General features: G+C 37.5%; 1 protein-coding gene across 1 annotated transcript; it reads left to right on the top strand.

The window, feature by feature from the left end:
* Positions 1-12,739: 12,739 nt before the first annotated feature.
* On the top strand, positions 12,740-40,450 carry Clca1 (chloride channel accessory 1). The gene is made up of 14 exons (XM_076862569.1): positions 12,740-12,901; positions 17,492-17,632; positions 17,802-17,949; positions 19,525-19,630; positions 23,853-24,030; positions 25,881-26,099; positions 26,649-26,876; positions 30,319-30,493; positions 32,389-32,495; positions 34,371-34,589; positions 35,159-35,420; positions 36,516-36,686; positions 38,841-39,080; positions 40,080-40,450. Exons 1-14 carry the CDS (start codon positions 12,740-12,742, stop codon positions 40,448-40,450), a joined length of 2,727 nt encoding a protein of 908 aa, XP_076718684.1.
* Positions 40,451-62,888: the final 22,438 nt, after the last annotated feature.

Here is a 62,888-nt window from a genome sequence, read left to right as displayed (position 1 = left end):
TATGTTAGTCCAAAAAAACAAGTCTTAACTAATTTGATAAGATTGAAAACATCAAGGATCTTTTTTGACCAAAATGGCAGAAAGCTAGAAATCAGTAATAAAAGAAACTTCAGGAACCTTACAAATAGATGAAAATTAAACAATATTCTCTTAAATAGCCAACAAATAGATGAAAAAAATTAAAAGCAAAATTTAAAAGTTCTTGAGACAAATGCAAATGTAAATAAAACCTACTGAAACCCATGTAATATAGTAATATCAGCTCTAAGAGAGAAATGAACTGCACTAAATGCATATCTAAAAAGAAGAAAGATCACAAATAAACCTCTGAATGTTGCACCTCAAGGAATTAGGAAAAACAAAAGCAACTCAACTCAAAAGGAAGGAAATTATAAAGTTCAGAGTAGAAACAAATGAAATAAAGCCTACAAAAATAAAAGATCAACAAAATGTAAGAGTTTTTGAAAAAAAATCAGCAAATCTTTAGCTGCACTAAGAAAAAAAAAATCAAAGATGTAAAAGAATACATGACAATAGTATATTAGTCCCTTTTGTGCTACTAAGATGAAAGAGAATTCCTGATGCTCGGTAATTTTATTTTTAAAAATGAGGTTTATTTTGGCTGACAGTTCTGATCTAAGATTAAAGACTCACATCTTGTGACAGCCTTATTGCTGGCAGAGTCCCAGAGGAACACGGGCATAATGTGGAAAGAAGTAAAGATCAGGTGTATTTGTGTGTATTTCTGCTGGTCTCTCTTCCTCTTCCTATAAAGCCATCAGTATTCAATCATGAGGGCTCCATCCTGATGATCTTATCTAATTCTGTTAATCATTTCTGAAAGGCATCACCTTTAAATACCATAATCAGATTAAGTATCCGCTTTCTTAACAATGGAGATAAATTTCAACACATGATCTCTTGTGAGACACAAACCACATCCAAACCACTTAAAATACACAGAATTTTTCTAATGCCACAGAAGTACAAAGAATCATAGGAGAGTATTATGAACAAGTTGGATAATTCAGAAAAAAAGGCCCTGGGCATATACAGCCTACCAAGATTGACCTATGAAGAAACAGGAAATCTGAACAGAATATAATGAATAAGGAAAATAATAAGTAATTGAAACTCTCTTATCAAAGTTCAAAACCTGATAACTTCACTGCTGAATTTTACCCAAATACATCAAGAACTATTGACAATTCTTCTCAAAACATTCTAAAAATTAAAGAGAAAGGAATACCTCCAAACTCATTCTATGAGGTCAACATTTCCCTGATCCATAAGCTAGACAAGGACACAAGAAAAAAAGAAAACTACAGATCAACATCTTTGATAAACATAGGTGGAAAATTCCTCAATAAAATATTAATAAACTGGCCAGCAGCACAGTAGCACATGCCTGTAAGCCCAGCAGTTTAGGAGGCTGAGACAGGAGGCTCACGAGTTCAGATCCAGCCTCAGCAATAGTGGGGTGCTAAGCAATTCAGTGAAACCCTGTTCTAAATAAAATACAAAATAGGGCTGGGGATGTGACTCAGTAATTGAGTGCCCATGAGTTCAATCCCTGGTACCAAAAAAAAATTAGTAAACTGAATTCAACAGCACATAGAAAAAGATAATTTGGGGGCTGGGGATGTGGCTCAAGCGGTAGTGCGCTCGCCTGGCATGCGTGCTGCCCGGGATCGATCCTCAGCACCACATACAGACAAAGATGTTGTGTCTGCCAAATACTGAAAAATAAATATTAAAATTCTCTCTCTCTCTCCCTCTTTCTCACTCTCTCTCACTCTAAAAAAAGAAAAGAAAAAAAGAAAAAGATAATTTGCCATGATCAATTAATATTCATCATAGGAATGCAAGTATGGCTCAACATACACAAATCAATAAATGTGATACATTACATTAACAGAATGAAGGACAAAAACATGATAATTCTGATAGGTGCAGAAAAAGCATTTGACAAAATTCAACATCACTTCATGATTAAAATATCTCTCAACAAGTTAGACCTAGAAGGAATGTACTTAACATAATAAAGGCCACATGTGATGATTCCACAGCTAATATCATGCTGAACAAATAAAAAGTAAAATCTTTTACTCTAATCTCTGGAAGACAAGGTTGCTCACTTCCACAAGTTCTATTCAACATAATATTTCAAGTCCTAGTCAGAGCAATTAGGCAAAAGAAGAAAAGAGAGGGAAATGCAAATTGAAAAGAAGCTAAATTGTCCTATTTTCAGTCAACATGAGCTTACATAGAGAGAACCCTAAAGATTCCACCAAAAATCTGCTAAATCTATGAACAAATTTAGTAAAGTTGCAGATAAAAAATCAACATATAAAAAGTCAGTAGCATTTCTATATACTAGTAGCAACTGAAAAAACTAAAATATCTGAAAAAAATCAAGAAAATAATTTACCACAGCTACCAAAAAAATTGTAATAAATTTATCCAGGGAAGTTAAAGTTATAAAGTACGGATGAAAGAAATTGAAGAAGTTGTGGATAAGTAGACAGAATCCCTATGTTCATGGGTTGGAAAAATAAATAATTATCAAAATATCCATCCTATCCAAAGTGATTTACTGCAATTCCTGTCAAATTACCAATGACACTCTTCACAGAAATAGATAAAGCAATTCCAAAATTCATATGGAAGCACAGAAGACTCTAAATGGCCAAAGCAATCTTGAGCAAAAGAACAAAGCTGGACCATACTTCAAAATATACTACAAAGCTATTGTAACCAAAACAGCATGGCACTGGCATCAAAAGACACTCATAGATCAATAGAGATACCAGAAATAAACCCACATACATATAGCCAACTTATTTACAACAAAGGTACCAAGTCTACAATGAAAAAAGGATTATTTCTTCAATAAACTGTGTGGTAAAACTGGATAATCCATATGCAAAGGATAAAATTAGAAACTTATCTTTTATCATATACAAAAATAAATTTAAAATGGATTAAAGACTTATATGTATGACTGAAAATTATGAAAGAAATAGGAGAAACTATAGAAGAAAAGCTTCATGGCATGGGGTTGAGCCATATATTTTTGGATATGACATCAAAATTGAAGGCAACAAAAGACAAATTTGACAAATGGAATTAGCTCAAACTCTAAAGCATCTGCACAGCACAACAAACAATCAATAGACTGAAGAGACAATCTACAGAATAGGAGAAAATATTTACAAATGACAGTTGGTTCTTAAAATTCAAGGGTTCTGCATCTGTGTAGTCAATCAACTGTGGATTAAGAATATTCAGGAAAAAATTGTATCTGTACCAAACATGTATGATTTAAAGCACACAAGAGTATATGCAAAGACTGTATGCAAATATTACACCAGTTTATATAAAGGACTTGAGCATCTTTGGATTTTAATATCTTAGGGGAGTCCTAGAACAAATCCCCCACAAATTCTAAGGAGTGACTGTATACATCTGACAAGAGATGCTCTGGTTTTAATGTTCCCACCAAAATTTATATTGAAATTAAACTCTTATGATGAAGTACTAAGGGGTGGAGCTAGTGGAACTCTTAAGAGGTGATAAGGTCATAAGAGCTCAGGGTTCATTAATGGGTTGCTGGATTATCTTGAAAGAGCATATGCTATAAAAGCCACTTTGGCTCTATGTCACTACATGATAAAACTGCAAGAAGGCCCTTACCAGATGCCAAGCAAGTGATGGTGCCATGCCTTGGATTTCAGTCTCCAGAATTTTTGAATAGATATTTCTCAAAAGTGGACGTGCCAATAGCCAACAGGTATATGAAACAATATTCAACATTACTAATCATCAGGGAATGCAAATCAAAAACATATTAAGATTACATTTCACACATGTTAGAATAGCTAATAAAACTAGTCCTGGTGAAGAGACAAAGTAAAGTGAATGTTTACAAACTGTAAGTGAGAAAGACAATTAATATAACTACATAGAAAACAGTATGGCAATCCCACTTCTGGAGATATATACATCTCCAAAGGAAATCCATTCAGTATGTTAAAGAGATAGCTGCACTCCTAGGTTTATAGCATCATACCCAATAACCAAGCTGTGGATTCAACCTAAGTATGTCAATGGATGGATAAAGAAAATATGGTATATGAACACAATGGAATTTTATTCATCTATAAAAAGGAAATCCCTTTATATGTTACCACATGTATAAGCCTGGAAAACATGTTAAGTGAAATAAGGCAGGTACAGAAAGACAAATATTTCATGATCTCACTTATAAGTGGAATCCCAAAATGTCAATCTCTCATGGAAGTAGAGAATAGAATGGTGGTTACCAGGACTTTGGGTGGCAGGGAGTAGGGAGAAGACAGTGGTCAAAAGATATATAATTATATCAGATAGCAAGAATACTAAAAAGTGTCCAGAATAGGCAGATAGAAACAGAAAGTAGATAAGTGATCACCTAGAGCTGACGGTCTCAGAGGAGAGAATGGGGAGTGGAGCAGAGACAAATGGGGAATGACTACTAATGGTTATGGAGTTTCTTTTTTGGATAATGAAAATGCTGTAAAATTGATGGCTACACAACTTTGTGAGCAAGGCAAAAACCACTGTATTGTATGTGTTAAATGGTTAAATTGTATGTTATGTAAATTATCTCTCAACAAAGCTATTTTAAAAATCAAGAAAATTCACCTGAAGAAAAAACAAAAGATGATATATATGAAGTTGGGTGGATGCTGCATTATGTGTTAAGATCTGTGAATGCAAAATACAGGAAATGGAGGTATAGGGAAATCAGATGAGTAGGAGCTCTGTAAGGAAGGAGAATGTGACTTCTGTATATCACAGGAAGTTGAAAAAGCATGGATCAGGCAAAAGTAGAGAAAATAAAACATGAAAGGGCCACAGATCAGAGTACATACATGATGATCGAGAAGCACTCAAGGACACAAACACATATGCGTGGAGGTAAAGAGATCTCATCCTCATGGATCAAATGAAATGGCTCTTCCATAAACCCTGTCTTCCCTTAGATTGGATAGCTCTTATCAGCAAGATGGTTCTTGGGATGGGTGGAGAGGGACCCAGATGGCAACCAATTTTATTTCCCTCTCCCTCCCATCTTCAAGCTGCTGAATCTTATCAAAAAGCTGGAAACTGGGAACAACTGACTCAAGGGCACAGGAAAGAGGAAGCTATCCAGTATCCTGGGCAATTGCTTTCTGTCTCTGTGAAGCAGAAGCAATATAAATGAACAAACTCCCAAAGGAATAATTTTTAAATTGGCAAAACCGTACTTCACACCAATATAGGAAAGAAGAAGCAAGAGCATTAAGAAGATAAAAGATGAAAGTGAAAAGGAAGGGTAAAGAAAAAGAAAGAATGGACTAAGAGTAGATATGACTTCCATTTCTATATTAACATGTTAGGATTTCAAAATTATGGTCTTCAGTCAAATATTATTATTTTTAGACATAAATTTATTTCAATTATAAAAATAGTTATAGAATTATAGATATTTAAGTAAGATGCAATAAATAAAATCAATGTTAAATAAACAAGCTTACTTATTTTTCTTTACTAATAGACATTTGGGCAATTCAATTTCTTGCTAATATAAAGTAAGCTTTATGGGATACTTTGTATTATAATCTTATAAACTTGTGTAAATTTGCTCCTTGTACAGTAATCTTATGTACCTCGTAGTCTGTAGGGTAAATTTCTAGGAATGTTAAAGCTACACTCTCTTAATGTTTTGTTTTGTTTTTTTTTTCCTTTTCATATCAGGGATTGAAGCCGGAGGAATTAACCACTAAGCCACATCCCCAGTCCCCCACTTTTTTTTAAAGAGAGAGAGAGAGAATTTTTTTAATATTTATTTTTTAGTTTTCGATGGACACTACATCTTTATTTTTATGTGGTGCTGAGGATGGAACCCAGCGCCTCACGCATGCCAGGCGAGCGCATTACCGCTTGAGCCACATCCCGAACCCCTTTTTGTTTTTTATTTGGAGAGAGGGTCTCAGTAAGTTGCTTAGGGCCTCCCTAAAATGCTGAGGCTGGCTTGAACTTGCAATTCTCCTGAGCTGTTGGGATTATAGTCATGTGCCACTGCACCTGGTTCACACACTTAAATTTTGACAATATTGCCTTCCAAAGCATTTTTACCATTTTTTTTCTTCCCATCAATAATGTACGAATGCTTTTTGCCTCACGACCTTGTTAGTATTACTAAAAGGAGTAATGAAATGGGGGAAGATATTGAATCATATTGAGGCTCTGTATGGCAAAGAGCTTTACATGGACTGTTAAACATTCATGTCCTTAAATTATACTTTGGATTCTTATTTTTTTTATTTCTTTTTTTTATTGGTTGTTCAAAACATTACAAAGCTCTTGACATATCATATTTCATACATTAGATTCAAGTGGGTTATGAACTCCCATTTTGGATTCTTATTTGATGGCATCTGATGTAAAGTCCTAGCTTGCTCATCATGTAAACTTCTTTCTACCTCTCCCAAGCTAGGTACTACGGGTAAGGGGGAGCAAGGAGTAGTGCTAATGTTACTTTGTTTATTGAATTAATTCTATGTGCCAGATATTATACTAGCTGTGTTATATATATTTTGTTTCATATTTTTCAATATTCAAAAACTTTTAGTTCACCATAGTATCACAAAAATACATAGTGGAAGAGTATTTTTAGACATAGAAAAGACATAAGAATAATTATATAATAATCCTACATTTGTATGCACCAAATAATGTAGCATTAAATATATAAAGCAAAAGTTGGCAGGAAGGAAAGAAAAATAGACAAATCCATAATCATAATTTGGTATTTTAACATACCTCTCTCAGAAACTGAAAGGATGAGCAGACAAAAATTTGATGAAAACAGAGAATATTTTAATAATATGGTTATCTACCTTGGCTAAATTGGCATATATCAAACACTATATACAATTGCAGAATGTATTTCTCAAATGTGATGGAACATTTTAACAAAACAGCTGAGGTAAAATAAAAGTCTCAACAAATTTTAAAGGACTTAAATCTTCAAGTATGTTTTCTATTACAGTAGAAATCAATTAAAAATCAATAATATATCAAGTAGAGAAATCCCAAGTGACTGAAAGTTAATCAGTATACTTCTGTATAACTCATATGTTAAAGAGAAACTTAAAATGAATATTAGAAAATATTTAGATTAAAATATGACATATCATTATGCATACCCATGTTTACAGCAGCACAATCCACAATAGGCAAACTATGGAACCAGCCTATGTGTCCATCATTGGAGGAATGGATAAAGAAAATGAGCACATAGAATATATATACATATACATACATATATATAATGGAGTTTTATTCAGTCATAAATAAAAATAAAACTATATCATTTGCAAGAAAATGAATGAAACTTGAGAACATTGTGTTAAGCGAAATAAGCCAAATTCATATGTTCAAGGATCATGTGTTTTCTCTCATATGTAGAAACCATAGAGGAAAAAGGAAAAAAGTGGTAGGAGGGATTTCATAAAAATTGCAAGTAGCTCAATAGAGAAGAGAAAAGGGACCAGGGAGAGAAAGAAAAGGAGAAAAAGAGGAAATACTGGGGAAAGACATTGACCAAATTGTATAGTTATATTGTGTACATGCATGAATATGCAATGAAGAATCTCACAATTATGTACAACTAAAATGTACCAAGAAAAATGGCATATCAAAACTTATGTGATGAAGGTAAAGCAATAGTCAGAAGTAAATTAGGAAGCTAAAAATAGTCTTATACAAACTGTTTCAATAAATAGATGAAGAAGAAATGCTTCTCAGCTCATTATATGAGGGCAGAATATCCTTGATATTAGTACTTGGCAATGACCTTATGCAAAAGGAAAAGTACATGACAATCTCTCTCATGACATAAAAGCAAAAATCCTAAATAAAATATTAGCAAATCAAATCAAGTAGAATTTATTCTAGGAATATAGGAATGGTTTAATATTGAATAGTCAATCAGTACAACTCTCCACATTTCTAGAATAAAGAAAAATTAAATGATTATCTCAACAAATATGGAAGAAGTATTTGCTAAAATTCAATACTTATTTTATGATTTTTTAAAAATACTCTTAGCAAAGTAATAATGGAAGGATACTTTCTTAATCTGAAATAGACATCTATGAAATATCTCTAGACACAAACATTCTTAATGGTGAAATACACAATACTTTGAAATGCTCTTCTCCCTGAAATTGGAAACAAGAAAAAAGATATTCTCTCTACCTATATTCAACATTGTACTGGAGGCCCTTGCTAGTGCAAGAAGAGAAGGAAATAAATAAAACACATAAGATTAGAGCCGGGCATGGTGGTGCACACCTGTAATCCTAGCAGTTGAGGATGACTGAGGCAGGAAGATGTCGAGTTCAAAGCCAGCCTCAGCAATGATGAGGCATTAAGCAACTCAGTAAGACCCTGTCTCTAAATAAAATACAAAATAGGTCTGGGCATGTTGCTCAGTGGTTGAGTGACCCTGAGTTCAATCTCTGGTACCAAAAAAAGAAAAAAAAAAAAAAGACATAAGATTGGAAAGGAGAAGTAAGCATGTTTTATATGTTTTATGACTTTAATGACATGATTATATGTGGATTATACAAAATCCACAAAAATCTACAAACTGCTAAAAATAAGTGAACTTAGCAAGATCTCTGAATTTAATGTCAATACATAAAAATGTATTGTTTCCATATACCATCAATAAACAATTAGGAAATTAAATTTCATTAAAATACCATTTACAACAGCTGTTCCCCTGCAAAAAAAAAAAAAAAAAAATCTAGAAATATATGTGATGAAACTGTATAATGCCTCTACCCTGAAAGGTATAAAACACAATTGAGGAAAAATAAAATAAAATTTAAAATAAAGAGAGATGCTATGGATTGAAAGACTCAACATTATAAAGATGTTGATTCTCCCAAAACTGATCTATAAATTTTGTGCAATCCTATCAAACCCACCAGATTTTTTTTCTTGGTAGAATCAATAAGGTGGTTCTCAATTTTGTAGCAAAATGTACCTAAAATAGCCAAATAATCTTGAAAAGTATGCTACTGAGGTAAACATAGTCACATGGACCAATGGAATGAGAAATAGAACAGGGACTTTAGAAGCCGACTTGCACACATATCAAAAGATGCTTAACAACACTAGTCAAAAGGGAAAATCCAAACAAAATCATAGAGCAATATGACTATACTACCAAGAGAATGGATAAAGACTGAAGTAGCACCCCCTTTCTCCACAGAAAAGTCTTAACTGGGCTTCTCTAGAAATCTTCACCATGGTGGATTTTAGGACTATCAGCAAAAGAGTCTCTGCAAAAGAGTTCAATGCAGATAAACTTCCTATTTTCATGTTGCCCTACATTACTTGGCTACTGGCCAGGAAGATACCAGCACTCCAGGTGCTGGACACCCCCTTACTAGTTTTTCACAAACATATCCAGTATAGTAGTTTATAGAAATGTGCAAACAAGGCCTCTGGCCTTGAGCTGGGCTTCACAGAGATGTCTACATTTTTAAGATAAGTTACAATTGGGCCCATGGTAACAGCTGGCAGGGGGAGGAAAGAAAGGGGAGAAGAAGCTCTCCCCTTCTCAGGTGTTGTCCTTGAAGGGTTAACTTGCACAAAATAGTGAGAGAAAAAGCTTCTTTTATGTGAACTTCTGCAGACTGTGAACTTCTGAGCTCCTCCCCTTACACGCTGGGTATAAAACTCTGAAACTACCTGAACTGGGGTTTCAGGGGATTAATTGATTAAGCAAAAGCTGTGCCCTCTGAACCTGGCTGCAGCCAAATAAAACTGTTTGCTGCTATCTTCAGTGCCTTGCCTCATTTGTCCCTACAACAAGACTAACAATGCTATGCGCTGGTAAAACTATGGAACAGCGGAACAACTTTGAAAAGTGTTTGAGGGATCCAAACATTTGTTAAAGAATGTAGGAGGGGTCCATGGTGATGGATACAGGGACTACTGCAATGGAGTATTTTGGTGGGGAAAAGAGATTGGACTTAACTCCCACTCCAATAAGAACTAGTAGGGGTTTGTAACCAAGGAGCAGGGTAAGGTCAGGGTATGGAAAATTGCTAGGAGAAAGTATCACGGATAACAAGTTTGCAGCTAAATTAGCTTGATAGTATTGCTGAAAGCTGGTCATGATGATAAGGTGTTGAGGGTGGTCAGATACCAAGCACAGGAATTTTTCCTAAACTGACTTAATTGGATTTTGCTCAAACTGGATTCCATAAGGTCACAGAGGAAAGAGCAAGCCAAACCTAGTCAGAAAAGACTCAGGATCCTGAGAAAAGTGTTGGTCAAAGGAGAAAGTCTTTCTCACTAGATACAAGGATACCCTGTGACCAGCAATTCTACTCTTGGCATATACCCAACCGAAATCAATACTTACAACCATGGCAATTTTATTTTTAATAGCAGTATACTGGAAATAATCCACATGCTCATCAACAACAGATGGTGTCAATTATGGTCTATTTTTACAATGGAGTACAATGGAAAAAGAAGACTTTACTGCCCTATGTAACAATATGGATGAATTTCATTCAAAATTTATATTTTTATATAAAAATGCTATGTCATATAAAAATGTTATGTCATAAAAGCCAGACACAAAAATATAAAAATGTTATGTCATAAGAGCCAGACACAAAAGTTCATACTGTAAGTTCATATTTAAATAAAGTTCAAAAATTGGCAAAATTAATCTCTAATTAATTTTAAGAGAGTAGAGATCAGAGTAGTGATATAGATATCTCACTTGTCACTCGTGTGTGTGTGTGTGTGTGTGTGTGTATCACCTGACTTGTGTTATTTGGCACATCTGCACTGGATCTTCACAGGATGGATTCCAGCTGCCATTTTGCAGTGCTTTATCTGAAAAGTCTAGCACTAGACTTGGTCACCAGAGAGTGGAAGGGGACCACAGCCTACACAGTGGCAGCCACACTTAATAAGGCCCTGTCCTTGGGACAGTGGTTTTAGCAGATAAACAGCAGCAAGGACCCTCCACTGAGAAAACAGTCAAGGCCCAGCCAACTGGAAGAATAAGCAAATCTGTGGAGGAACCTATATTGGGTCTGTTACACAATTACAGGTCTGTTACAATTCCAAGAGTGACTCATATTAATGAATATATTAGACTCATCTTATCAAATACCATCAGATTTTCTTGACCCCCTCTGTCTATGAGACTGTCAATCACTTGCTATCTACCTCAGTCATTCACTATCAACTCCCTGTAGTTCCCAGTGGTCCCTGAGGCCACCTGGCACCCTGTGGAATCCTTAACTTCTCACACATCATAGGTCATGGGGCTCTCTCTTTCTGTGCGAAAGGCCACAGCTCAAGGCCTGGTTTCTTTGTCCAGTCCCTTGAGTAAGAGTGAGGGGAAAGGAAACGAGTCAGGGAAGATTGGGAGGTAATGAAAGGAAAAGCATCACTAAGTTGGCCACTGTGCTCTGATGGGGAGACCTAGCAGGCCAGCCTGCCTTGGGCTCTGTTTGCTAGGGAACTCAGGTAAAGATACATAAAGTTGGGTGTCTGAGGTATTTTGTAACCTAAAATTTTCATTTGGTATGTATACCAAATGTCTTCATCTTTTTTGTATAAAGACATATTTTGGATGATCTGGACAACCACTTTATAATTTAGTACTTCTCTGTTTCAATGCTACATTTTCAGTTGCTCAAATTTAGGTATAAAATTAATTTTTATGAACTAATGAACCAGAGAAAAGGGAAAGACAAGATGAAATTGGTGCTTATCACTCCATGAAGGCCGAATTAAGTTCGGATAAGGGATATTTCTGAGTAATTTGAATACAGGAAAGTGGTGGTTAATTTGGGTTTTCATGGGAGGTTCAACAAACTTAAAAGAATCTACAAAGTAGCTGACAGTTCAAAATTGATGTTTGGAGTGACATTCAATTTCAGCAAAGTAAATATTAATTTAAACTTTATTGATTGGTAGGAAATGTGGAACAGACAAAGCAGAGATCTTTGTCTATTTGACCTTTTCAGTGGGAGGAAACCCTGAATTTTATAAGGACAGGGAAGGAGTTCTCTTTGCAAAGTGAGACACAGATTTTATCTTTTTTCCCCTTATATTTAATGATACCTATATTACTTGCTAACGTTCTTGATGGAAGTGGATTGACCTAGGGGAACATCAAGAGGGGCTGAGGTTATGTCAAGTTTGATGAGGATGAAAATAAAGACCACTGTGAATGCTTATTGAAAATGCAGAACAGCCAAGTCTCCCCTGGGTAGGTGAGGGTTGGGGGTAGCATTGGGTGGGTCAGTGCCCCTGGTTGGGCAAACATTTGTAAGTAAACAAACCATTAAATAGCCACACTGCTTGTCAAGGATGAATGTTTCCAGGGAATGGGTGTGGGCTCCCTCACCCTGACTTTAGCATCTGGCACACCGGAAGGCAAGCCCAACACTCCTCCTAACCTGAAACATTTAAAAGTACACAACTTGATTCTAAGCAATATTTATCCTCCAATTGAAGACAATGCAATGAAACAATTTTAGGTCAAGAGGTTAAAGTTCTGTGATAATCCAACTTTGATAAGTTGAAAAATTGTGTCTATATTTTTACATATATATAGGGATAAAGAAAGACGTCTCCATAATCCACACTTCCCAAAGCAATGGGATCATTAAAGAGTTCTGTCTTCATCTTGATCCTGTACCTTCTAGAAGGGACCCTGAGCAATTCCCTCATTCAGCTGAACAATAATGGCTATGAGAGCATTGTCATTGCAATTGACCCCAATGTGCCTGAAGATGAAGCACTCATTCAACAAATAAAGGTAAGTTCAGATGGCAATTATCTGGTTTTTTTTTTTTTTTTGGTAATTACTAATTAATAGTCTTTATCTCAAGCATAACATTGTAATAGAAGCTGAGTTCTCTCACTTCAGCTGTGTGACACTGGCAAGTTAGATTTTTGTATGAGTTTCAGCTTCTTCTGTAAAATGGAAATAATAACACTTGGATATTAAGATACTTGTAAGGGATGATGTGAATGTAAGGCATGTAACTCAGAAACATTGTTGGCACTTAATAAATCATGTCTGCTTTTACTGACTGTGAGTTATTTCACTGAAAATTATTTCACTTTACACTAAGAGTTAGCTAGCTACATTTGGCAGATAATGTAATTGCACAGAGGGTAGTTCTCTTGACTGATTTACTCCTGGGACATAGCAGACTCTCTTTTTATTCTCCTAAATGTAACCCCTTTCCCTGTGATGCTAAATATAAGCCCAGGATGCAAGCTGTGAACAACTTTGACCTTTTCAGTGGGAGGAAACCCTGCATTTTATCAGCCTCAAAAAAAGGGGCCCTCTCAGGATTGCTGAAGGGCAACACCTTACCTTGGTACCTCCTGTATGGGAAAAGGGAAGAAAAAAAATGCCTCCCATTCTGGCAGAGGTGCCTAAATTGCTGACAAATGGAGGAATTAGTGATGATCTCATGCCACAAAGAGCAAAAAATAAAAGGGAAATGCCTTATAAAAGACCGTCCTGGAATCTGGCTGCAGCACATCCAGAGGCAGTGTTGTGTAATGAGTAAGAGTGCTAGCCTGCAAAATGAGAACAATAATAAGTATCTCCCCGATAGAATTCCATGAGGATCCAATATAAAAATGCATGCATATAAAGGCAAGCTGAGTGAAGGGTGTATAGGAACTCTACAATTCTTTGGATGTCTTCTGCAGTCTGAAATTATCTCAACAGCTTAAAAACATAACTTCAAAATGCATAGTGCCTGGTACATAGTAAGCACTCAATAAAGGGTAGATGTAGCCATAAGTTAACAATCCCCTTTTATCTCTCTACATGGAAAGTTAATAATGCAAGGGCCCAGGGGGCCCTCCCCTAAAGATTTCTTGCTCCAAGCAGAAGTAAACCCAGAAAAATGAAGTTTGGAAAGAGAAGCATCTCTGCTTACCAGGAGTTTGTGGGTGGAGTATTGCAGCATCAGGGAATGGGGAACAGAAGAACGGAAGGTGGAGGGGGCTCGTCATAAAGCTTGCCTAGTTAACCCAAATACCATCATGCTGTCTTTGGTAAAGGAAATTCATACATTTTGAAATTTCTCAATAATCAGAAAACTTGTGTGAGTTGTTGATTTCCTGTGAATTTGGAAATGGCATCAGCAAAAAATGAAGAAGACACTTGAAAAAATGAACAAGGAAAAGCGTAGGAGGAAAATGTGTCCAATGTGTTTCTCTCTCTGGCCAGATGGTGGGTTAGGAAGATGCCAGGAGAATGCAGATCTTTAAGGACAATGGTATCTGTTGGATTTGAGCTCTTAAAGTACTTTTACCTCACTATCTTTGGGGGAAACGTACTTGTAACTACAGTTGTTAAATTGGCTTTCTAGAATGAATGCTAAACGGGTTGGGTGCGAGATAAGATGGCTTTCACCACTTCCTCCTCTGTGACAAGAACACGTAAAGAGTTACGTGTAATGATATGCCCAAAGTCCCTGAGTCAGTAATAAAAGTGAATTCCTCCTTATTTGATGTTTCAGATCTGCAGAGTTGAGGGACGTCACCACGGGCTTTGCAGTCTTTCCTGCCTACCCCTCAATCTCTGCTTTAATAACCTTTCTGAGGGGAACTCTCCCCTCGGTGCCCTTTTGAGGACAGCCTCTAGGTCAACTTCTCTTTCCTTTTCTTCCTTCGTTCCTTCTTTCCTTCCTTCCTCCTTCCTACACTAAAGATGGAACCTCACGCATGCGGTCTACCACTGAATTGCACTCTCCTCAGTCCTGAAGTCAGTTTTAAATACTTGGCTCTGCAGGACGGTCCTCAAAGCTTTTTCTTCACCTACAAGACCGGTAGAGGGCGCTGCCGCGTTCCATCCACCGTACCATGTGCACTGGAGAAGCCCTGAGAATAAGTCTCACAGGTGGGGCAGAGTCAGGGAGATGCGTGCACACACACGCGCGAGACAATCCAAAATGGGAGTATTTTGGAATCTCTTCAATGCAGGGAAGCCCAGGTACCACCTGTCTTGGCACAACTGTGCCAGTTTGCCACTCATCATGACCATTTCGTTCATTTAGTTATTTGTTCGTTCATTCAACAAATATTTACAGAGCATCTACATCACATCATGTACTGAGAATCCAGTTGTTCACTACCCCTGTCCTTAAGGCTTTTTGGTCCATCCTGTAAGCCATTAGCCAACAACCTTCTCTCAGTCCCAGAGTAAAATATCTATTTGGATATGAGGTCACCTTCTCAAAATTTTGAACAGATGCCAAAAGTTTCTGTTAAGACATGAAAAACAAGAGTATTTTCACTGCTTGGTCTTCCTCTTGGGAGACTGAAAGTTAACATTTCAAAAGTCAATACTCTAATATAATATAATACTCAGGAAGTTTTACATACATATCTCAAGGTTTTGGTGATTTTTGACTCCATTTAAAAATTTTTGTACAATAACATGATGTTGAGCTATCTTAGTGTTTGTTAAAAGTTAGGATTTTTAAAAGAGGAAAATATAAATTGTTAAAAATCCTTTTTTTAAAAAACAACTGGCAAGACAACCATTATTCTTGTACCTGTTCAGGGGCAAGAAGTTAGGTTTTAAACCTAACTTCACCCATGTCTTAGTCTCATTTCATGGATTCTGATTTCCTTCACATGTACTAGCTGCTTCTTCCAGGTCCCTTTTGCTGGCTCCTACTCTGCTCATGTCTAAATGATGGAGTTCCCTTCTTTCCTCTGTTTATACTTTCAATCCTAGCTGACCCAATGCCTTCTTTCCACAGAAATTGCTTATAAAACTCTCTCTGCCTTGTCATAATGCATCTCAGGGAGCCTGCAGAAGCATCTAATGCTGCAGTTCTTAATAATGTTACATGTAATTTGAAAATAAGTAACAATGCCATTATCTTATATCTCTAGTATTATACCAAAAATAAATACTACTATAAAGGTTAGTATTAAATTTAGTTTAACTTAGTATTAAATACACAAATTATTACAAGACTGAGCAGATGTTGAGGTTATATTAACTTGAGTTTTTCTCTATATTATTTGCTGTGAGATTTTGAGAATTACACTCTCTAATTCTGTTACTCTCCCAAAGATTTATTGATCCTCAAGTGATCAAATGAAATGAAACCAGTAGATGACATTTAATAAACACTTATTTGTGCCAAGTACACACTGTTTCTAGTGCTTCACATGTTTGATTTCATTTGTTCCTCATACCAACCTTATCAGGTAGTTACTGTAATATCTTCCATTTTATAAATGGAAAAACTAAGGCTCAGGATTAGGAAGTGCCCAGTGTCCCATAAGAAGTGGTTGACTTGGAATGGAACCACCATTTCACCCAGTCATCCCACTCCTAGGTTTATATCCAAAGGACTTAAAATCAGCCTACTACAGTGACACAGTCACATCAATGTTTATAGCAGCTCAGTTCACAATAGCTAAACTGTGGAACCAACCTAGATGCCCTTCAACAGATAAATGGATAAAGAAACTGTGGCATATATACACAATGGAATATTACTCAGCCTTAAAGAAGACTGAAATTATGGCATTTGCTGATAAATGGATGGAGCTGGAGAATATTTTGCTAAATGAAATAAGCCAATACCAAAGAACCAAAGGCCAAATGTTTTCTCTGATACGCAGATGCTAATTTTCTCTGATATTCTAATTCACAATGAGGGGAGGGCTAGGGAAGAGTAGAGGTACTTTGGATTAGACAAAGGAGAATGAAGGGAGGGGAGGGGTATAGGGATAGGAAGGAGAATAAATCGGACATTATTACCCTATGTGCATATGATTAAAAGGACTGGTATAATTCTATATACAACCAGAAGAATGAGAATTTATACTCCATTTTGTATGAGGTATAAAAATGAATTCTACTGTTATGTATAATTAATTAGAACAAATAAAAAATATGGGGCTGGGGATGTGGCTCAAGTGGTAGCGCGCTCGCCTGGCATGCATGCTGCCCGGGTTCGATCCTCAGCACCACATACAGACAAAGATGTTGTGTCCGCCAAGAACTGAAAAATAAATATTAAAATTCTCTATCTCTCTCTCTCCCTCCCTCCATCTCTCACTCTCTCTTAAAAAATATATATATATGTGTGTGTGTGTGTGTGTGTGTGTGTGTGTGTATGAAGTGGTTGATCCAGGGTTAGCATTTGCCTCTAGAGTCTCCACTATTCACTATTGTACCATGACACTAAGTATGTGGCAAATGCTCAAAAAGTTTAGATGCTATTATTGAAAGATATTTCACACCTCCTCTTTCCATTTAGTCTTTTAAAAGGTAAAATACAGATGTAAATTTGAATGATTGGTAATTTAGTCTATTTTCAGCTGTAATCATTGTGTATGTTTTCTTTCTTCCCAGGACATGGTGAATCAGGCATCTCCATACCTGTTTGAAGCTACGGGGAAACGATTCTATTTCAAAAATGTTGCCATTTTGATTCCTGAAAACTGGAAGACAAAACCTGATTATGTGAGACCAAAACTGGAAACCTATGATAATGTGAGATTGTCAAGTTCTTCTTTTGAAAGTCAATTTTCTTCTGTAATTTAGATATTAAAAAATCAAAATACTCCAGAATCAAGTGGATTATTCCAAAATTCTCCAACATGATAAGGTCAATTTCTTTGCTGAAAGGCAGCCACAATCAAAACCTCTTTTGAAATTTCAGGCTGATGTTCTGATTGCTGAACCTAATCTTCCGGGTAATGATAAACCATATACTGAGATGATAGGAGGGTGTGGAGAAAAGGGTGAAAGGATTCATTTCACTCCTGACTTCTTAGCAGGAAAGAAGTTGACTCAGTATGGACCACAAGGTATGGGTACAGATAAAATATTCTACTAATTAAATTACTCGTAATTTAATCATTATATTTTAAAAATGGATAAACAATAGCATTATCTTTGTGAGTAGCCCACATAAGCCAAATTACACTACTATAAACTGACAAAGCATGTTTTTCTATGCGAAACAGGAATTCAGAACAATGCATTTCTCAGACATAATTTATTTTTTAAGATGTGTAAATTTAATGTTATAATTTTGAAAATTATTATAGTACCAGGTAATAGCTGTAAAATAGTTTAATATGTAGTATGAGGTTTCTATAGATCCAAGACTCACCTAAATTAAACCTTCTTCCTGCAATTCATATAGTAGCCACCAGATGGCACATATCAACAGTACTCTCAGACTTTTATGTTTTCAAATATAACTAGATCTTCTCAAAATGCAGGTTCTAAAATAAATAAATAAATAAAATTGCAGGTCCTGATTCAGTGCACATGCAGAGGGATTCAGTAACATGCATTTTTTAACAGGCTCCCAGTGATGCTGCTACTGCTGGTCTGTGTGCCACAATGAGTAGCAAAAAAGAATAAATACCCTTACAGTTCAGCTCTCAAAAGATGAAGAAAAAGCCTAATTTTCTTTTACAAAAGAAACTTTTAATCATTTCTTTATGAGCTATATAGAGCAGTCTTTGGAGGAAATATTAAAATAAGCAACAAAGTATTTATAATGTATGCTTTCCAAGTATAATCAATTGTGATTTACTAAATGACTAGTATTATATATTTTTTTTAACCTGAAGTCTCTTGAATCGGCTTAATTTCCTTTACTTAGAAAAAGAAGAGAAAATAAACAAAAGACTTTGGTGTCTCTATGCCCCACCCCCAAATACACTAGAGCACTTGTCAGAAAAGTGTCAAATGTATGTCTTTGTTGTTCTCTATGTGACCGGATTTGGCAGAGAAAAAGTCATATTGCCTGTTCTCACAAATGGAATTCCAGTGTGGGAAAATAGCAAGATTATGGAAGAATGACAATATAACAGGCGCCATAATTGGAATAATAAAAGAACAATGGTCTAGTCTGAGTATGCCCAAGAAGGCTTCCAGGTGGACAGAAGCTTGATTTTGAAAGAAGAACAGGAGGTATCCTGGCAGAAATAAGGAGAGGGATTCCAAGAAGAGAAAAACCTATAAACCAGAGATGAGCAAGAACATGAGGTAGCCTGGAATGTAAAAGTTCAAGAATTTAGCACAGAGAATTTTGAAAATGGGTAGGGAACAATAGGAAATAAACTCTGGAGAGGAGCAAGGCCTAAATCCTCAGGAAAAGACAGGAAAGCAGTTTAGATTTCATGAAGAGCCAACTGACATTTACTAGGTCCCTGGTTAACATCTGATGACCCAAAATAAGTATTTGTATTTTACAAAAATGTACACTTGTCATATTTGACCATTCTCAGGAAACCAAGTCTCTAATATAAAAAAGAAAAAAAAATATCACAAAGCATAAAACATTAGAAGACTAACTTTTCTTCCAGTGCGAGAAGGTTATGCTACACTTCTTATTGTACTCAGGTGTTTGAAATATTTTCTCACAGGTAGGGTTTTTGTCCATGAGTGGGCTCATCTACAATGGGGAGTATTTGAAGAATACAATGATAACCAGAAATTCTACTTATCCAATGGAAAACCGCAAGCAGTAAGGTATTAAAATGCAAACATTTTCCCCTAACTTGATTAATTTAAAAGTATCAGTCTTGTTTTCTATCTCTAATTCATTCTTAGTGCATTCCTTTTCATCTTTTCATGAAACTACCACTTTGTTTATTTTACAAGTTCTTCATTTAATCGAGTTCTCTATTTTGCAACTAGAAATCATTGGCTTTTACTTAAGTGTACCAACTATCATATGCCTACAGTCACCATGTGAAATGTCTCCATTTTCTTGTCAGTGACATAAGAACTAATGGAGCTCTTTAAAGCAGAAAGATGTCTCTGTGGACTTTTGTTAGTATGAATGGGCCTGGTAGGGACTGTGGAACTTAGCAAAAAGACAATCCAAATAGTAAAGAAAGGGCTGGGATGTGGCTCAGCAGTGAAGCACTTGCCTAGCATGTTTGAGGCACTGGTTTCAATACCCAGCACTAAATCAATACAGAAATAAGACAAAAACACCTTACCATTTGAACTAAACTCTAAACTGAATCACATTTAGAAAGTATGCTTGGCTGGCATGGTTTTATGGGGAAGTTCTTCTATACAGTTTCCCTATATATAAACTGCTTTAGTACAAACATAAATGATAGGGAACTTACCAATTTAAAGAGCTATAATAATTCAGGTACTAAAACCTGACAGATGAATTGGAAAAAATTGTGTACACTTTTGTAGAAAGGCAGAGGCAAAGATTTTAAATGAAAGGATAATAAGATCCAAGAATTGGTGGAATTAAAGGAATAGGAAACACACTAAGGCTCAATAGGATGCTTCCAACAATTCAGCAATGTTGTGAAATTGGGGAAGTAACTAGTAAAGCTAAAAAATAAATGATTATTCCAATAGATTCTCATAAAGCTACTTGATAAAATTTCACATTTATTCTTGAGTTAAAAAAGTAATAAACTTTTTTTAAAGAGTAAAAGTTGGTACAACACCCTTTTCACTTCTGTTGCCAGTCCTAGTCAGATGATGGCTCTTTTAGGAGATGTACTCAGCTTTGGTTGGTTTACAGATTTTATTTATTTATTTATTTATTTATTTATCTATCTATTTATTTATTTATTTTGTGTGTGTGTGTGTGTGTGTGTGTGTGTGTGTGTGGTACTAGAGATTAAACCCAGGGCTTCATAATGTTCAGTGAACATGCTAACACTGAGCTAGATCCTCAGCACCTCATTCACAATCTTGATTTTATACAGTCATTTCCACCTGGAGCAGGTGGTGTGGCGTAAAGGCTCAGAACTCAGGCTTGACCCCCCACCCCCAAACACACACACACACTTCTCCCACATGAGCATTACTGTTCCTTACTTTTCTTTTTCATTACTACAGTCAAGCTCTATGGGCATGAGCTTTCTATTGTTGTCCCTCATTCTTGGGAACCCTTCAGCCATAAATGAACACTAGGTACATTGCTGATTCCTAGAACCATTCGTGGTCTATCAGATTCCTTCAGCATATACCCTTGGCACTACACACACCACAGCCTGCGATGATCATACGTTGGTCTGACCTTTCAAATCCCAGCCAATAGGCACCATTCCAAACCTGATGTCTGCCTTTCCTGTTTCCCTTTGCTAAGCTTCTAGAAGGTTGGACACCATATCTTCCCTTGAGAGAAAGTCTGATTAGTACCTATTCCTTTATGAGATATTACAGAAATATCTACATATCAGCATGTTCTTCATTCCAAATGGCATACAAATGGCTATGTATGCTACATTAGTAAAGTGGACATGATTGGCATGTCCTCTTAAAAAGAAATTTCCATATATTAATAATACATATTGCTCCTTATCTTCCTAACTTTTAAATTATTTTTAAAGCCTAGGAGAAATCACAAAAATGACAATACTTTGCAGAACAGAAGATTACTTCCTTAACATGATACAGAACATCTATGAAAATCAACAATCTATAGTATATTTAATTGAGAAACACTTCCTAGGAATAGGATAAGGATGGTCATTATAATCATAGTTATCTAAATTTGTTTAGGAAGGTGTAGCCAAGGCAACAACATAAATCTGGGGAGGTACAAAAAAAAAGGGATACCAGAAAGAAAGAGAGAAAATTGCTTTTTTTGCAGGCGATATGTGGCCCACTTAGAAAAATAATCGAATATATTTATATATTGTTATTGAAATATAATGAGTTCAAAAATATAATGGAAAAAAATACTCCAGTCAGCATAGCAATTCAATAGGAAAAAATCTTAAGAAATCTGGAAGATATATTTGAAGAAAACTATAAAATCATTCTAAAGGATTTAAAAGCAAACCAAGATAAATTGACTTTTAATATATGAATTTCAACCAAAATTGATATATAGGTTTTATGAAACTCTCATCAAAAGACCATTCTTTATTACCTCACTTTAAAATCCTGGGGTCCGTTCAATTAATATCATCTCTGAAAAAGAATCATAATAAAGGGGACTTTTACTTACCAAACTTGAAAGTATACTATAAAACTACACTAATTAAACAATGTGGACAGACAGGCATTTGTTTATATAATAATTAACTATTTAATATACTTTGAATTACCAATCTAGAAGGAAAGTTAGTATTTCTTAAAATGCCAGAAAAAATTTAACTATGGAATAAAAATTAACAGAGACTCTTCCAATTGGATAGACTCATTAAGTATAAAAAATCATAATGCAAACCATAAGCCTATGAATAAACTGCAAATCTCTATGTAATGAAGGCCTTTCTGTACATTTAAGAATTGGGAAAAGACATAACTAAAAGAACAATAAATACTTATTAATTTAAAATTTTGCTGTACACAAACCGAACATAAATTGGAACAAGTAAAAATAGAAAGAAGTTTGAAAAAAAAATTTCAAAACATGTCTTTTGAAGCTTAGTATTATAACACATTAAGAACTTTGGGAATTCAGTGAAACCTAACAGAAAAATTGGCAAAAGAGAAGAATATATAATTCACAAAAGAAGAAATAAAAAATGGCTAATAAACATATAAAATGTTTATACTAACTAGCATCAAAGACATGCAAGTTGGACAAAGATGAGATTCATCTGTTACCTAGTAAGTTACTATCACAGCATTGAGAGCTCCCATGGATAGTTGTTAGAGGCAAAAATTGGAGCAACTTTCTGGCAAGTAATTTGAGAGATACTTATCAATTCTCTAAATTTTTTCTTGACCCAGCAATTTCATACTTAAAAATTCATTTAAGGAAATGATAGAACAAGTCATATCAATTTTAAAACATTCAAATTTTTGAATCTGACAATTTAACTCTGGAAGTCAATCATGTGGCACACTTGGAAATATAGTCAAAAGTTTATGTGAAATTTTGTTTACTAATTCTTTCTTTTTAGTACTGACAAACTAGGGGATAAACAAAATTAAATAAATTAGCTTAAATTTATATTATAGTACCAAAAGATGATATTATTAAAATCACATTTTAAAAGAATATTAAAATTGTTATTAAAATTTTAAATATGCTAGCATACTCAGGTTTCTAAAAGCATAAAACAACACTGTGTGTGCAATCTAATGCTAATACACAGAGCACAAAATACTTCCATATGTCAACAGTAGTTTATTTCTGATGGTGAGAACTTTTTTCTTTTATTCTTTATATTTGTGATTTTCCAAATATTCTGTAATATTCTGTATTGCTTATACTCAAAAATACAATTAAAAAGTAAGATCTAGGAGGAAAACATTCCATTCATAACACCAAACATCAAACATACAATATAAAAAGTTTAAATATCCATGAATATACGAGAACCATGCAAAAACAATGTGGAAAAATGAGAAAAAATAAATTAACAAACAGGAAATTTCAGCAAGTCTTTTGGGGAAAACAAAGAGGGCTCCTGATTTTCTAGGAATGAGAATAGATGAAAAGGTACCTAAGTACTCTGATCCTTTCTAATACAGCATCCATAAACTAGACTAGCTTTTCACTGCATAAAAATAAAATCTTCTTTTTCTACTTTTTTATTGGAAATAAATATTGATATTGTTTTGGGAGGCCCTCAGATGCTTTCTGAAAAAACATAAATGACCGATGAAAATTGAATAATTTTGCTATGTGAGGGCATCTTTCTTGGATGATGAGAGCAAATCATGGACAAGGCGATTTGTCAGAAACTAAGTACAGAGTATAATGCTTTGGAATATTTTATTTCCTAAACATCTAACCTCGACACATTTTCAGATGTTCAGCAGCTATTACTGGTTCCCATGGAGTTCCAAAGTGCCAGGGAGGAAGTTGTATCACCAAACCTTGCAAAATCAACAAATTAACAGGATTGTATGAACAAAACTGTGAGTTCATACCCCAAACGCAACAGACTGAGAAGGCTTCCATAATGTTCCAACAAAGTATTGGTTCTGTAAGTACCTTATTTTCAATTTTTTCCCCACACTTATGAATTTAGAGATTTTTGCCCCCACCCCACCCCCTGCAGGTGCTCCAAGAAGATTAAGTGTAGGGAATTTTTTAGGGAAACCATCAGCTTTAGGGAAAAATCACCCGATTCTCTTTGGGACTAGCTGCGAATACATATTCAGGGGTAAAATCACAGCGTCTCCCTCACTGCTTCCTGTGTCATGATTCTTTCTTCTCCACCATCTCTCTCCTACTAGCTTTTATTTTAAGGATTTAGAATGACTTCAAGTGTCCTTAAAGGCATACAAACACAAAAATTCTTAGTTATATAAGGCATTTACCTAGGGAGATTAGGCAGTTAATAGTAATATAAACAGTAATTATTTTTATTTCCATATTTTTATTGGTACATTATAAACCAAAATATTGATGGGATTTATTGTTACCTATTCATACAAGCGCACAATATAACAATATAATTTGGCCAATATCACTCCCCAGCATTTTCCTCCTCCTTCTCTCTCTCCCTCCCACACTTTGGCCTCTTTCCTCTACTAATATCCCTTTGATTTTTAGGAGGTCCACTCCCCATACCCTTTTTCCTCTTCAGCTTCCACATATGAGAGAAAACATATAATTCTTAACCTTCTGAGTTTGACTTGATGTGTTTTCAGTACTCAAACTTACATTGAGCTTTTGTTATTTGTCAGACACTGAGCCAAAATTTTGAAATAGTGAAATTTAATGAGACCTGTTTCTTCCTTAGATAAATGCGCTATAATGTTAAAGGGTACTTGCTGAGATTTCTACATTGTCTTGTAAGGCCACAAAGGGTTTAGTGGAAATTCTCTAGGGAAGGAGAGAAAATTAAAAAACATTTAGAAACCTCTAGCTAAAAATAAAGGTACAGTTTACAATGCAGAAGACTGAGGAGGAACTTCTTGACAAAGTACCACAAGCAAAGGCATAAGTCTGGCAAGTTTAGAAACTAATAGGCTGTAGTGGGAAAAATTAGAGACTTAGAAGAACACACAGAATGAGGATGGACAGTGAGGCAGCAATCTAAATCACAGAGATTGCTATTTGCTATGTGAAGGAGTCCAGTTGATAGTTGTATGAGCAACAGTGAATCTCAAAAGGGTATTATATACAAGGGTAAGAGGAAAGAGGCTGCTATGGGTAGACCAGTTGGAGGGAAAACAAATGGAAAAGACAGATAGGAGATAGCAGTAGTTTGAGGGAGGACTGGTAAGGGTTTGGATGTTAGAGATTCCACTGGAAAAGAAGATGAACTGGAGAGTGAAATGTATTACTCTTGGTTATCCTGTAGGGGAAAACAGTTAAGAACACTCCCAGTTTCCTGATTTGAGTGACTGGGTGCATTACTGGTGACATTAAGTTAGGAAACATATGAGGAATGGTAATAATGCTGGAGAAAAGTGATGAGGGAATTTATGAACACATGGAGTTTGAGGAGCCAGTGAGACATCCAAGGAGATTTTAGAGCTGGAATATTGGGTTGTTGAAGGTTGGAATGCAGGGTGCTGGTAAGTGAGGTGGTGCAAGTTTGGAGAGATAAGATGGCATCAGGAGATATACCAAACTTGAGGAGTAGAAAGGAAAAGTAGAGTAGGTAAGTGGGTGCTGAGGAGCATTGAGGGTCCAATGAGGTGAAAGATATGGTTTGAAACAAGAACTCTGACTTACAGCTCTGATTCCTTAGCAGTGCTCTATAAGAAGTGGAGCCAAGGTTCCAGGTGAACAGGGCAGGCTGGGGAGAAAGGCAGGGGATTTACATTATTAAATATCTTAAATACTTAACTATTGTCTACATCATTTTATTGACAATTTCAGGTGGTTGAATTCTGTACAGAACAAAACCACAACTCAGAAGCTCCAAACTCGCAAAACCAAAAATGCAATCTCCGAAGCACATGGGAAGTGATCCGCGAGTCTGAGGACTTTAAGAAAACCACTCCTATGACAACACAGCCACCTAATCCCACTTTCTCACTGCTGCAGATCGGACAACGAATTGTGTGTTTAGTCCTTGATAAGTCTGGAAGCATGGCGGTATGGTCACCAAGTCTTGGTTTGGTTGCTAGTTATAGATAGGGGTACAACATGATCTAGACCACAACTTGGAACTAACTGAGATGAATACACTGCCAGGGTCAGAGCAATTACAATAGCAGCTCAGCCATCAGAAATGCCCACCTATACAGTGATCTGGCATTAACTGTCTCATTTTCTAAATTGTTTTCAGCTAATAAGCCCAGATCTGATAAATCATAACATAAGTGTAACTTTTTTTGTTGTTTCACTGACAATACATAGGTCTATTGGTCTATGAGGTCCTATATAGGAGTTATCTAGAACTATTATTAAAGCATTGTATTTTAATGATTGTGTATTCTAGGTTTACTTTTGGAATTTTAGTCCTAAAATTATATCCAAAGATGCTGCTAAATGGAAAAAATTTCCAGTATGACATGCCTCAAGTTATCTCCTTATCAGTTACTGTGCATTGAGCCATTCATTTCCAAAAATCCTCTAGCCTGTTGTTGTTAGTCTTTTCCTCTAACCCCAACCTGACTGCTCTTCTTCTGTTTGTCCACTCAGAATGCTAACCGCCTTAACCGGATGAATCAAGCAGGGAAGCTTTTCCTGCTGCACACCGTGGAACAGGGCTCCTGGGTTGGGATGGTGATGTTCGACAGTGTCGCCTCTGTACAAAGTGAACTCAGACAGATTAACAGTGACGCCGACAGGGATGTTCTCACTAGAGGCTTACCCATAGTACCTTCAGGAGGGACATCCATCTGCTCTGGGCTTCGATCAGCATTTACTGTGAGACATGTTCCCCTATAGCAGTTTGCAATGTTTGCCATTTTTGTTCCTAAGAAATTTCCATACACACCTACTGTCTAATTGATTTAGACAACCAAGGACAAAGTAATAGTTCAAATTATGCAAAGAAAAAGGCCTCCAAAGCTATTATTAACTAATTCATTCATGCTTTTGTACTTTCCTGCAAGTATACCTCATTCAAAATATTCAAAGTGTGCATTCTACATGCCAAATATTTTCTTGGCTCTAAGAAAATATGAAGGCCAAACAGAGAGCATACCTCCTTACAATCTTATTGGGGAAGATGTACCAACCATATAGTAACATGAATGAATGTATACTCATAAACTATAATTAGTGCTATGAAGGAAAGGGACACAAGGATCTTAAAGAGTTATCTTTTATTGGGAAAAAAAAAAGCTACAAAAATGTTGAAATTCCAAGGCAACTGAACTCTCCAAACTTTGGGAGACATTGGATGACCTTTTAAGAAAGAAAATAATTTGTTGAATCAGGAGGCCATAGGAACCATAACTACGATTGTATTGGGGTCATAGTTAAAGATCTTGTCTGACTATCTGACCACATCATCCCTCACTTACATAACAATGAATCCCAATTTCAATGAAATTATGTAAAACTTCCTGAGAGTTTTCGTGATAAAACTCCAACCTACCTTTCCAGGCTGAAGCCCTGGGGACTTTCTTCCTGGTATCCCTTGTTTAAGCAAATTGAGTCAGCTCACTTCAAAGCATCTGGATGTTTGCCAGGCTGCCTCCTCAAGCACAGAACTTTCTCTTCCCTTCCTTGCCCATTGATTACATTCATTCTTCAAAGAATAGATACCACCTACTTCTTTTTTTTTTTTTTTTTGCATATTAAATTTTTATATATTTTTTTAAATTAATTTTTATTGTAGGTTGTTCAAAACATTACATAGTTCTTGATATATCATATTTCACACTTTGACTTGACATCATTCCTGATCCTTTCAACTGTCTAGGAATCTCTCTTTCTGAATCCTATAGCTCTTAAAAACCCAAAAACCTCTTAAGACTTCTAGGCTCTTCTGTCTTATAACTAATTATGTGTTTCAATCAAACAAAACTTCTTTAGGAATAAGAGTTATCATTTTACCTCCAAGGCTTCTGGCCCAATGTCAGAATGTTCTTGGTAAATAAATTGAGTTATTTGATGCCCTAACACCACCTGATGCTTAATTGTACTAAATATCCTATATTTATTTAGGGGATATTTAGCTACATAAAACAAAGAACAGGAGGCTGAACAAAGTGGGCTGGCCTAAGGTCACACAACCTCACAGCACCTTAGTGGGTCTGCTTTCTGTCTGCTCATTGGGCACAACACACATATTTGATGCATTTGGGGCCTGTTTCGGCTCTCCAGGTAGCAGCAGAAATGTGTAGTTTCCAGCTTACATAGTTTGATGTGGACACTGGACTGAACCAATTTCTCAGTGTTGTCTGTCCCTCTGGTTCTTTTATTCCACTCTGAAGTACTTTCTTAAAAGTACTTTTAATCACGAATTTAGCAGCAAATTCCTCTTCCAGACCAGGCATATGGATACCATATGGTTCTGTTACTTCTGTCACTCAAGCAAAGGAGCAAGTGAGGTAGGAGCACTGACCAATGGAATCACTGTGAGCTGCACTGAACTCCTGCTATATGAAACCCTGGGGAGATGACTCATGCCAGATGGAGTGGTAGTGATGAGAAAATTTTCCATTTAGATGAGTGAGGGAGAGTGTGAGATCCAACTGGAGTCTAGAATGCTCCTCCCCCCCTGTGGAATCTGAACATGGGGTGGAGGAGCTTATGTGACTTCAGGGTAATAAGATGAAGGGTCTTGGGTTCTGCACTGTTCTCCAGAGAGTCTGTGCTGGTCTCCACAGCAGGACACTGGTCAGGCCTATCATGGGCTCCTTGCAGTGGTATCTGTGTGGTTATAGGACTTTGCTTTGTTCTCTAGGCTTTACCAGGGCCCAGCAGTCCTCCCCAGCAGACTCGGCGTCACCTTGGCTCTCACTATTGGAGCAGAGCCCTGAGCACCCTGTGACCCCCATCTAGCTCCAACCAGGCTGTGCATTCCTCAGCCACATGGCAGGACTACTTTGTCTCAACTGCTGACTCAACTCTATTGCCTTCCATCTTCCCTGTGGGAGATGTGAGATGTGAGAACTTCTTTCTATTTTCTAGGACAAAACAGCAATTATGATGAGGGAGACAAGGAAATCCAAATTGGGCCATATTTTTTTTAGCTTCCCAGGCCCTGCCCTCTACCTGCTCATTGGACACAACACACATATTTGATACATTTTGGAGCTGTTCCAGCTCTCCAAGTGGCAACAGAAATGTGTAGTTTGATCAGACCAAGGCCATGATGACAACTGGCAGGTTCTCCACTCTGCCTCCTCCACATGCCACTGCCACAGTTCTGCTCTCTTCCCATGTTATCAGCTGCCTTCTTTGGTTGTTTCCTCAGAGTTCAAATAAGGAGTGGGCACAAGCCTCCTCTGCCCTTAACTTCCCTTCCAACCTACTTATAACACTTTCTCATTCTGAGATTTGTCCAGAGAGGGAGGTTGCCAAGCCTAAGCTTAATTGTTTGTTTCCTGATTCTGAGTCTCCCAACTCATTCTCATTTAGGGGAAGAGTGGATTCTTGCCTTTATATGTTTAAATGGGTCACAAATTCTTTATCTAATTTTCCTCCCATCTTAGTCTTATTCAACCTTGGTATGAGTTTTCTCTCTCTCTCTCTCTCTCTCTCTCTCTCTCTCCTTCTCTCTCTCTCTCTCTCTCTCTCTCTCTCTCTCTATATATATATATATATATATATATATATATATATATATATATGTATAAATCTGAGTCTAACAGGGATATTTGAAATATAGGTGTCATAGAAAAACTTGGAATTGGGGATTCATAGGAACAAAATATTTTGCTTTAATAAGAAGGGCTACTAAAATTTTTTAATTACTCCTATGATATGAGTAATGACCAATCAGAACCAATGCCAGCCATAAATAGTTGATATTGTTGGTGAATATCATACAAGCTAAAAATCTTCCCTGTATCCAATATCCCCCAAATACAACCCCCACTTATGAGGATGTTTTCTAAAGGTGTCTCGGATCTTCTGGAAGCCTGTCAAAGAGAGCCCTGGCAAAGAAAATAAGAAAAACCTTTGCTGCATCCCTAGCACCATCCACCCCTAGAACTGCCCTGCATCCCCCAGTACTCCTCTCTGTGAGTTGCTGCTCTAAAATTATACCATTGCAAAACAGATTCATGGATGCTCCCAGATACTTTTGTTTATTTCCTCTGGAATTTCTCCTCTTGTTCCATAAAAGTGCAGTTTTCATAAACACCCTGGTCACCGGAAGTCTGCTAATGCATGCCCTGAAATATGTCTTTAGGTGATTAGGAAGAAATACTCTACAGATGGAGCTGAAATCGTACTGCTGACTGACGGGGAGGACAACACTATAAGCAGCTGCTTTGATGAGGTGAAGCAAAGTGGAGCCATCATCCATACAGTCGCCCTGGGGCCCTCTGCAGCTAAAGAACTAGAGGAGCTGTCCAAAATGACAGGTGAGGGATGACCTGCTGAGGCCCACCAGACTGTGAGCTCCAGTGAACTGGGGAGTCAGGGGAAGGTGGGATGAGGTGAGATGGGGTAATCTTCTTGGCCTGCTCTTCCTTCAAATGGCCATAAGAACTGACTCCACCCCCGTATTTTAGAGCCTTGGTTCTAGGATTAGAGAATTCTGGAGAAGATGGGACCAGCACAGCACCAAGTAAGGACTCGGGACTCTCTTCCCAGGCATCTTATAAGAATTAGTAGAAATCTACCAGTTGGCAGATTTCCACTTGGCAGCAGGCCAAGAGACCCAGGGGAGACAGGTGACAAGCCACTACATACTACCATGATACAAGTGCTATATTAACAAAAGGAAGTATGATAAAGGGACTGGGGTTGTAGCTTACCTTGCACACGAGAGGCACTGGATTCAATCCTCAGCACCACATAAAAATACATCAATTAATTAAATTTATTTTGTCCATCCACAACTAAAAATATTTTTTTTAAAAAAAAAGTATAATGAGGCACACAAATATAGCGAATTTAACTTTACCTGAGAAAGAAGGGCCGGAGAAGGAAGGGAAAACAGCAGGGGAAGGGCAAAGAGTCTGGTGAACAATAAAGGTTACTCTGAAAATGTAGCAGACAATGCAGTTTCTCCATGAAACATTAACGTATTGTATATCTAACTCCCATACGCAAACAGATGGTTCAAATAGACCCCATAGTCCCTGGCTTCTTTAGCTGAGTAGGTGAGCACAATGTTTTTCTTCTTCTTTTACTTAGTGATAGTATTAGGGACATAAATTATTAAACTAATCTTCCTTCTGGGGCAACTAAAATGTTGGACCATTCAAGCCGAATACTACCTGTCCTGAGCTGGGTTTCCTATGAGCAGAGCCTGAGACAGCGATTTGGGTGGATAGGATTTGTAGAGCAACAGCTCTCAGGGAAAACAAAGTGAGGAAACAAGAAAGAGGGACAAGTGGCTGAGCATGGATGCAGACTTAGAACCTAGCTGAAGGCTGACCCCTGATGGGGCTCTGGATCAGGAACTGCATCACAGAGTTGGTCCCACCAGGAGGCCAGAGGGCTGCCTTTTGTATTGCTGTGTCCAACAGCCACTGGCTGTGAACTGTTAGGGCAGGACAGAGGGGAGGGTCTTTTTCTTTTCTAACTAGGATGACCTTTTTTGGTAAAGTGGTTCTCCTCAAAGGAGGCAACCATAGCTGTTAGTAGTGAACACTCAGAACAACAGGAAGAGATGCATTCGCCTAGATAAGGAGATATGTGTGGGACATCAAAAGCATTTCCAATATATTTTCTTTAACTTTGGGTGTCATTTAAATAGTTTAAAAAAGTTTTACATCAACTTATCATAGTTACATTTATCCACAAGAGCCCAAGACTGACAGGTCTAGTATCTAAATCTTATTTTTCTGTATAGCCTACTTTTCTGAAACTGCCCTTTGTCTACTGTTATTTATTGCTATTGCCACTTCTTTCCTGATTTTGATGAAAACTCTAAAGCTAAGTTTGTTAGAATTATTTCTCAAATAAGATTCAGTCCATCAACTTGGAATAAGGCTTAATCAATGCTCTCATGTGAAAATAAAAATGCAGACGGTATGATGTTACTTAGGCCTCCCTTCATGGTTGAATTGCAGAGAGTTGAGGTAGTCAGATGACAGAGATGTTGCTAAAGCTATTATTTACTAGGGTTAAAAAATCAGTATCAACTTCTAAGTTAATCTGGGCATATATTTGATGTTGAACTATTTTTACTTTAATAATACTACAATGGAATATTTATTTTAGGTATTCTTCTTTCTGAACAACAGTTAAAATATTGTAAATACTTGTTTTCTGGAAAATAACTTATGATGGTGTGATGGTGTTTTAGGAGGTTTAAAGATGTATGCTTCAGATCAAGTTCAGAACAACGGCCTCATTGACGCTTTCGGGACCCTTTCATCAGGAAATGGAGCTCCTTCTCAGCGCTCCATCCAGGTTGGAGTTCTTTCTTTTTTGTTTTTCATTTTTATACATAATCGTAGCCAAGATGGAGACTTTAATATTTAAAATTTTTAAGTTCTACATTTCTCTATTTGTTAATTAAAATTAAATTAGAAGATTCAGCCTGGTATTAGGTATTATTCCTAAAGTATCAAACTACTCATCTAAACAGGCAATTAGTGTTTAGTTGTTTGGAAACAAAACTAAGTGACTCCTTCATAGAAACCAGCAATATAAAATGTAAGGGGTCCAGAATTTTTTTTAAAAAAACATCTGCTAACAAACACACAGCAGTAAAATTGGCGGGGAATTTTCTTTAGAGTAGAATGTCTCAATTATGAATTTTCTGGGACAAGTGTCCAGGGGATTACTTGTTCTATTTTTCCACAACCTCGAATCCCTAATATTGGCCAGGATTTTCATATAATGGAGAGAAAGCACTTTTCACGGTGGAAAGCCTGTGCTGTCCATGCAGACACGGGAACCTCGACCCGGTCTGCCATTAACTGACCAGGGCCAAGAACTGCACCTCTCTAGGTATAGACCAGAAAACCTCCATGGGCCCATTTGTTTCTAAAATTTCAAGAAGACGAAATTATCTTTTGAAAGTTCTTGAGACTATTTTTAAAAAGGACAAGTATTTTAAAGTGCTCTTTTCTAGGAGATGTAGAAATTACATGAATCTTTAAACTAGAAAAAGTAAGTGATCAGCACACACCCTGGTGTGAATTATAACTTTTATAAATTTATAAAGTTTGGGTAAAGATAAAGAAATACTATAATATCAAAGCCTAAATTGACAGCTTTCAAAGCAACAGGGTTTCAGGTCTGCTAATGTAGCATTTGTTCCATCCAGGAAGACAATAATTATACCTATCCAAGTTAACCTAGGCCAGAGTTCAGAAAATTAAATGCAAGGGCTTGGCTTGGAAAAGAAAGCAATGAATCTTATAAAAGTAATTTACACCAATGAAAGGATAAGCTCACAGGCAGTTTCTATGAGTTATTTTCGTATTTAAGAAACCTAACAGGGAAAGAGAAATGAATAGGACTGGTTTATCAACTTGTCATAAGAGCGTATCTAAGAGCCCTTCACATCCAGGATCATTTTACCCAAGAAACTAGAAAACCTGGCCCCATGACCAGGCTACTCTTGTCTTCTAAGAGGTGTCCCCACAGGGAGATTAATACCTAGGAGACAATCCCCCACATCACATTTCCTCCAGAAGACTTGTTAATCCTTTCCCCCTTCAATCCCCGAACGGAGACCCCTCTGTTCTACTTCAAATTCACCTTGGCTTCACAGGCACTGCAATGATGCTTAACCTAGCAGTCTATCCATGAATGTGAAATAAGTCACGGTCCTCTTAAGGATTTATAGACAGGAGTTAAATGTACTAGTAACGATGAGGTAGAGTACGATGTGATGCACATCAAAGGACTGATAGAAATGATCCGATGGGAGTGCACAGGAAGTTAAGGTGATTCACATCCAATAAGTGAGATGGCTGTCAGAGAGATCTTCACAGAGAGAGTGATATTTGAACTGAATTTGGAAGGATGGATAAGGATCACACAAGTGGAGAGGAATGCAAAGTCTTCAAAGGAAAGCAAAAAGTCTTAAAGTCAGGGATTTGTAAGGAACCTTTGGGGAGGGAAATAGTCTTGTCTGGGTAGGGGAAATACAATTGTGGAAGCTAAGGCTAGCAAAGTAATTTAGAACTGGATTATTATAATCCTAAACAGCAAAAGGACTGAGGACTCAGGCATCACCAAAGACTTTTTAATGGGCACTTGGGAGTGTGGGCAGAGTGGAAAAGTTCCTGAGATCTGTGTTCCCCAGAAAGTAAAAGTTGTTTTTCTTAACAGCTGGAGAGTAAGGGATTAACCCTCCAGAACAATAATCAGTGGATGAATGGCACGGTAATAGTGGACAGCACAGTGGGAAAGGACACTTTCTTTCTTGTCACCTGGACAAAACAGACACCCCAAATCCTTCTTTGGGATCCCAGTGGAAAGTTACAAAGTGGCTTTGTAATGGACACAGCTATCAGAATGGCCTCCCTCCAAATCCCAGGCACCACCAAGGTATGGAGTCAGCTTTATTCCCTCTCGAAATTTGACAAGATAAAACAAAGCTATTTCTGAATAACTGCAGCTTTTTAATGTTTGTGGTTGCCAAAAGGACAGTCAGTATTGAATCAAGAAAACAATGAAAAATTTCTATCCAGTGAAAATCACTTAGTCTGCCAGCAGGTCAAGGAAAAGGAAGTTGGTGATGTTTGGCCAGATGCTGAGTGGAGAACATTCAAATTATACAGCAGTCCAGATGCAAAGTGATTGTTGGAGCTTTGAAATCATGACAACTTTCCTCTATCTCAGAAACTCATCTCTTGAAAAACCAAGGCAATGATAAATGAGGACACAGCTTTCAGCCCTCATTTTCCCCAAACAGGATTTTCTTGACAAGAGGAACCATGTAATAAGTTCAGACACACTGCAGGTTGTCTTGGCTGACAATATCTAAGGTGCCCACATCTTCTCAGACATGCTTGTGACATGCTTGAATCAGAAAGGCTTTTCCTATAGGTAACACTCAAGCCAGGTCTTTGTTACCCATGTTGTTCACTGAAAATGCCTGCATCTGTTTTTGTCAGGTTGGGACTTGGAGATACAGTCTGCAAGCAAGCTCACAAACTCTGACTCTGACTGTCTCCTCCCGTGCATCAAATACTACTGTCCCTCCAATTACAGTGAAAACCAGAATGAACCAGGACACAGGCAAATTCCCCAACCCCATGAGAGTTTATGCAAAAGTTCGTCAAGGAGCCTTACCAATTCTTAGGGCCAATGTCACAGCCCTGATTGAATCAGCAAATGGGAAAACAGTTACCTTGGAATTACTGGACAATGGAGCAGGTAACCACCCCAAAGTTGGAAAATATATCTTTTTATTTTCAAGAAACAACCAGGGAATTACAGGAGGCATGGTCTGGTAAGAACTGTTAGAAACAGAGAGCCCAGCACTGGGGGTCTGTTTGAAACAATTCCTTGCCTCCCCATAATTCCCCTATTCTAAAATGTTGGAAAACATAAAGAAGGGCCTACTTTTAGCTTCTGCAAAGCCGAAGTGCTCAATAGACTCAGAGACTCTAGAGAGTTGTCAGACCCCCAAACTAAGGGAAGAAGATAAATTAATAGCTATTTTATGTTTCTTTCTTTCTGTTTGTCTGCCTGTCTCCCTCCCTGCCCACACACACAAAGGCATGTATACAAATATATACAAATACACAAATGAAGATATATCTATAGATATATCTTCACCACACACATTTTAGATATTATTATCATCCTTACAATACAGGTGAAGATAAAGATACTTCCACATTTAGAAATCAGCAGAGATGGATTTCAGGTCATTCTCTGTGATTCCTATAACCATACAAGTTGTACATTAGCTTGTCCCTAGAGAAGGGAGAGATATTCTGTATTTCTTTTTTGAAGAAATATGTCTGCTTACTGTGATGAAACTATACTTATTAGAATGAATTCTGCAAATGAATTTCCCACCTAAATCTACCTTGGGGAGAAGTCATGAGTTTTATTAAGTAATTATTTCACGCTTTTTACTCACACATGATTTACAGCAATTCAGTTTGGTTCAGTAGCAATTCAATTTGGTTTAACACATACTGAGTAACTAGCTTGTGCTATGTTGAGTGTAACAGAGACACATGATACAATGTATGATTTCAAAAAGAAAGAACAATTCAGGGTCAGAGGTGTACATAATAAAACCATACAAACACATGTGCACACAGGTACACATGTGAGCATCAAACATGTACAGTGGTAAAAGCAGTAGGCCTCATCCTTCACATATAAATCTTAAGGTCTCTTGGAGATAATGCTGAATTTCCCTCTGCTTTGAAAAATTTTAACCCGCACATGAACTGAAAATATACAAATGCTTACCTTTAGGATATTCGTTAATTCCTCTGTTTCCCTGTCAAGGGGCTGATGCTGCTAAGAATGATGGTGTCTACTCAAGGTACTTTACAAATTATGATGCAAATGGAAGATATAGTGTAAAAATATGGGTCCTGGGAGGAATTACTGCAGTCAGACAGAGAGCAATTCCTCATCAAAATGGAGCCAAGTACATACCTGGCTGGATTGAGAATGGTAGGTAATCTGTAGTAGCACATCTCACTTGGGTAAAAGGATTGGGGTCAAGAGGAAATCATTAAACCTGTGAAGCAGAATAATGCCAGATTATCTCAGGGTTTCTCAGTTTGGGCTTGATTGACATCCTGGGCCAGATAATCTTTTGTTGGGCATTGTCTTGTGCATTGTGTGGTGTTTAGCAGCATCCTTGGCCTCCACCCACTAGGTGTCAGTAAAATCAGGACAATCATCATTGTTCTCCAAGGGGACAAAATAGCCCGAGGTTGAAAACCACTAGATATAACACAGCTTTTGATTGCTTTGGTTCAAATTTCAGTCCTGTGCCAAATAAAATATAAATTTTCTCTGTGCTTCACTTTCCTCTGTTGTAAACAGATAGTAATGGTAACTGCCTCAGATAATGGTAATGAGGAATAAATAAGGAAATAAACCTAATGTGCTATTGCTAGCAAATAGTTAAGTGTTTGTGTTTTATTATTTTTTAAGATAAATTTTTAAAAACATTTCCTAAGAAAGCCCTTTTGTTTGACATTAGTGTTCCCATAAAATTAAAAAAAAAAAGTATAGTTCAGGGCTTGTTGTGTACATCAGTATCACAACCATAAGCCCATATCTCCCCTCCTACCCACTGCTCATATCAGGAGCAGGGAGAAGAGTAGATAAATCTGACACTGGGCAGCACACTGGGAAAATCATATCCTTGAAACAGTCCCACACCACTATGGGTTACACATACTTGCCCCAAATAAGAGTTGGGATGGGGACCAAGACTGAGTCTAATGGCTTTTAGGACTTGCTTTCCACCCATGTCCACTGAGCTCTGGGCAGGCCTTTTCCTGACACCTATATGGAGGAAGGAGAACAGCTTCTCCAAAAAGCTTCCCTGCCTCTTTTATTAGGTGTGTGCACAGTGAAGGGGTCCTAGGATATGTGATATTCTTTTGGCAAAGTGATTATAGGGAAAATATGCTTTGAAAGATACCATTGCTTCTAAGGTTCTTTCATAGATTTGTACCTATATTATTCATGTTTTCCCTTCTTTTTGAGTTAGGGGAAGAAGACAAGAGGAGATGGATTTAGTGGCTATTTCTAGACTTATCATAGTATTTTACTCACATCAATATATTTCATCCTCCTGAGTATTCCTTTCACAGATGGGGAAACAGAGGTTAGAGAGGTTATGGCTCAAATAAGTAACAGTGATAATGCCTGTGTGGCACTGGGAAGCAATCTTCTTCTCTCTATCCCTTAATAAGACTCAATACCAAGAACAAGTCTCTACTTATTTGAATCTGCCAAAGGATCTAAATTGTCTTTGCTCAAGACTCAGTAATGGGTATGAAGATAAATCTGTTTTTATAAGTAAAATTTTTGAGGACTAAAGAAGTGGAGTTTGAGAGAAAGTGAATTCTGAGTAATAGCATGTTAAAATGTAGGAATGTTTGTATTGAAAAGAGAGTTTGAGAACCCCTTTGACTGAGCAGATGGATAGTTTTGAATCCCAGGGTTACTTTTATACAATAAAAGCAATGTGAAAGAAATTCGGATTGTTAAAGAATAAGGTTCCCAGGCATTCATTGAGAAAATTAAGAGCCTTTCAAAGCATAAAATTTGGAATTCCTAATAAAAAACATTTCCTGAAATACTATATCAAAAAAGAAAGATAAAATACAAATACAGAGAAAGTAAAAGAAAATGCCTAGAACCTAGGGAATTCTTAAAGGTCTGGATAATCCATTACCATATAAAGGGGAAAGATTATAAAGCTCATAGTATTGACTAGGTAAAAGAGATGTCCTAAAGTAGTTAGGTTTAAGACAGAATTATTTAAACTGACCTTGTGCAAGGGTAAGTTCAGGATGGACAGAAAATTGGAAAAAAGAGACAGTTTAAGGACTAATGTTATTAAAATAAATTCTAAAAGATTACTGCAGTACATATCCAGGAAATATCTGTGAGATAAAGAAATGTGATTCTCTCTTTGCTTTGTTCTCTCTTATGCATCCTAATTTGGAGTCTTGTGACCACACACTGAAAGTGAATATTGTGTATGAGAGGAAAGAAGGGTAAAGGAAGAGCAGGAAGAGGGTAATCCTGTAAGAAAAGAGAGTGATGTTGCTTCCCATAATTTGAGTAATTTTTTAAATACAGGTCAAATAAAATGGAATATACCACAAGCTGAAATTAGTGACAATACTTCTCAAGAGGAGCAAGTGTGGTTCAGCAGAACATCTTCAGGAGGTTCATTTGTGGCTTCCAATGTCCCAAGTGGTTCCATTCCTGACCTCTTCCCACCTTGTCAAATCACTGACCTGCAGGCAGAAATCCAAGAGGGCAGTCTCATTAACCTGACTTGGACGGCTCCTGGGGATGATTACGATCAGGGACAAGGTAAGCTGAACATGAGGTGGACCCTGAAAAGGACTTGACCAGACAAGCTGAGGTACAGAAGGAGGGGATGAAGGCAAGTGTATTGGGAAGCAGAAGCGGGCAGCAGAAGATTGGGGGATTTCGAATGTCCTCTGAAATGAAAGGTAAAGATTTTTCAACAAGTGGTTTAAATTTTTGAAAAGCTGAGTTCAGTCATTACTCAGTCTTTTAATAATGATTTTTAAATCTAAAAAGAAGTGGTGCTTTTATCAATAAATAGGAGTATGTTTTAATTCATTTTCAGGAAGTTTGCCAGCTAAAAAAGATATGCAATTGTGTAACTTCTAGCAGAGTTGCCAAGTTTTTGTTGTATTTTGAAGGATGCACAAAAATGCCCACACCAAGAAAGGCAAACATTGTATTGTTTTGTTTTTTTCCCCTCTGAAAACTTGCCAAACTATCTCTTAAGAAACCCCATTTTCAGTAGTGATTCCTGGAGAAGGACTAGGATTAGAGCATAAATATCTATGGAGTAGAACTGTCCTTTGGAAGAAATCTCAAGTCCTACCCAACTTTGCCTCTCAAAGTGTGAGCTGTGGATTGCAGCATGGGCACCACAGGGACACTTGTTAGAAATATAGAGTCTCAAGTTCTGTCCCAGACTTAATGAACCAGAATCTACATTTTAAGATCCCTCAGTGATTTATATGCACATTGACATCTGAGAAGCATTGGTATCAAAAACCCCACTATAAATGCTAAAACAATAAGCAATAATTAAACAGCTACTTCTCAGCCAAGCCTTAGGCCTAGAAAGGCTCACCAAGGTTTGAAGCCATAACCAATCCAATTTTATATTTATTACTTTGTCAAGATATACAAACAAGAATGTAAAAGGGATATTAACCCTGGTAAATATAGACCATTAGTTTTATTTATTCATGGAACTTTTGGGGATGGTGATAGAATTTCTAGATCTGAGAATTACGAGTCACATCCTCTTTCTCTTTTTCTTTTTAGCTCACAAGTATGTCATTCGAATAAGTACAAGTATTCTTGACCTCAGAGACAATTTCAATGTTTCAGTTCAAGTGAACACTACTCATCTCATTCCAAAGGAGGCCAACTCAGAGGAAGTCTTTGTGTTCAAACCGGAAAATATCACTTTTGAAAATGGCACGGATCTCTTCATTGCTATTCAGGTTGTTGATAAGGCTAATCTTAAATCCGAAATATCCAACATTGCACGAGTATCTTTGTTTATTCCTCTTCAACCTGAAGATACTTCTACTCCTTATCCTAGTATTACTACCAATAGTACCATTTGTGGCTTTCACATTTTAAAAATTATGTGGAAGTGGATAGGGGAATTGCAAATGTCCTTACCTTAAATTGAGTTTTCATGAGATATGTAAAATAAATCAACCATTCTTTTGATCAGAAAAAAATTCTAAAATGTACTTTAGACTTCCTATAGGGGGCAATGTAATAAAATGTTAAACACTGGGTATATATGTATAAAAACTATCCATCTGAGTTTAAAAGTTTAATCACTGACCAATCTTTTAAAAATTATTTTGAATATAAGAAGTGATGCTTGTCTCAATAAATGAAAGTATGTTTTAATTCATTTTCAAGGAATGTAATTGCAGTTAATCTAATAGAGTGGTTGAAAGTGTTTCTTTTCAAGGGTGCTCAAATACCCAAGCCAGAGTATCTAAATATAAAAGTCTTGACTTGTTATTTAGGAGCCTTGGACTAGCATCACCAGGAATGTGATTTCTGTTTGCAAAATTTGGGCAAGGATGATGCACTTAAGGAAGGGATTGTACTGTGATAAGAAATAACATCATGTTGAAGCTTTCACAGGCACAGAAATGAATGCTGTATGCACAAAATTACGAATCAGTAGTGCCTAAAGCCACAGTAGAGGGACATGAGGTGAGAAAGACAGATTGAGGCCAGGTATGAAGGGAAAGTGATTGAGAAGTAAACATTTATTGTGTGCCTTGAGTCAGGTGCTCTATTAAGGCCTGTGTATACATTCACTATTTAATGTAACCCAGTTCATTCAGAGAATGTTCATGGGCTGACAACCACATTCCAGGTCTGTGCACGGTCCTAAGGATACAAGATAAATAGAAGTTGGCCTTCTCCCCAAAAGCAATAAAGAGCTTTTGAGATTGATTTCTGAAATCAGGAGGCACACATGATCAGAGTTGTGCTTGAAAAGGGAGCTTTGAGACCCCATGAAGAGCTCTTCTCCTACCAAGAGCTGTGAGAGAAGCTAGAGGCCTGAAAGGCAAAGGAGGAGAAATCAATGCAAATACAGATCTAGCAGTATGGCAGTCCAAGGGCCAAGGTTTTTCACAAGAGAAAAAGAGTCTGAAGTTCTGTGTACATTAGCATAATAATTTGAAGATGTAGATGGCTGTCTTTATGATTGAAAACAAACTATCCATGCTATTGCTTCTACGTAGAGGCAACATTAATTAATTAATTAACCTTCCTTATATCAAAACAGGCTTTGAGGAACCTTAGAGATACACACAATAGACACACACACAAAAAACTTTAAATGGAATGAAATAAACGTATAATAAAAACTGAAGAAAGAATCAGTATATCTAATGCAGTGGAGGGATACTTCAGCACTACAGAATTAATTCTGCAATATAATAACATTTGGTGAAATGGAGGTGTCATCTTTCTTCTTTTTATCTCTTTTATTTCTTCTTTTTATCTCTTCTTACTTTACACTGATAACCAAACATCATGAAAGTGGAGCACTATGTCCTCAGTGGATATCATGTGTATACTAGACATTGAAATTGTGGCTTGGGGCTGGAGTTGTGGCTCAGCGGTAGAGTGCTCGCCTAGCATGTATGAGACCCTGGGTTCGATCCTCAGCACCACATAAAAGTAAATTAATAAAAAAATAGGGGATCCAACATGGTGGCCAGCGAGGAAGCAGCACTTTCAGTATCTCCACAATAATGGGATCAGAAAGACCCATTAATACACCTAGATTCTACCTACTGAGGATCTTCTAGCAAAATTCCGCTGAAAGGAGACCTGCCGGGAATTAGTAAGTTTATTAGAGGTGACAGTTTGTCCCAGACGAGTGAATCTTGGCCACACGACCACCGCCTGCCTGGCTCTGCAAGCAGCCCCCGGTGGACCGGCATGGCGAGAAGGGTCCCCTCCTGGCCCTCAGACAGCCCCCGCCCTCCCGGCTCTGCTAATGGCCCCACCCACACGGTGAATGGCCCCCGGCCCGCCCGGCTCAGGAGGCGACGTGAAGGGAATCTAAACAAGCATTTATGAAATAGTGAACTGGGAACTAAAGCCAGAGATTGAGTCAGACCAGAGACAAGCCAGTTCCACCCATCCCTTCGGACACTCCAGCAAGGAGCCAGGGGCCCACCATAGCAGAGAGTAGATTCCTTCCCAGCAGAATCTACTTTAGTAGGTGTGTGACTCCCACCCACATCAGATACAAACAACCAGGAAACTTCAAAAATCTCTCCGTGGGCATGACCGTAAGGGCCAAGGGCCTCCAGACCCCCAAATCTCCCTAATGCCAGTGACACGGGCATGACTGTAGGGGCGGAGGGAAGCAGAGAAGACTCCCCACCCCCAACTCCCCCAACCGCCATCTGAGAGGGCCTGACGGTAGGGGCGGAGGGAAACAGAGGACCCCCCAGACCCCCAACTCCTCCTACCGCCATCGGAGTGGTCGTGATTGTAGGGGCTGAGGGAAGCAGAGGGGATCCTCGACCCCTAATTCCCATTACCACCAGCAGTGACACCAAAGGTCTTAGCCGCCAGCTGCCGAGGGTGTGCCCACCAAAGGGGTCCGGAAAAATTAAACTATTGACTCCCAGACCACAGCTCCACAGCACTGGGGCTTGGATGAATGACAGAGAGAGTACTCAGTCATTCGGGAAATAGGGCACGCAGTGGGGCTGAAAGTGTAACCAGATCCTTGGAGAACCGCCTCCGGTGAGCAGGACCTGGCTGGCTGGCAGGAGGAAGGGGAGGAGGGGCCACAGAAGTGAAATGGCTCTGGACCAACAGGATTGAGAGACTCCCAGGAGCCGCCTTACAGGGATTGCTGTTGACACATTGAGGGCAAATCTCAGCCTGGAGGGCACAGCTTTGCCTACAGGAAGAGAAGAAAATGAATCTCTAAGACCTAATTTTATTTCTTATTTTATTTTTTTTCTCCCTTTTTCCCTCTTTCTTTCTCCTTCCAAGTTTTATTGTTCTTTCCATTCTCCTCTATGCTATCTATCTCCCTCTCCTTCTTTCTTTTCAAGAGCACCTTCCCTCCCCTTCCCCCCAACTTTCATCCCAAGCATTACGTCCTCCATTTCGAGTAATTGTCTAAATGCAAATTGGTGAATGTTTCGAGGCTGTCTATAGTGCTCCCAAGTACCTAGCTATTACCAACACCCTGATCCAATCGACAGTTAGTATCCCCCGTCAGTAGAGCAATCTTCTAAAGTAGCCAAGACATACTAACCCTTATACCTTCATAGCACCTAACCTAAAGTCCTAAGAACAAAAAACAAACCACTATATGCATACAAAATCCGGAAGCCTTTTATAAATTGAATGAATCAGCTCTAAAGTACAATAAAGCCCAACATCTCTAGGCATAATCTCCCACCACAAAGGAGAGACAACAGAGATATACAAAGCCAAAACAAATGTATAGGAGAAAGCAGTTACAAAGCAGTCAAACAGAGCTGGAAAGTAACGTGAACAACATGAAAAAACAAGGGAAAAAAGGATTACAGATAATGCAGGACAACTTAAATCTACAGGACGACCTAGAAGCATCAGAAACATGGACAGGGAAAGAAATCAAGGCATACCTAACTCAGATGGAACGGAATATTAGAGAAGACATGAGACAGCAAGTCCAAGCATTGAAAGTATATTTTGAAAACGAACTAAACAAACAAATTCAAACTGTAAAGAACGAGCTTTACCAGGAGATAGAGATCTTCAAAAAAAAAACCAAACAGTAATTTTAGAAATGCAAGAAACCATAAACCAGATTAAAAACGCTAATGAGAATATTACAAATAGACTAGATCAAGTAGAAGTCAGAACATCAAATAATGAAGACAAAGTTTATCAACTTGAAAAGAATATAGTCAACACAGAAAAGATGCTTAAATCTCACGAGCAATCTATCCAAGAGATATGGAATCTCATCAAAAAAACAAATTTGAGAGTCATTGGGATAGAAGAAGGCACAGAGGTTCAAACCAAAAAAATGGACAACTTATTAAATGAAATAATCCTAGAAAACTTCCCAGAGATGAAAGATGGAATGGATTGCCAAATCCTGGAAGCCTACAGGATCCCAAACATCCAAAACCGTAATAGACCAACTCCAAGACATACAATTATGAAAAGAGCCAACATACAGAACAAGGAGGGAATATTAAAAGCTACGAGAGAAAGGAGGCAGATTACATTCAGGGGTAAACCAATTAGGTTAATGGCCGATTTTTCATCACAGACTTTGAAAGCGAGAAGATCCTGGAACAATGTATTTCAAACGCTGAAAAATAATGGATTCCAGCCAAGAATACTGTATCCAGAAAAATTAAGCTTCAGATTTGACAATGAAATTAAAATCTTTCACAATAAACAAAAGCTTAAAGAATTCGCAGCCAGAAAACCAGCACTGCAAAGCATTTTGGGCAAAATTCTACAAGAAGAGGAATGGAAAAATAGTACCCAGAACGAACAGCAGGAGGTATCTCAGAAAATGGGGAGGAAAATAAACAAAAAGTAAAAACTAGCCAAACTAAAATAAATAAATAAATAAACATGACTGGAAGTACAAATCATATTTCAATTGCAACCTTAAATGTTAATGGACTAAACTCACCAATCAAGAGACACAAGCTAGTAACCTGGATCAAAAAAACAAATCCAACAATATGCTGCCTTCAGGAGACTCATATGATAGGAAAAGACATACACAGGCTGAAGGTGAAAGGTTGGGAAAAATCATTCCACTCACATGGCCCTCGGAAGCAAGCAAGAGTGTCCATACTCATATCGAATAAAATCAACTTCAAACCTAAGTTAATCAAAAGGGATAAAGAAGGACACTATATCCTGTTAAAAGGAACCATACACCAACAAGACATAACAATTATCAATTTGTATGCTCCAAACAATGGTGCGGCAATGTTCATAAAACAAATTCTCCTCAAGTTCAAGAGTCAAATAGACCACAACACAATAATTATGGGTGACTTCAACACACCGCTCTCGCCATTAGACAGATCCTCCAGACAAAAGCTGAATAAAGAAACTATAGAACTCAATGACACAATCAATAACCTAGACATAACCGACATATATAGAATATGTCAACCATCATCAAGTGGATACACGTTCTTCTCAGCAGCACATGGATCTTACTCAAAGATAGACCATATATTATGCCATAGGGCAACTCTTAGTAAATATAAATGTGTGGAGATAATACCATGCACCATATCTGATCATAATGGAATGAAACTGGAAATCAATGATAAAAGAAGGAAGGAAAAATCCTGCATCACATGGAAAATAAACAATATGTTACTGAATGATCAATGGGTTACAGAAGACATAAAGGAGGAAATAAAAAAATTCTTAGAGATAAACGACAATTCAGACACAACATACCGAAATCTATGGGACACAATGAAAGCAGTTTTAAGAGGGAAATTCATTTCATCGAGTTCATTCCTCAAAAAAAGAAAAAACCAACAAATAAATGAACTCACACTACACCTCAAAACCCTAGAAAAGGAAAAGCAAAACAACAGCAAATATGGCAGAAGACAAGAAATAATTAAAATCAGAGCGGAAATCAACAAAATTGAAAAAAAAAAAAAACCATTGAAAAAATTGATAAAACTAAAAGTTGGTTCTTTGAAAAAATAAATAAGATCGACAAACCCTTAGGCATGCTAACGAAGAGAAGAAGAGAGAAAACTCAAATTACTAACATACGGGATGAAAAAGGCAATATCATAACAGACACTACAGAAATACAGAAGATAATTAGAAAGTATTTTGAAACCCTGTATTCTAATAAAATAGAAGACATGAAGATATCGATAAATTTCTTAAGTCATATGATCTGCCCAGATTGAGTCAGGAAGACACACACAATTTAAACAGACCAATAACAAAGGAAGAAATAGAAGAAGCCATCAAAAGACTACCAGCCAAGAAAATCCCTGGACCGGATGGGTATACAGCGGAGTTTTACACAACCTTCAAAGAAGAATTAATACCAATACTTTTCAAGCTATTTCAAGAAATAGAAAAAGAAGGAGCTCTTCCAAATTCATTCTATGAGGCCAACATCACCCTGATCCCGAAACCAGACAAAGACACTTCAAAGAAAGAAAATTACAGGCCAATATCTCTAATGAACCTAGATGCAAAAATTCTCAATAAAATCCTGGTGAATCGAATACAAAAGCATACAAAAAAATTGTGCACCATGATCAAGTAGGATTCATCCCTTGGATGCAAGGCTGGTTCAATAAACGGAAATCAATAAATGTTATTCACCACATCAATAGACTTAAAGATAAGAACCATATGATCATCTCGATAGATGCAGAAAAAGCATTTGACAAAGTACAGCATCCCTTTATGTTCAAAACACTAGAAAAACTAGGGATAACAGGAACTTACCTCAACATTGTAAAAGCTATATATGCTAAGCCTCAGGCTAGCATCATTCTAAATCGAGAAAAACTGAAGGCATTCCCGCTAAAATCTGGAACAAGACAGGGATGCCCTCTCTCACCACTTCTATATAATTTAGTCCTTGAAATACTAGCCAGAGCAATTAGACAGATAAAAGAAATTAAAGGCATAAAAATAGGAAAAGAAGAACTTAAAATATCACTATTTACGGACAACATGATCCTATACCTAGAAGACCCAAAAGGGTCTACAAAGAAACTACTAGAACTAATAAATGAATTCAGCAAAATGGCAGGATATAAAATCAACACGCATAAATCAAAGGCATTCCTGTATATCAGCAACAAAACTTCTGAAACGGAAAAAGAGGAAAAGCACCCCATTTACAATATCCTAAAAAAAAAAATAAAATACTTGGGAATCAACCTAACAAAAGAGGTGAAAGATTTATACAATGAAAACTATAGAACCCTAAAGAGAGAGATAGAGGAAGATCTTAGAAGATGGAAAAATGTACCCTGTTCATGGATAGGCAGAACCAACACCATCAAAATGGCGATATTACCCAAAGTTCTCTACAGGTTCAATGCAATGCCAATCAAAATCCCAATGGCATTTCTTGTAGAAATAGATAAAGCTATCATGAAATTCATATGGAAAAACAAAAGACCCAGAATAGCAAAAGCAATTCTAAGCAGGAAGTGTGAATTGGGAGGTATAGCGATACCAGATTTCAAACTGTACTACATAGCAATAGTAACAAAAACAGCATGGTACTGGTACCAAAACAGGCGGGTGGACCAATGGTACAGAATAGAGGACACAGAGACCAATCCACAAAATTACAACTTTCTTATATTTGATAAAGTCGCTAAAAGCATGCAATGGAGAAAGGATAGCATCTTCAACAAATGGTGCTGGGAAAACTGGAAATCCATATGCAACAAAATGAAGCTGAACCCCTTTCTCTCGCCATGCACAAAAGTTAATTCAAGAGAGCCACCCCCTGAGCCTTGAGCCACCCTCCGAGCCTGCAAGGTAGGCAGACCTGCGACCCACCAGCAGGTCAGGCCCAGAACCTGCGGAGGGGCACAGCTGCCCCACGTGCCTGCTAGGTAGGCAGAACCGTGACCACCAACAGAACAGGCCCAGCAGCTGGCCAGACACATCGCCCCGCCCCTGTTGGGGGAGGGGCAGAGCCGCCGGGTGCCTGCAAGGTAGGCAGACCTGCGACTCACCAGCAGATCAGGCCCAGCGACCCGCGGAGCGGCAGAGCTACCCCCGTGCCTGCAAAGTAGGTGCACTTGCCACCCACTGGCAGGTCAGGCCCAGCAACTCTCGGAGGGCACAGCTGCTCCACGCGTGTGCAAGGTAGGCGGAACCGTGACCACCGACAAAACAGGCCCGGTGGCCCGCCAGACACATCGCCCCGGTTGGGGGAGGGGCAGAGCCGCCGGGCACCTGCAAGGTAGGCGGACCCTTGACCCACCAGCAGAACAGGCACAGCTGTCCACAGAGCGGCAGAGACACCCACCGAGCCTGCAAGGTAGGCAGACCTGCGACCCACTGGCAGGTCAGGCCCAGCAACCTGTGGAGGGGCACAGCTGCCCCACGCGCCTGTAAGGTAGGTGGAACCGTGACCACTGACAAAACAGGCCCAGTGGCCCGCCAGACACATTGCCCCGGTTGGGGGAGGGGCAGAGCCGCCACCAGTGCCTGCTAGGTAGACAGACCTGCAACCGACAGACAGAACAGGCCTAGTGGCCAGCGGAGGGGCAGAGCCGCTGCTCACGCCTGCAAAGTAGGCGGACCTGTGACCACCGAAAGAACAGGCCCACCAAAAGTACAGGCCCAGCAGCCTGCCGGTGTGGTAGGCACATTGCCCCAATTGGAGGAGGGGAAGAACCACCGCCAAAGCCTGCGAGGGAGAGTTTGCAACTATACAAGAGCAATATAAATATACAGGGGGAAAAATCAATAACACAACAGTTTCACCAAGCAGAAACGCGATCAGTATGAAAAGACAAGGAAAGAAAGGACCACAAGCAATGCAGGTCAACTCAACATTAGAAGAGGTAATATCTGCAGCAGATGTTATGTCAGATAAAGAATTCAGGATATACATGCTTTAGATAATCTGGAGTCTCAAGGAAGACATTAGATAGCAAAATCAGACAATGAAAGACCACTTCGACCACTTTGACAATGAATTACATAAACAAATCCAAGAAGCAAAAGATCAATTATACAGGGAGATAGAGATTATAAAAAACAAACAAACAGAAATCCTGGAAATGCAGGAAGCAATAAACCAACTTAAAAACTCAATGGAGAATACTACCAGCAGAGTAGAACACTTAGAAGATAGAACATCAGACAATGAAGACAAAGTATTTCAACTGGAGAAGAACATAGACAGCTCAGCAAAGCTGTTAAGAAACCATGAGCACAACATTCAAGAAATATGGGATAACATAAAGAGACCAAACTTAAGAGTCATTGGGATACAGAAAGGTATAGAGGTCCAAACCAACGGAATGAGCAATCTATTCAATGAAATAATACGAGAAAACTTCCCAGACTTGAAGAATGAGACAGAATCCCAAATCCTAGAAGCCTACAGGACGCCGAATGTGCAAAATCATAAGAGATCCACACCTAGACACATTATAATGAAGATGCCCAACATACAGAATAAGGAGAGAATTTTAAAAGCTACAAGAGAAAGGAAGCAGATTACATTTAGGGGTAAACCAATCAGGATAACAGCTGATCTTTCAACACAGACTCTGAAAGCTAGAAGATCCTGGAATAACATATTTCAAACACTGAAAGAAAATGGGTTCCAACCAAGAATTGTGTATCCAGCGAAATTAAGCTTCAGGATGGAAGATGAAATTAAAACCTTCCATGATAAACAAAAGTTAAAAGAATTTGCAGCTAGAAAATCATCTCTTCAAAACATCCTCGGCAAAATATTACAGGAAGAGGAAATGGAAAATATCAATGAAAACCAACAGCGGGAGGTAGTACAGTAAGGGGGGGGGGGATAATCAAAGAGGAAAACAAACCATGTTTAGTAACATAAATAAACAAATATGGCTGGAAGAACAACCCATATCTCAATAATAACCCTAAATGTTAATGGCTTAAACTCACCAATTAAGAGACACAGGCTAGTAGAATGGATCACAAAACAAGACCCAACAATATGCTGCCTTCAGGAGACGCATTTGATAGGAAAAGACATACATAGACTGAAGGTGAAAGGTTGGGAAAAATCATATCACTCATATGGACTTCGGAAACAAGCAGGAGTGTCCATACTCATATCAAATAAAATAGATTTCAAGCCAAAATTAATCAAAAGGGATGAAGAGGGACACTACATACTGCTCAAGGGAACCATACACCAACAGGACATAACAATCATAAATATATATGCCCCAAACAATGGTGCAGCTATGTTCATCAAACAAACTCTTCTCAAGTTCAAGAGTCTAATAGACCACCATACAATAATCATGGGAGACTTCAACACACCTCTCTCACCACTGGACAGATCTTCCAAACAAAAGTTGAATAAGGAAACTATAGAACTCAATAACATAATTAATAACCTAGACTTAATTGATATATATAGAATATACCACCCAAGATCAAGCAGTTACACTTTTTTTCTCAGCAGCACATGGATCCTTCTCAAAAATAGATCATATATTATGTCACAGGGCAACTCTTAGACAATATAAAGGAGTAGAGATAATACCATGCATCTTATCTGATCATAATGGAATGAAATTGAAAATCAACGATAAAAGATGTAAGGAAAAATCATGCATCACTTGGAGAATGAACAATAGGTTACTGAGTGATCAATGGGTTATAGAAGACATCAAGGAGGAAATTAAAAAATTCTTAGAGATAAATGAAAACACAGACACAACATATCGGAATCTATGGGACACATTGAAAGCAGTTCTAAGAGGAAAATTTATTGCTTGGAGTTCATTCCTTAATAAAAGAAAAAAACCAACAAATAAATGATCTAATACTTCAACTCAAAATCCTAGAAAAAGAAGAGCAAAACAACTTCAAAAGAAGTAGAAGGCAAGAAATAATTAAAATCAGAGCTGTAATTAATGAAATCGAAACAAAAGAAACAATTGAAAAAATTGACAAAACTAAAAGTTGGTTCTTTGAAAAAATAAATAAAATCGACAGACCCTTAGCCACGCTAACGAAGAGAAGAAGAGAGAGAACTCAAATTACTAGCATACGGGATGAAAAAGGCAATATCACAACAGACACTTCAGAAATACAGAAGATTATCAGAAATTATTTTGAATCCTTATACTCCAATAAAATAGAAGATAGTGAAGGCATCGATAAATTTCTTAAGTCATATGATCTGCCCAGATTGAGTCAGGAGGATATTGACAACCTAAACAGACCAATATCAATTGAGGAAATAGAAGAAACCATCAAAAGACTACCAACTAAGAAAAGCCCAGGACCGGATGGGTATACAGCAGAGTTTTACAAAACCTTTAAAGAGGAACTAATACCAATACTATTCAAGCTATTTCAGGAAATAGAAAGAGAGGGAGAACTTCCAAATTCATTCTATGAGGCCAACATCACCCTGATTCCTAAACCAGACAAAGACACTTCAAAGAAAGAAAACTACAGACCAATATCTCTAATGAACCTAGATGCAAAAATCCTCAATAAACTTCTGGCGAACCGGATACAAAAACATATCAAAAAAATTGTGCACCATGATCAGGTAGGATTTATCCCTGGGATGCAAGGTTGGTTCAATATACGGAAATCAATAAATGTTATTCACCACATCAATAGGCTTAAAAATAAGAACCATATGATCATCTCGATAGATGCGGAAAAAGCATTTGACAAAGTACAGCATCCCTTTATGTTCAAAACTCTAGAGAAACTAGGGATAACAGGAACATACCTCAATATTGTAAAAGCAATCTATGCTAAGCCTCAGGCTAGCATCATTCTGAATGGAGAAAAATTGAAGGCATTCCCTCTAAAATCTGGAACAAGACAGGGATGCCCTCTCACACCACTTCTGTTCAACATAGTTCTCGAATCACTGGCCAGAGCAATTAGACAGACGAAAGAAATTAAAGGCATAAAAATAGGAAAAGAAGAACTCAAATTATCACTATTTGCAGATGACATGATTCTATACCTAGCAGACCCAAAAGGTTCTACAAAGAAACTATTAGAGCTAATAAATGAATTCAGCAAAGTGGCAGGATATAAAATCAACACGCATAAATCAAAGGCATTCCTGTATATCAGCGACAAATCCTCTGAAATGGAAATGAGGACAACCACCCCATTCACGATATCCTCAAAAAAAAATAAAATACTTGGGAATCAACCTAACAAAAGTGGTGAAAGACTTATACAATGAAAACTACAGAACCCTAAAGAGAGAAATAGAAGAAGATCTTAGAAGATGGAAAAATATACCCTGTTCATGGATAGGTAGAACTAACATCATCAAAATGGCTATATTACCAAAAGTTCTCTATAAGTTTAATGCAATGCCAATCAAAATCCCAACGGCATTTCTTGTAGAAATAGATAAAGCAATCATGAAATTCATATGGAAAAATAAAAGACCCAGAATAGCAAAAACAATGCTAAGCAGGAAGTGTGAATCAGGCGGTATAGCTATACCAGACTTCAAACTATACTACAGAGCAATAGTAACAAAAACAGCATGATACTGGTACCAAAACAGGCGGGTGGACCAATGGTGCAGAATAGAGGACACAGAAACTAATCCACAAAATTACAACTATCTTATATTTGATAAAGGGGCTAAAAGCATGCAATGGAGGAAGGACAGCATCTTCAACAAATGGTGCTGGGAAATATGCAACAAAATGAAACTGAATCCCTTTCTCTCGCCATGCACAAAAGTTAACTCAAATTGGATCAAGGAACTTGATATCAAATCAGAGACATGGCGTCTAATAGAAGAAAAAGTTGGCTATGGTCTACATACTGTGGGGTCGGGCTCCAAATTCCTCAATAGGACACCCATAGCACAAGTGTTAATAACTAGAATCAACAAATGGGACTTACTCAAACTAAAAAGTTTTTTCTCAGCAAAAGAAACAATAAGAGAGGTAAATAGGGAGCCTACATCCTGGGAACAAATCTTTACTCCTCACACTTCAGATAGAGCCCTAATATCCAGCATATACAAAGAACTAAAAAAATTAGAGAATAAGATAACAAATAACCCTATCAACAAATGGGCCAAGGACCTGAACAGACACTTCTCAGAGGAGGACATACAATCAATCAACAAGTACATGAAAAAATGCTCAACATCTCTAGCAGTCAGAGAAATGCAAATCAAAACCAGCCTAAGATATCATCTCACTCCAGTAAGATTGGCAGCCATTAGGAAGTCAAACAACAACAAGTGCTGGCGAGGATGTGGGGAAAAGGGTACTCTTGTACATTGCTGGTGGGACTGCAAATTGGTGCGGCCAATTTGGAAAGCAGTATGGAGATTTCTTGGAAAGCTCGGAAAGGAACCACCATTTGATCCAGCTATTCCCCTACTTGGTCTATTCCCTAAAGACCTAAAAAGAGCACACTATAGGGACACTGCTACATCCATGTTCATAGCAGCACAATTCACAATAGCAAGACTGTGGAACCAACCTAGATGCCCTTCAATAGACGAATGGATAAAAAAAAAATGTGGCATTTATACACAATGGAGTATTACTCTGCATTAAAAAATGACAAAATCATAGAATTTGGAGGGAAATGGATGGCATTAGAGCAGATTATGCTAAGTGAAGCTAGCCAATCCCTTTAAAACAAATGCCAAATGTCTTCTTTGATATAAAGAGAGTAACTAAGAACAGAGTAGGGACGAAGAGCATGAGAAGAAGATTAACATTAAACAGGGATGAGAGGTGGGAGGGAAAGGGAGAGAGAAGGGAAATTGCATGTAAATGGAAGGAGACCCTCAGGGGTATACAAAATTACATACAAGAGGAAGTGAGGGGAAAGGGGGAAAATTATAAGGGGGAGAAATGAATTACAGTAGAGGGGGTAGAGAGAGAAGAGGGGATGGGGGGAGGGGGGATAGTAGGGGATAGGAAAGGCAGCAGAATACAACAGACACCAGAATGGCAATATGTAAATCAATGGTTGTGCAACTGATGTGATTTTGCAATCTGTATACGGGGTAAAAATGGGAGTTCATATCCCACTTGAATCAAAGTGTGAAATATGATATATCAAGAACTATGTAATGTTTTGAACAACCAATAATAAAAATTAATTAAAAAAAAAGTTAATTCAAAATGGATCAAAGAGCTTGATATCAAATCAGAGATTCTGCGCCTGATAGAAGAAAAAGTTGGCTCTGATCTACATATTGTGGGGTTGGGCTCCAAATTCCTTAATAGGACGCCCATAGCCCAAGAGTTTTATACAAGAATAAACAAATGGGACTTACTTAAACTAAAAAGTTTTTTCTCAGCAAGAGAAACAATAAGGGCTGGGGATGTGGCTCAAGCAGTAATGCGCTCGCCTGGCATGCGTGTGGCCCAGGTTCGATCCTCAGCACCACATACAAACAAAGAGGTTGTGTCCGCCAAAAAGAAAAGAAATATTAAAAATTTCTCTCTCTCTCTCTCTCTCTCTCTCTCTCCCCCCCCCTCTCTCTTAAAAAAAAAAGAGAGAAACAATAAGAGAGGTAAATAGGGAACCTACATCCTGGGAACAAATTTTTACTCCTCACACTTCGGATAGAGCCCTAATATCCAGAATATACAAAGAACTAAAAAAAATAAACAATAAGATAACAAATAACCCTATCAACAAATGGGCCAAGGACCTGAACAGACACTTCTCAGAGGAGGACATACAATCAATCAACAAGTACATGAAAAAATGCTCAACATCTCTAGCAGTCAGAGAAATGCAAATCAAAACCACCCTAAGATACCACCTCACTCCAGTAAGATTGGCAGCCATTATGAAGTCAAACAACAATAAGTGCTGGCGAGGATGTGGGGAAAAGGGTACACTTGTACATAGATGGTGGGACTGCAAATTGGTGCGGCCAATATGGAAAGCAGTATGGAGATTCCTGGGAAAACTGGGAATGGAACCACCATTTGACCCAGCTATCGCCCTTCTCGGTCTATTCCCTGAGGACCTTAAAAGAGCATACTATAGGGATACTGCCACATCAATGATCATAGCAGCACAATTCACAATAGCTAGACTCTGGAATCAACCTAGATGCCCTTCAATAGATGAATGGATAAAAAAAAAATGTGGCATTTATACACAATGGAGTATTACGCAGCACTAAAAAACGACAAAATCATGGATTTTGCAGGGAAATGGATGGCATTAGAACAGATTATGCTAAGTGAAGCTAGCCAATCCTTAAAAAACAAATGCCAAATGTCTTCTCTGATATAAAGAGAGCAACTAAGAACAGAACAGGGAAGAAGAGCATGAGGGAAAGATTAACATTAAACAGAGACGAGTCGGGGGAGAGAAAGGGAGAGAGAAGGGAAACTGTATGGAAATGGAAGGAGACCCTCATTGTTACACAAAATTACATATAAGAGTTTGTGAGGGGAAAGGGGAAAAAAACAATGGAGAGAATTAAGCAACAGCAGATGGGGTAGAGAGGGAAGATGAGAGGGAAGGAGAGGGGGGATAGCAGGGGTTAGGAAAGGTAGCAGAATACAACAGTCATTATGTAAAAATGTGGATGTGTAACCGAGGTGATTCTGCAACTTGTATTTGGGGTAAAAATGGGAGTTCATAACCCACTTGAATCAAATTTATGAAAGATGATATGACATGAGCTTTGTAATCTTGTGAACAACCAATAAAAAAATGTTAACTTTTAATCTTACTTATGTTTAATTTATTTTATTAATATAAAATTTTATTTGAATTTGTTGGGATAATATTTCTCCGATATTTTTATTATATAGTTTTTCATTTTTACTGGTGTAAGGGCTCAAACCCGGGCATTGACTGTTCCAAGCAAGTTCTCTACCACTGAGCTACATCCCCTGCTCTGAGACATACATTATAGATGGCACAGCATCATTTGCTATCTCAACCATTAGTTGTGTGTTCTATTTTATAAGAATATTACTGCCACAGAATATTGATAATATTTAATATATATTTATAAATTCAATGTATGTGATTTTTTATTAAAATCAGCTATTCAGATAAAGTTTCTCTCTGCAGCCATGTGGTTTATATCATGTACATTACTTGCCCAAGCACACTGTTCTTAAATAATTAACTTGTATTTCCACAAGGTTTAAAACTGTATATTTTTGCTCATTTTTAGTTTGATGATTTTGTTAAAAATATTACTTTTAAAATACAATTTATCTATATTATTTGGCAATACTATGCTGAAATGAATAATTTCAGAAACAGTTTACTGAAATAGTTGAGTGCTAAGAATGTTATTTTTATTAATATGCTTATAGTTATGCCTTCTCTTCCAATTTCTGAAATCATTATTCAACTTTCTTTTTCACTATGAAACCAATACTAAATAAATTTGAGTAAACGTGAAAAAAAATAAAAATAAATAAAAAATAGGTATTGTGTCTAACTACAACAAAAAAATAAAAAATAATTTAAAAAAAAATTGTGGCTTCTTGCAATGTATGCTTTATAATGTCGACTCTTAGTGCACTGTTAATTGCTTGCTTATTTTTGTGTCTCTGGCTATAAACCCCTCCCAAGCAGAAAACAAACCTAGCTTGTTTTTCCATTGTATCCTTGGCATCAACACAGAGCTTGGGGTAGATTGGGGGTGCTTAAAATATTTGTCAAATGGATAATTGAACACCTGAAGCCACAACCAATATGCTTAATGTGAATGTAGATGTTTTCAAGGCAGATGTAAAGAGTGGGTAAATAGATACAAAAGATGAGTCAAGGAATGACTTGAAGTGATGCATTAAGACAGATATGAAAAATTGTGCTCTTTGTGTGTAATAAGAATTGTAATACATTCTGCTGTTGTGTATTTAAAAAATCAATAAAAAAGAGAAAAAAAAAGACAGATATGGATTATACAGAGAACTGGGAAAAAGAGACAATTCACCTGAGAATAATCTGGGGGTATCAACACCAGAAAAAGACTGAGGAAGAGGGAGAGAGAGAGGGAGAGAGAGAGAGAGAGAGGGAGAGAGAAAGGGAGAGAGAGACAGGAAGAGAGAAAGAAGGAGGAGGAGGAGGAGGAGGAGGAGGAAGAGGAGGAGGAGAAGAGGAGAGAGAGAGAGATTGATTCAATAGATCTCACTTGCCCCCAAATAATTCTACATGGTTTCCAACTTTTGAAGAATTACGAAAATCTTTCCAAATAAATTAGTTTTTTAAGCATGTATGTTAGAATGATTCATTAAAACTAAGAAAGAGTAGACAAAACACCAAAACAGAGCTCAAGAAGGCTCATAGCAAAATTTATAAAATAGAATAGTCCTGGCAAGAACTAAATAATGAGGAGAGAAAAGTCTTCACATTAGAAATCCTAAGCAATGCATAATTTAACCCAATTGCTGGAATACAATTGCCAAAGAGAAAACATGTTAAATGATCTTCCTTTCTTAATTGTCACTTTCTATAAATCCTTTTCCTAAATTTCCAAAGCATTTACAAATCCATAAGGGACAGAGGATTATAAAATATGATGAGCTGTCAATTGGATAGCACAATTCAAACTGCAGAGGGCACACTAAGTCCATGGAGGATTCAGGCAGGCATAGGAAGCCACTGAGCCTACGGGGAGGTTGTGGCAATGGCAAAGGTGGAGGTAGGATCCAGACAACCAGTCTATTTATAGAGCAAGGTCTTAGTATCTGAGGGTTAGAAAGCAAAAATACTACCACTCCACCATTCGCCCCACTGACTAGGCAGGCGGAGGAAGAGTTGAGCAGGATTTCAAGGTCTTGGCCAAGAAGAGAATGGTGTGATATTATTGCCACTGTTATGTGTTATTTTATCTGATAATTATAATAGTCACAATTACTGGGTTTTTACTAAGTTCCAAGCACTAAGTGCTTCACATCCAGGTCCTCCTCTAATATTTGAGGGTCATGGAGCAGACAACCAGATACCATGTGTCTAAATATACAACCATTAAAATCAGGCCAACAAGTGGTTAAAGTGTGTATCTCCTATCTTCACAAGTGCACCTTCATAAAGACCTGGAAGATCAAGTTCAAATTTAAATTTCCCAGAAACTTCTCAGTGTCATATTGGAACATAACAGCTCAGGAAGATTGACTGGAACGTATCCCCTCTTATTCATAATTTCTCCACTTCAAAGTGAAAATCTCAAAGTGCCTCCTGCACATGAATGAGGCTTCCTTCAGTCCACACACCTAACCAACAGCTGCCCTTTGGCCATCTTTCTAGCCCAGTGGTATGCATACCTTAGAGATTATCTGCCCCAGGGAGAACTGACCTTAGTGCCAAAGTCAGTTATGGTCCATGCAGACTGTGGAAGGAGGATGGTAACAGTTCCCTGTCAGGGAATTTTAGTTCAGGTATGAAAAAATACATTCTAGAAATTGGAGAGCACTCCAGATGGACATAACTCCCTGGCTATGTGAACTCTTCACCCCATAGAAAGAGGACAAGACCAGCAAGATACTTTGGAGGACCCTGTGCAAAGTGAAAGTGCATGACCTTTTGTTCAAAGAGCAGGAAAAAAGTCTCAAAAAGCTACCATAATATAAAACTTTTTACTTTCTTCCACAGTGCATCTCAGCTTGTCATGGTATTTTTATTTGTCATTTAATGTTTTTCAAAGTAAAGAAAAATTATAATTTTAAAGAATTCATATGAATTTCACCATTCATCTTTATGTTATGTGTTATGGTTTGGATGAGAGGTGTCCCCCAAAAGCTCAAAGCAAGAAGGTTCAGAGGAGAAATGATCAGATTATGAGAGTCTTAACCCACCCAGTGAATTGATCCTTTGATGGGAACAACTGAGAAGTAACTCAGTGGCTGGAGGAGGTGGGACATTGGGGATGTGCCTTTGGGGTATATATTTTGTACTGGCAAGTAGAAACACTCTCTCCCCCCCCCTCCCCTCTCTGATCATCATGTGAGCTGCTTCCCTCTGCCACACTCTTCTGCCATGATGTTCTGCCTCACTTAGAGCCCTGAGGAATGGAGCCAGCTATCTCTAACTAAGACTTCTGAAACCATGAGCCCTTAAATAAACTTTTCTTCCTCTATAATTTTTCTGGTCAGGTCTTTGAGTCACAACAAAAAAGCTGACTAAAACATTATGTAATAACAGTTTAAAATGCAGATGTAAGAACACTTAAAATGTTGAATACACAATGGGTGTTTTGTAGCTAATACATTCATGTGTACTTTGTTTTGCAAGAAAAATGAAAACACAGCACAAAACTGCCTCAAGTATCTCATTTCACTTTTATGTTTATATTCTAACAATGCTTTCTACCTTGGGTTTACTGGTGGTGAGGAAGGGATGACAGGAAAGGGAAAAATGGGTTGTTCTATCTTTCTCCTTCCTTTTATGTCTTCATTTTTTTTTTTTTGTTTGTTTTTTTGTTTTAAGTAATTGGATGACAGGGGAGGTGGGGGAGGGGCGGCCAGTAACACAAATAAGAAAAGATAGAACTCCTCAGTCATTTATGTTTCTTAGAATGCCACTGCATACTTTCTGTGCTTTAAGGAAGTTCTGTTTTGAGCTGGAAGCATGGCTTCTCTGGCTGTCAGGGAGACTGCTTTCCCCGTCCAGGACTGAAATGCTTGCCAGTACTCACTCCAGGTCTCTCTGAACTCCCATGCATTAGGGGCTTACCTGAATTCTGTGCGCATGCAGCATCTGGGCTTACATACAAATGGCACAACAAGGAGCCACAGACACGTAAACACGTATCTCTACTTATGCCATAAGACTTCCCTTATAAACTGAACGTTCAGCAATTAAGTTATTAAAAATTTCCAGACAACTATAGCAAAACATTAAAACAAGCATTGGGCCATTCTGAGTACAGGGTGGTTCATAAGTGCCCAGTTCTGATGTCCAGGTAGCCAGACCTGGGAGAGTCATAGCCAACAAAGGGTCAGAGCAGGGCACTCTAGTAAGAAGTATCCTATCAAAGTCTGTGGGCAAGTAAGACTTCAAGTTGAATAATCTGCCTGCAATCTCATTTGGTTGCAAATTGAATAGTCTTGATTGAATACTGCTCTGCAGACCAACCTCTTTAACCAGTTTATTACACTACCTCTCTGGAAACAAAAGCCTGTTTGCATGACCTGGGCTAACACAGCACATTCCTCAAATTTTCAGGTGTCCTATTCCTCATAGCCAAGAAGCATTTTCAAGTTAATTCATCGGCAGGCCAGCTCCAGAAACATAGTTACAATTATAATAATGGTGTTCATAAGACATTAGTCTGATGAAGAGAGAGGAATCCACCTACTTTCCTTAGAAATGATTATCATACTTAGAATAATAAGAATATTCATTGTTATTTAGTAACAATAATAGCTTAGTATTTACTGAACATTTACTACGTGCCAAGCACTGCTCTAAAAGCTTCTGCTAGAGTATCTCATTTCTCTTCACAGAAACATTATGATGATAGCAATATTATCAAGTGTATTTAATGAATCAGGAGATTGAGGCCAAGAGTGGTTCAACAAATTGAGGAAGCTATTTAGTGACAAAGTCAGCATGTTGAACCCAGGCAGTTCTGCAACTCTGAACCACTCCTATACATGGATCCATCTCTGTAAATGAGGCCCATTTGCAGGCAGATAAAATGAAAGTCACTGATGCAGACAAGGTCATCAATAGCTTTCTAGAGGAAACCAGAGGAACTTTAGTAACATTTTAGTGTTTTTGACATAACTAAATAAAATCACATATTAACCAATTTTTTCTTGCGTTTTACTCTTCAGAAAATAATTTTTAAATACCTTTACTATAGATCTAATTTCTTATCATTTAGCCTAAGTTCCCTATGCAGGAATCTTTCATTTGCAGAAAAAATTTTACATTTAATGTTTCCATATGCAAGAAACATTTTATGAAGTTCCATATGAGGAAACACTTTATATTTCTCCGGATGTCCCTTGTACCTTTCTTATCTATTTAAGATAAAAGCCACAAACCAGGAAATAAAGGGAAAACCCCACTGACTCACAGAAGGGACTGTTTCAACACAGCTATTAACTTCAGTACTGTGTGTCAATCAAATCTGCTAACAACATGCATGGTTGATTGCCTACCTTGTTTGTTTTGCTTTGTTTGTATGCTGGGTACTGTGTCAATGCAATTTGTTAATTTAGCATAACATAGTTTTCTAGTTTGTTTGTTTTGTTGCTCCGTTTTGTTTCTAGAGTGGATCAAAACTATGTGGAAACCCATGCATCAAATATGACTACCTAGTTGTGAATCAGTGGCCCTGAATAATAAGCAACCACAAAGGTAACCAAGAATAACAAACAGAAGATCCTATGGACTAGCAGTGATGTTGGTTCATTTGCTTTCTTCATCTGAGAGTAAGAATATCTTCTAGTCCTAATTTCTGTATGCTATGAACAATCTCAATGTTTAACAACTACAACAAAATCATGTTACCCAATTAATTTATGTTTACTTTTCTAACTAACAAAGGTAGCTTTAGTGTAAATACTAGTTAGTATGCTGAGGGACATGCTCTCACATGGACTATAAATGAGCACTGTCTTTCTAAAAAGCAATTTATAATGTTAACAGCCACAAAAACACTTACCCCGTCACATATAGTTTATGTTGAGATACATATCACAAAGAAATAACCAAATTGCTAATGAATATGTTCATAACATTATTTGGGAGATGCCAAATTGAAAATAATCTCAATATTTGACTATAATCATACATTTTATGTGTTTGTGTGATGAAATTCTACTCAATTGTTTAAATGGGATTTATTAAATAATTTACTGACATAAAATGCTTTAAAATAAATATCCACTCACTAGTTATATAACATTAGGCAAGTTAACTTGTTTCTCTGTGCTTGGCATAGAGGAAGCACTAAGTCAATATTCATCATCTCATCACTTCTTTCATCATCTATCTCTTCATTCTCATTCTGAAACAGTCTTTGGTGGGTTCCTTTTAATATAATGTCCAATTTTAAAATGTTTGAATATATAGTTTAGTCTTGATGGTTTAAGGAAAAGAGTGTGTGTGTGTGCGTGTGCGCGCATGAATGTGTACATATAAAATAATAGGTAATTAAAATTTCTTTCTTTAAACTTTACAAAATGTTTTCCAATTTTCTTACAAACAAGTATTATTTATTATCAGAACTTTTTTAAAGAAATATTTATTTTTTAGTTGTAGTTGGACACAATACCTTTATTTATTTATTTCTATGTGGTGCTGAGGATCGAACCCAGGACCTAGCACATGCTAGGTGAGCGCTCTACCACTGAGCCACAACCCCAGCCCAGAACAAATATTTTTACATAAAACAAAGAAAGAACCTACATAGTACAAAGGCCAAAACATGTTGAGAAACAGAAAATTCAAATTCTAGTTCTGATATCTTTTAGAAAGATAGCCATAAAGACAGTTTCCAGACTAAATGACTTATCTGGAAAATTCAGTGACATTGTTTATTCCTTATTAATTCCAGACAATGAGGCTACCACACATTCATTTAAATGGTAACAAGGAGTAACAGATAGGCTGAAAGCAGTTCTCTGCCAACAGCAGACTGATGTTTGACAACAGCGTGCTTTTTGCCTAGGACAGTCTCAGACTTTAGAAAATCAGTCGCTGAATTGTTTCAGAATTTGGTCTAGATTGAAAAAGTTGCAGCAAAATTGACTTGATATTGGTTCCTGGATAATCTGCAGTCTAGGTTGATCCTGAGTTCTTTCAAAGATTTACTTCTAAACAAGAAACAATTTAGCTTCTGTCCAGTAAATCTTTGGAGCAAAAAAGAGGGCACCTGGTTACTTAGTTCAA

The sequence above is a fragment of the Callospermophilus lateralis genome, chromosome 7, assembly GCF_048772815.1.
Source record: "Callospermophilus lateralis isolate mCalLat2 chromosome 7, mCalLat2.hap1, whole genome shotgun sequence".
Classification (NCBI taxonomy): domain Eukaryota; kingdom Metazoa; phylum Chordata; class Mammalia; order Rodentia; family Sciuridae; genus Callospermophilus; species Callospermophilus lateralis.
The sequence above is the reverse complement of the archived record's forward strand: the minus strand, read 5'-3'. Positions and strand labels throughout refer to the sequence as shown.

Coding starts and splice junctions, on each gene's coding strand:
- Clca1 (XM_076862569.1), top strand. CDS start 12,740: ATGGGATCATTAAAGAGTTCTGTCTTCATCTTGATCCTGTACCTTCTA. Junction 32,496..34,370: donor CTTCTCAGCGCTCCATCCAG/GTTGGAGTTCTT, acceptor TTTTCTTAACAG/CTGGAGAGTAAGGGATTAAC. Junction 39,081..40,079: donor TGATTACGATCAGGGACAAG/GTAAGCTGAACA, acceptor TTTTCTTTTTAG/CTCACAAGTATGTCATTCGA.